This window comes from Sipha flava, unplaced genomic scaffold (genome assembly GCF_003268045.1).
Source record: "Sipha flava isolate LNK unplaced genomic scaffold, YSA_version1 211_pilon_pilon, whole genome shotgun sequence".
Taxonomy (NCBI): domain Eukaryota; kingdom Metazoa; phylum Arthropoda; class Insecta; order Hemiptera; family Aphididae; genus Sipha; species Sipha flava.
In genome coordinates, this window is record NW_020272824.1 from 625,903 (window position 1) to 685,290 (window position 59,388).

The following is a 59,388-nucleotide window of genomic DNA, read 5'->3' on the forward strand; positions in this document are numbered from 1 at the left end:
ACACTTGAGTAATTCATCGGTAATTTTTTTTGTTTCGTTCTTTTCATTAGTTATATATGTCTCCATATTTTGCTGAAATAAAATATAAGCACATAGTGAGGTACAGTGATGATTAACCATTATGGTCAATAGACTCTGCGTCCAAACTAGGTGACCACTGACCATGGTGCACCCGGGATTTTAGCAAGAATGATATGTACGATGTCACACATGATGTGCCCTCGAATAACTAATAAACCACAGATGCCTATACGCCTAAAAATACAATCCTAAATGTTTGCTTACTAAAACCAAAGGATATGATGGCTGAAGTTAATGAAAAGTGAGTAAAAAATAAAATAATTTTACTGTAATAATTAATAATTGTGTGTTAATACAATACAAAGTGTATACAATACTTTTTCCGTTATTAATGCTTCCATTTCTGTTTTGAAATGTTCAATTGAATGACGACATTTTTGTCGTTCATCACGTAATTCTAGTCTTTTCATTCTTAAAGTACTTTTGAGTTTGTCAATTTTTATTTTATATTTAACTTGTTTTTCCTAAAAAATCAAATTTCTCTATAAGTTATGATCAATATTTAATTTTGATACAATTATTATTAATTATTATTAATTATAATTCATTTAATGTTTAATTCGTGGAATATTATTACCTTTATGTTATTATTATAACTTATTAACTCTGTTATTTGTTTATATTCTTTATTATACTTTTTCTTTAAATAATTCAACTCAACTTTTAAATATTTAATTAACAAACTCAAATCTTCGGCTGAACTTTTAAAGTTAACTTCGTTTTTACGAAGTTCCAAAATCTCTTTATTTTTTGCCTAAAAAGTTCAAAACATTATAAACGTATGATAACTATAAATGTATTCTGATAAGTTACATAAAAATAAAAGTATATATCGATCAAATGTCTTAAAATTGTATTGTAGTTTAGTTTTGGTTCGGAAGCTTTACTACTGTTATACTTATCTCAAATTAAATAAGTCATGAGTAACTTAACTATAGTTAAACACTAGTCTTATAACTCAAGTTATTACTAGAACATATACACGAGTGAATACCAATTTCAGATTAGTTTTTCTATTGCACCTAATCAGCTACTTTAGTTTTTAAAAAACTTTAAAAAATATTGTTAGTTTGTATAGAACTAAAAAACCTCCAAAAATAGAATCCGAAGTTGTTCTACTATATGTTCAATACTAGCAGTTTCTTTCAAAACCCTGGGATTTTATTTTTATTTATTGTTCGATTATAATAATATTAATACCACAAAATAATAATTCACAACTATTGAACAACACAGAAATAAGGATGTAGACAATGGATTATAACTAATATTTTCTGCTTCTATGAATGCTAAGGACAACTTTAATGGAATGTAGCAAATACTTACAGGCTACAATGAATAATTATGACAGTCAAGCTGCTTTCAACAGGTATTTTAAACTATTATTTAACATACTAGTACTTGATTATATTTGTTTTTAAAATAAATATTTTTTGAAAATTATTAATAGAATAAAATCATAACTTATTCATAATAAATACAAAATACATCATTTTTAAATCAATATTTAGGAATTTGGTAATGTAGTATTAAGTGAGTAGGTACTTTTAATTCATTCATAATTTTCTTATTTTTATAATCAGCAAATTCTAATTCTTTTTTCATTGCTGAATTGTCATTCTTCAAATCATCTAGATCATCTCTTGCAGCATAAAGACCTGAAAGCTCGTCGTTTCTGTAAATCATTCGAAATAATTAGCAGTCATTATACCAGAAGTTCCCAATATATGGTCCACGGACTACTAGTCATCATTGACGAATGATCCGTAAGTCATACTTACAAAATTTAAAAATATTTAATTTTTCCTTTGGTGCGTTATAAAAATACCGACAACAGTGTATATTGCATGTTTATTTATATTTTAGACATTTAAATTACATATTGCTATTTAAATTATTATTTCAATCTATTATCTAATCTTTTTTTATATAGCAAGATTAGACTACAGATCAAATACAACAGCCATGTTCGAAGTTTGATATTGTACAAATTTAAAGATCAATGTATTTTTATTATTAATTGCTCCATACTTTGTAGTCGACATAATATTCTTTTTGATTTTTCGTGTTAAAATTTAACAGTTAAATGAATTGGCTCCAAAACGAAAATACGACAAAGCATATATACAATTTTCCAGACTTATTTACATTAAATATAATGAAATCAGTTAGACTCTACTAATGACATGCATATAGCTTTGAATAATATTTCAACAGAAATATCTCTGTTAGTTAAGAAAATGCAAGCCCATATTAAATTGTTTTTATAATTATAATTTACTTATTAATTGTTATGATTATATGGTGTATATTTTTTTTATTGTAGTAATTTTCGTTAAATTGTTATTAATTTTAAACTTTTGCTTAAAATTCAACAATTATAAATATTATTTTAAGCCTACTATAAGGAATTTCATTAATATTTACTTATTTATAATCTATATTCTAAAATATGCAAAAACATCAATTCTTGTGTATAAGAAAAATATGGTCTACAAAATTGAAGTAGGCCATGACGTATATACAGTTTTTTAATTGTTTCGGTAGTGTCAAAAAGGTTGGGAACTACTGCATTATACCATATACGCACATAGATTTTAGTTAAAATATATATAAAAATACCTTTGTATTGTATAGGAGTAGCTAATAATTTGGTATATTTACTCGTTTCCTTCCAATGAAAATCTGAAATTAACATTTGGCCGTGTATTCATTTTGATATCCGACTTAATTTTGCTGTTCCAATTATAATAAATTAATCAGTACCTATTAATTATATAGCATTCATTATTCAGTCATAATGTATAGGTATCAGAAATTATTAAATATATTTACTTGCGTTATTTAAAACCCAAAGCTTTCTTGCTATGGATTTTTTATAATAATTTATGTTTGGCTCCACCACGAAATGTGATTACAATTAAGTATACTGTTAATGAATTAAAGATGTTAATTATTTGAAATGTTTATGTATTTGAAATATTCAGCATTACGTACTTTACAAAAAATGAAAATATATATTCTTTGTTTTGAAAAATGTAAGGTAACTTTCCAGTTGTTTTACGTCTACACCACAAATGTAGCTTTATTTAATCTAAATTTTCGAGAATATATCCACTGATACGACAAAATTAATGTACTATTAAATATCTATAAAATACGTTTTCATCTTATATGAGGATCAAACACATTCAATAAGTCAATAACACATTCTTATGGTAACATAATGTGCATAAATATTGAAATTAGAATAATGATTGGCTCAAAACAATAAATCTATTATAGACGATACTAATGTTATAAAACCTAACAATATGTACCTACAAAGAATTAAAAATTAGATCTACCTATTTAAGTAATTACATTGAAAATAAGTTTAAAACCTACCAGTGCATCGTTAATAATTTCATAGAATAAAAAAAATAATTCTATAAGTTAATTTTTTATTAAATATTAGGTATAAATTTAAAATAAAATTAAGATAAGAAATAGGTAAATGGATTAAAAGCGTTTTTATTTAAATGTAAGTGGATTTTTTTTTATTTTCCTGTGTTATGCTTTCTATGCATACTTAGTAATCGATTAATGAGATTAAACGTGATGGTAAATCATTTCAATAATCGGTCTTTGCAGTGTGTTTGGTATTCACTTTTCTATTTTCCAATATTTTTTCAGTAATTTTTAATATATTTTTTTTTAATCGTTACATTATCAGTTATTAATAATAATATGCTGGAAGTTGGTCAAACCTTCACTTGATGAGAGCCGAGAATCGTGAATCGTCGGTGGCCGTGGCAGTGTTATGGAGGTCGTCGGATACGCGTGGAAGGAGATACGAATTAAAATAAGTGGGGCCGGAATCCATACACAAAACGGTTTATGGTATCTAATACCGTGGTATACTGGTATGTGCTCGTTATCAACTTGGTGAAACAATATCACGTGCGCAAATTATCGTATTCGTGTTGCATCATGCAACTTGCATGTTAGAGATACTTAAAGTAAAATCTATAGCATCACTTTTTTAGAGTTTGAATTTCCTTTATGAGATAGGCAGTGTTTTATTACACAGAGCCTGGCCATGAGTTCGTTGAAGTATAGAAATGTTTTGAACGATTTTTCAGAACTTGATAACCAACTAAAAATCAACAAGTCAGAATTGATTGTCCAATTAAATAAAATTTTGAAAACTACTGGTGAATAAAGAATCAATGTAAAATATTTCTTAATGATATCAATTTAATCACGTAGCATTCCTTTTTTTTCAGGACTCAAAGAAAAATATGCTGCAGATCTAGGAATTGTAAATCCTCCTAGACTCATTGCCATCCTTAAAAATGTAATATTCTTGGCATTAACTCAATTGATTCTGAAATAATATGTATAAACGTTTTTTGGTCTTATTAGGTTTGCGAAGTATGTTATTCAGATAAATGTCAAAATGAAGTGGCTATTGGCATTATTCCGTTTCTTGTCTCAATGTTTACTGATCATTGTTTTGATGATCATGTTAAAAACACTCTTATAAAGTAAAATATTATATTTAATTAAGCACATAGTTTAAAATATTTCATGTATTATTTTTTCTTAGATGCATAAAGTCTTGTCCTGTAAAATTGCAACCACAGTTATTTACTGTGTTTTCACACAAGTTTATAACTATGATGATGTTTAACAGCCATGATCTACGTAAAACAGAACACCTATTTAAAATAGTAAATGAATATAGTGAACTATTTCCAAATTGTATTTCTACTTTCATTTTGAAAATCATGATGCATCTTGAAATTCAATTTAGAGTATCACTTAAGATATTGATGTAAGTTAAATAAGAAATTAAGTTTCATTATGAAAATTTTATATGCCTATATATGTATATATATATATATATATATACACTAAAATAATGTTCTACATATTTTAAATATGTTGTACTCTACTACTTTAAAACAATACATCTATTTTATTATTTAGCTCTTTTACAAAATTTATAATTTAATAACTAAGGTTTTAATTTTGTTATATTACAATATCTTAAAATACTATTATAAAATTAATTAAATTTAAAAATTAATAACATGGATAAGGTTAATAATCTTAAAAATACTTAGTTGTAAAAAGTTAAAAATTTGGAGAAAAGAATAGCTAATTTTAGTGAGTGTAGAATAACATAATATGATTTAAATCATAGTGGTTATAAGTGAAAGAGTTGTAAGATAATTATTTAACTACATGTACTAAAAAAATATTATAGGAATTAAAAAATTAAGGATTAGGATAAATTTTTAATATGAAGGTAATACTGGATGAAGAATTTTTTTATTATTTTAACATATTAAATACTATATTTTATACTGTGATATACCATTTTATTTATTTTTTCTTTATTGTAATTCTCTGTAAATTTAAAATATATTTTAGGCTTATTAAATTTTAAAAATAACAAAATTAATTTTATGCTCTATGTATTGATCTTATAATTATATATATATTTTTTTTTTTTTGGTTAAAAGCCTTTCAAGACCATCCCATCTCACACACATTCCTCCATTTTTGTCTAACCATTGCTCTTTCGTTCCAATTCGTTCCTCCTTCTAGTGATTGCACATCCTTTTTAACTATATCTTCCCATCTTGTTTTAGGTCTTCCCAGCAGTCTTTTTCCTCGCGGGTTTTGTTCTAACACTGCTCTAATTTAATTTTGGCTCCTCCAAGCGTGGTCTGCCCATTGGAGTCTTCGCCTTTTAATCACTTCTGTTATGGTTGTGTTTTGGAATAATATTTCTAGTTCTGTATTCTTTCTCCTTCTCCATTTACCACTGATGCTATCCTTAACTGGTCCATAGATTTTCCTCAATATCTTTCTTTCCATTACTAAAAATTTATTTTCGTCAGATTTTCTTAACGGCTACATTTCCGCTCCATATAGGATTACTAGACAGATCAGTGTAATGTATAATTGCTTTTTTAGTTCTATAGATAATGCTCGGGATCCTAATGTCTTTGCTAGCTCATAAGCCCATAGTAGCATTTGTTGCCTGTCTATATTCTAGTTGCTACTTCCTTTGCTATATCATTATTTTCTGTTACTATAGTTCCAAGATATTTAAATTGTTGCACTTTGTTGAACCTAACCTTCCAATGTTTAATGTATTAGTAAGTGGGTGCAGTTGCTTTCTGCCAATACACATATAATTATATATATTTTTTTTATTTATTTACATTTTTTAATAATACTTATAATACTATTATGTTTATTTTAGTAACGAAAGCTCTCCTACACATAAGGCAATAGCTATCAGATGTATTCATCAAGGTTTTCGTTTATTTCTGACAACTTATAATGAACATTTATTTTATGAAAATGTGAATATTTTGACTGCGCTGCTTGATTGTTTTTTTGATTTATTAAATAGTGATAAACTACCTATGGAAGTACTTTTTAATTGTTGTCTTTCTATAGTGTACATAAATAAATTACCTGCTCTTGAATATTTGAAGGTAAAATTACTAATTTAGTATTTATAAAAATAGTTTATTAATCCATTTTGATTTTTAGTTTATATTGAGGGATTTTGAAACTCGTTCGTGTTTGGGTAAATTAGCATTTATTGCAGCAATGTTAAATTCATTTTCTAGTGAAGAGTTAAGATCCATCGAACCTAATAGTGGAGAATCTATTTGTGGAATTTTATTTAATGCTACAATTGACTCTTGTGCCGGGTATTACATTATTTTTTTAATCTTTTTATTTTTATATATTATTTTTTTATGTTAATTTTATCTTATTATATTTTCAGGGATTTAAATGATTGTAGTAAAATATTATCCTCAAGCCGAGTTCTACTAGTACTATCTAAACGTTTATGCGCTAATAATGAAATTTATTTGAAAAAACATCAACTTCAATGTTTGATTTCCACTGTATGGATATACCTGGATTATTTTATGGATACTGTAAGACATATGGCTAAAGACACAATGATGAATATAATTAAAATAAAAGGTATTGTACTAAATATGTTCAATAAAATTGTCATAATCTTAATGATTAGGGTAATATATGTGCACTAAAAATTTCAAATAGTGTAATACTAAAACTTAAATTTGACCATAAGATTATTTTTGGTCACTTTTACATTTTTTTTTATTATTTTATACAAAGTAAGAATACTGAAAAGAATGTGGTTATTTCGTTAATATATTGTAATCAGTGGCATATCCAGAATTTTTTTTTTTTTTTTTTGGGGGGGGGTAATAAAAAATGTAACATTAAATTTTTTTTTGAGTTTTGTGTGTTTTTATTATAATCAATAGACAATATACATACAGTTAACATTTTCGGGTAGGTTATAACTCCTTAACCCACCTCTCTAGATACACCATTGATTGCAATATGTTAATATTGTCCCATTAACATAAAATTAACTATTTGGATTAATTAGATCTGTATTCTGTGGTTAGTAAACAAGTTTAAAATATGATAAATCTGATTATTTTAAAGAAAATTACAATTCATTAATTTATTTTTATTTTTAATACCGATGCAGAAGGAAAATATTTATTAATGATTGCCATTTTACACTATTATTTTTATTTATAATCAAATGTCAATCATATTCAAATACAAATGCTACAAATGCATTTAATCATAATATTTGTACAATTTATTAGACCCATTTTGCTAATGTTGATAATATATATAAATATTTCAAATGTACATGAATACTACAACAAAGGATAGCCTTAGAATATGCAACTTATGGTTATTTTAACTTAACTATTTTATATAAAATTATTTTTAGATGAAAATGTATTACTCGAGATATTTGACCGTCTGTCTACTTCTAATATACATTCTAGAGCTTTTATAAATGTTTTAATTATATTATCGAACAAAGTTGATGTTAAAACGGTAATGAAATGTTTGCCAAATGGTTCTGAAGATATTTTAGATTTAATGAGTTCCAACAGTTCTGTAAGTAATTAAATCTGAAATTAAAATTTATATTCAAGTCTAATATAGTTGTTTCTCCATATGTTTTAAAATATAACATTATTTCTTCTTCTTCTTCTTCAGCCTGCATTTATTACTATTGAAGAGTTTTCGCCGCCATCACGATCCACTTCCATTCTTCCCTGTTATGAATTATTGTTCTTCACTCTCGTTTTTTATTTTCTTGAGATTCTTTTCCACTGTATCCAACCATCTCTTTCTGGGACGTTAGCGAGGCCTCTTCCCTGTAGGCCTCCATTCCAGCACAGATGTTTTTTAAATAACATTTGAGAGAGTGCATCTTCCTGTTTTTGATCAGTCTTTACTTCAAACGCTTACGACAATGTATTATCTACTCTTGATATTGTGTATTATCCATACACATTTTTGTGAAACCATTATCTTAACATTATTTAATTTTTAAACATTATTTATTTTTTTTTTTTTTAACATTATTAAGGTATTAAAAATATTTGTTGACTATATTATGTTTATAGGCTTTGACTGTTTTTATTAATTTAATGGTAAACCATTTTAAAATTACTGATTTTAAAATATGGTTTGATTATTGGTTGCTTCCATTATTTAAAAATACTGATAAAGTAAATACAAAACATTTTGAAAAAATTATTACCCAAGCTGTCTCATTAACTCCAACTGTTTCAAACCATATTAATGAGTAAGTTCATATTTTTAATTTTTGTTTTCTATTTTTTAAGTTATATTTTCCCATAATAATTGATTTAAAAATAATCAACGTGTAATAATTTTGTTATTTAATTTTATTCCAGCTTAAATAATCAAATAGAATTATCATTGAAAATATATTTAATTTATATTAAGACTGAAAAATATGTTTATTTGACTAAAAATGATAATGGAGATTGGATGAATGAAACTTATTACGAAACATTAAAAAAAGCTCTTCATCATAAAGATGAAAATGTATATCTTAAATTTAATTATTGTTTTAAGAGTAACATATATAGAATTATTAAATGTTAATTTTTCATAGATTCAATTTATGGCTGTAAATCTAATTTTGGACTGTCAAAAAAAAACTCAACCTTTTATTAAAATGGAATTAGAACTAATGAAATATTTTATTACTTATAATATGAAAAATGAAAAGCCATCAATCAAAGAAACAAACTTGAGCTTGGTTAAAAAAGTTTGTATTATAAATATAATAATAATTATTATTTAAATTAAACCTGATTTATTTAAAATGTTCACAATTAAAATTTGTTTAATTGTATTTTAAATGATCTAAAATTTGTTTTTATTTCAGATACTTATAAGAATGAACGATAGTCAATTTTCTGTTGCAGTTAAAAATAAAAAATCTTTAAATGCATCAGTAACAAAATGCTATACTAGATTTCAGCATTGGTTCTCTAATTTTTGTTTTCAGAACCTTTTTTCTGATGCTAATTTTTCTAGGCGTAATTTTTCTCTTAGATCATTACGTCTTATTCAAACATGTCTATTACCAAAAGGTATTATAGGTTTAAATAAAAAGGAAAATATTTCTTTAATTTTTAATTGTTTATGGGACACATACGAAAAAAATAAAATATTGGCTAAGGATATATTAACCCACAAATGTCAAGATTCAATGAAATTGGTAATTTTTTTTAAATAATACTTATAGTTCTTATAATGATAAATTTAAAATGTTGTTTATTTATTAAGGATGTCATAGTGATTGAAGATATTTTGAACAAATCTATGTTATTAACACTTAGTAATAGCCCATCTGATTGTATAACAGCCGGATATTTATTGGAAACATTGATTATTTTAAATACAAGAATGCCGTAAGTATTTATTTTTTTTTTTTTAACTAAGGTAACTGTGTAATTACTATAATTATATATTTTATTATACTCATCTTTTACCTACATTTAAGTTTATCATTTGGGCCTCTATGGACAATGTTATTCAAGATTTTTATTGATACTTTTTATTTTTTATTTTTAAATTCTATCTAATTATAAAGTACTGACTTTCCACCGGTTTTACTTTTTTTTTATTTTCTCAAAAATATTATTTTATTAATCAAAAAAATGACCACATTATAAAAACCATTAAGTGGGGAACATATCATCATTATTCGATTAAATCCTGTGGAGCCTAAATAGGCACTAAGTATTCTAATTAGCTACTCTTTAGTATAACTGTGGAACGTTTGGGAGTACTTAGCAGCCCTACTCCGTCAACATTTTCTAAAAACACCCTACAATTCTGTAACATCATTAAATAATTATATCATTATATATTTTATTTCTATTTATTTGTTTTAGATATGAAGATTTTACATTTAATATTTTATTAGATTTGAATGAAAGTGTTCTGCAACAACTTAAAATAGGTAAAGAAAACCTTTCATTGGCATCAGCTACAGCACCAATGTATGGATCACTTCATACTATACGACACATATTGAACACTCTTGATTGGGAGTAAGTTATTCACTTAATTATAAAACAATAAATTTATTTCAAATATTTTATTGTTATTATTGCTTAAAATGTATACTTATATTGCTTAAGTTGTATAAATTATGAAATTCATTGAACAGTTTTCCAGAATATTATAGTGTGTAAATATTAATTATTATCTATTTTAATCAAACATAGTTCATCTATATACAAGTTTTTGCTTATAGTATGAGTCTGGAACGTTAATTTAAATGCTTAAATACTAATTAGAATATTGCAGAAACTAGTTATTTAAATTGTTAGATGAACAATTTTGTATTTAAAACTCAAGAATTATTTTATTAATATTTTTTCATTTGTAAAATTGTTTTAGTAATCTCTTAAATTAAATATTTATGATTGATAATTTAATTAATTTTCTTTTCTACAGGACTGTTAGTGAAAAGAAAGATTGGATGAGTTTTATGGGTTTTGTATCCAAGTTTTGTTTAGAGAGTATCAAACTTGTAACCGAAATTATTATTGATTCGTCTCCTGAAGGTCGTATTCTAAATAATGGTAATTTTGTCTTAAATTATTATGTTTATTATAAATGTATAATTATAACAATTATTGAAATTTTAGATAGTGCTATAAGTGATTATGAAGTAACTTCACAAATGATACTTGTTTGTGGTTGGCGTACAGCAAAGGAAGCGTCACTACTTTTGAGTGATATTGTGCGTATTTCTGAAACACGAGATACCCTAAAAAATCCCGAATTGATTATGCACATTTGTCAGTGCTTGACACTACTACTTTCTGAAACAAAACACAGGGGTGCATTTGAACAAATATTTGCCGCATACTCAACTGTATGCTCTGTAATGTGGAAGTATGTATAATTAGATTAACTGTATTCAATATTTAAAAATATGAAATAATGTCCATTTTATTACAAATTATCATAACTGGGACTTCAGTTTATTTTTAGCTTATTCATGTAAAGAAAGTTATATTATCCTGAATAAAAATATATTTCATCAAAACATTTTTAATTGAAATTGCCTAAAACGCTATAATTTTAAATTTTAGGTCATCAAAACATAAAATTCCTCAAAAATTACTTGAAGATATAATAACAGGCATTGAAACTGGATCTAAAAATTTATTTTGTTCCACAAGAAGAAGTGCTGGAATGCCATTTATGGTACAAGTAAGTATTCTTATGTAATAATTAGTTTTAATACATTAAAATGTAAATTATTTTGAAGGCTTTGATCTGTACAAATCCTGATAAATGGAAAGTTATAAACTTTACTATGGAAAAATTATTGGTTATTTGTGAAAACAAAAGTACAATAAACAACTCAGAAAATGTTGTTCAAGTGGTTCATGCTTTAAATGTTTTACGAGTATTATTTCGATGTTCTGAATTGGGAGATCTGGTGGGTCCTTTTATTTCTAGAGCAATTCATATTTCTATTGTATTATTTAACTCATCATCTTGGCCAGTAAGTATTATTTATTAAATTGCACTAAAATTATTATATATATTTTGTTTTGTATAAATATATATAACAAAGATACCATGCAAATGTATTTGTTCATTTATTTATATTTAATTTAGGTTCGTAATTCTTCTACATTATTACTGAGTGCATTAATAAATCGTGTATTCGGTGTTCCCCGATCTTCAACAGAATTATCTTGGAAAAATCGTATGACTGGTCAAGTATTTTTTAAAAGTTATCCAGAGCTATATGATACATTTTTAAATGAATTCAAAAAGTTTTCGCCAACAGACATGAGGCCTTCATTGTATCCAACATTATTAATACTTTCTAGGTTATATCAGACACAGAATAAACCCAGTGATAGCATTTCTCAGGTTAGTTTAACTGTACATATTAAAATTTGTGTTATTTGTAATATTTAAAATTTGAATTATTGAAACTATATTTAATATGAAATTTGTTAATATTCCATTTAACTTATATTGTTATTAGTTAGAATCCTACATTCCGTATATATTTAAATGTGCTCAAAGTCCAGTAATGAAAACTAGAATGTTGGCTGCAACTTCAATTGCACCTCAAGTTACACAATTTAAATTAGTTGAGCATCTCAATATAACATTCAATGAGTTAACTAACAAACATTTAGAAGAAAATACAATACATGGACTTTTATTACAAGTAAGCTAATATAGTTATATATTTTCTATAAATTATTTAATTAAAATAAAATGTTTTTTAAATAATATAAATATTATTTAGATTTTTAGTTTGGTTGAAAATATTCCCCAACCTATATTTAAGCAGAAAGAATTAGAAAAATTTACGATGGATCTTATAATGAAACATAATGAATTTGTAAAACGTTCTTATGTGACTCAAGAAATTTTCTTAAGATGTATTACACGTCTATGGACTCAGCTTAATCCCTTGATGAATGATTCTATTGAACATCTTTATACATCAACATTGGAGTCGATTACAAAGTCAGTTCAATTCAATGTCATTGGTCGATCAAAATATTTGGAAAGTGCTGTATTATTTTTATTTTCTGTCAGTTTAAAGACTCGTACTGATTTTTCAGTAGTTTCATATAATGTTATTAAGAATAACATGTACTGTGAAACAATATTTGAAATTTTAAGTACTATTTTATCCAAAAATCCTTTTGAATTAAGTGATAAATTAGAACAGTTTAAAAATGTTAATTGGGATCGTAATATTTTAATGAAACAATTTATGGCTAACCAAAGTCTTATTGAATTAATTTGCCAACAATGTACTATAATTGACTCATTCATTTATATGAAATATTTGGTCCTATCAAACTTTACGCCAGCATTGAATCTGTATTTTAAAATGTATGAATCAATTGATTCCTTTCTTTTAAAAGTTTTCAACCTTAAAAAGGATACTGAAATTGCCCAAGCTCTATTATGTGTAAATAGATATTTACGTCATCAAGTAAGAAAAAAATGCTTACTACTTTTTCAGTTTTTAATAATGGCGATCATCATTTTAGGAATCTTTGAAACAGTCTTTAATAATGAATTTGACATTGGTACTTGAAAACATATATTATGCCAAAAGATCTGATGAATGCAAGATTGTTAGTGTAAACATAATTGTCGATAATTATTATTTAATTATTAAAGGTCTCTCATTAGACCCTGAAATTTGTAAGTATTTTATTTTTAGATATTAATGTAGTTGACACACATTTAGTTGTGCACTTTCAGAATAATCAAAGTTTTATTTGCTTATGTTTTTGCCTTTTTATACCTCTAAAAAGTAATAACTGTATCTTGTTTTTCTTACAGTTCTCAGAATGTGGACTGTAATATTAAACTATTCTGAAGATAATAGTGAAGAAGTAAGAACTCATGTATGGTGTTTGGTGAATAAAGATACAAACTGTGCAAAATCATATGAATTATTATTTGACAAATTTGCCGAACACTTTGATCAATTTCCGTCAGCTGTTCTTGTAGCTTTAATATGTTGGTCTTATTTAGACTTACAGGTGCCTCAAATTCGTCCAAAAGTATGTATTTTATTGTTTATAAAAAATAAGTTTTTAATAAATTACTTACTTTAATTTTTTTCAGTATCAAATATTTGAAGCTGGGGATACTTGTGAATTCAAAGAACACACAATCCGATATAATCTTATACTTGACACAATTAAGCGTCTAACTAATAATCACCCTAAATCAATTAATTTGGTGATAAACAAATGTTTACAAGATTGGATAACTGAAAAATGGACGTCTAACTTTGATGTTAAACCTAAAGCTGAAAATTTAATGAATATTGGAGAGTTTATGACCTTTGCTAAGAATTATTACTCAAAGACTAGTAAACTCATCCAAGATAATGCTTCTTCTAAAACAATTGGTTTTTTTCAAAAGAAAACCACCCAGAAATGTTAAGATTTAATTTTAAAATAATGTAGTTGGTTACAATAATTTTTGAATCAAAAAAAAATGTGATATTATATTGCATTATAAATGTAAATGTCTAGTTGGTAGGAAATATTTATTGAATTTAATATTTTTGAATATTTTATTATTTTTTATATGTGCCATATAGACCAATGAATTATATTGATCTTAAAAATATGATATCATATCTGATGAATACTCTTATTGTGCGGATTTAGCATGATATAATAATACTTAAGAATAAGAAATTTGTACTATAGGTCTAATATTTTTTTTTTTTATGTTTTAAGTCTGTATAAACTACTTTTATAAATAAAACTTATAATACCAAACGAATCATAGTTTCTTTTTTGAACTAAAATTGAATTGTTATCTAATACATCATAATATTATAAATTTAATATAAATGTATATGTATAATCTATTTAATTAATTTGTTACAATTACATATGTACTAACTTATTAATTGTAATTCTGTAATAATTGTGATGATAATTTAGGTATAGGATGTACAAGTTTTTTTGAGTTTAATGCAATCGCAATGCACCAAATGAAATTAATATCCCAGTTCTGTAAAAGATAAGTAGGTGGGTACTGGACGGATTAAACATAATTAAAATTTAAAACCGTTAAATTTAAAATATTTAAGGTGGAGAGATACCTACCTAATTTTAACCTTATAATATAAAAATATAAATTCCACTGGTATAATACATTAAATAGTAGCTACTTTTGTCATTTAAACATCCAAATTATTGTCTTATTAGTGAACTAAGTTAATCCTGCTGATATAATTTGCTATGTAAAACACCATAACAAATAAATTATTTATTAATTTAGATAGTACATAAGTTAAATTCTTTTTTTTTTTCAAAACATAAAACTCTAGAACTCTGATTAAATTATGTCTTATAGATTATAGCCTAACACTACTATAGTACACTATTGGATACTGACTAAAAATATTTAATTCCTTTACACATTTTTATGCTTTACTCAGAAAACTCAAAAGGCACTTTTTTTTGCATATATGACAGTTAGTAATATGTCATGTGCTTGACATCACATATTAGTATTTATTCTATTACTTTTTTTCAAACTCTTTTTAATTCAAAAATCTGTGGAATATAATTGTTGTTGAAGTTTGTCATTCAAGATGTCATATTATTAAGGTAATTTTCAGTACCTATTTAATAGTTTTATTTTTAATCTATACTCGTGGATTTAATATTAATATTTCTTTAAACATTTATTAGAATATAATACTAATAAGAATAGTAATAAATATACGCAATCGAAAAAATGTTTATCACCTATAACAAACATAAACGATAATGATTAATTTTATTTTGACTTGAACAATTAATTGAATGCAGTTACAAAGTAGTAACACTTTATCAATATTAATGTAAAAGTTTATTGCTCTCACATTGTTTTTGGGATAAGTAAATGTTTTATAGAAGTTATCTACAGTCCTGTGAATACCTATAGTAATAAATATAGACCAAGTAGGTTTATACATACATCGATTAATAGTCTAAATTGTAATAATGTTTATCAATATAAAAAAAAAAAAAAAAAAAAATGAATAAAAAATACTCGCAATAACATTACCAAATGCGGTATGCATATGGAGAATCGAGAAGAAAATGGATAATGCACATTTATCGAAAAGTAATGAAAATTTTAAAAAAACCTAAAAGAAATTCTAAGGTACGCAATTGTTGTAATATACTATACATAAATCTAATCGTGGGCAGGGAGTGGCATTGTCTAAATAGGTATGATTATGCGGGACTGCGATGACCTACTTTTATATGCAGAAAATATTAAATTTTAAATTTCACAAGAAAAAACGCTTGGTTAAGTATATTCTAAGTTTAATATTATACGAGCTTAGTTGTTTAGACCCTCGTAATAGTATTTTTTAAAGCCTCAAGAAAAATAGAACGGCGCTAAGAAGCTTATAAAAGCGTTATTACTTATTAGTGATATTATTACTATTTCAAAGTTAAATCTCTTTATTAAATTTTATGGAACGCCCTGGGTTTGTTATTTAAAGGTAGACGGGTAATTATTTTATTCATTATTTTAATAATGGCGAGTAATCATAAGAAGTTGTTATTATTATTTTATGTGTTTGTACCTTGTACTTAAGCGAACACTTTTTAAACGTATATTGTCTAGTAAGTAGATACATAACTATGTACTATTTGTACGCTGCATGTATAACGACATCGATTTTTTATTCTGTTTTCATAATTGTATAACAATCTTAAATAGCTACATCATTAAAAACATTTACAAATACTAAAATAATAGTGTAGATATTAAAGTATTAACAAAATAAATAATTTGTTAAACAATGAGTTTTTCGTGCCCGACGATGATTTTTTAAATCGAAAACGTTCGTATATATTTACTATATATTTACACACCAATAATACTCCACACAAGAGCTTTTATTCTTATTAATATTTAGGTAATAATTTTTAATGAATAATTTATTTATATTTAATAATCTACTTAATGATTTATAATATTTCATTAGTTTAAGACTATTTACTACAAAAAAATTTGATTATTTTGTTTTTTAAATAATTGTTTGAATTTATACATAAATTATATCAGTTCAGGAAAGATTTATGTTGTACACCAACTCATTAGCGCAACTAGAGAGGGGCTTACCCCCCCCAAAGTTTTTTGATTATTTAAAATTTAATGATAATTTAAGTATGTTATAGTGAGATACATACTAAATAATATGAGTAAATGACGCAGAGAATTATTCAAAAGTAAATTGTATAAATATAAAATATTATTATTTATAATATTATTATTAGGTATAGTTTATTTTGTAATTCCTACAATCCTACATAATTAATAATAATATTGTTATCTAATAAATGTGACGGACGACGGTGGAATATTGTGGTGGTGTTATGTCATATTTTATGTAAAACATACTACATAGAAGTAGGTATATGATTTTTAATAATATGGTATAGTAATAATATTTTATGATTGTTTTTATTTCAATTAATAATTATTGTTCTGTGGCTTCAGCAATGGAGTGCATGGGGGGCAAAGCCCCCCATGGCTCACATTGACTAAATTTATTTGTAGGGCTTCAGCCCCCCAATATTTTAGATTTGGTTGCGCCAATGCACCAACTCATAGTTACAATAATAATTGTACATTTGAACACTTATGTATAATATACATGTGTTTATTATATGCTCTCAAGATAATACCCAATAGCTAATAATATTATTTAGAATTTATAGGTAAATAGTAAATTCAAAACGTATCATAAAATCTAAATAGTACTTTTTACGCATATTCCATTAACTTCTATTGCGATAATATATTATTATTACTATTACTATTATTATTATTACTATTATTATTATCACTATTATTATGATTACTATTATTATTATTATTTTGTATTAGTATGTTTTTTGGAGGTTATGTATCTTTTTTTTGTTTGTTTTGTTGTTGCGCATCGTGCGAGCTAGTGATGTTAAGCAGGCTACACACGTGCGGTTGAAACTGTGCGATTCGACTGTACAGTTATAACTGTACATATAAATCGTTTTACACTTCAGCATACACACCTTCAGTTAAAACTGAGTGATTTTACTGTACAATTAGAATAAATCGTGGCGTCATAGTCGATTAACATGACGAAAACAGATGACGCTTCTCAGATTAATGTGTTTTAAAAATAAAAGACGTAAAAAACGTAACTTATGGTGTAAATAATGGTTGTTAAAAAAAAGTGAAAATTCACATACAAATTTGATTAAAGAATTGAGAATTACTAAAAAAGATTTTATTAATTACTTGAGGATGAATGAAGATACTTATTTACACCTTTCTTTAGTTAGGTTAATTTTGCATAAGCACCATATTTTTTGCTTCGATTATGATAATCTTTTTGCTTGACTTTCCATAGACACGGTTCGGAACGATACATTTCGATAAATTCTTCCGTCCACCCACGTATTTTTGTTGCTATAATTTAAATGGCGAGGATAATAAATAATAGTATAAAATACGTTGTAATTCAGTTTTTAAAATTACGAATTGACTGACGTGGACTGTAATGAAATTAAAACTGTACAGTGTACAGTTTACCTACACACGGATCGTCTTATCTGTGCAGTTTTATCAATTGGTACTTTCAATTCATTTCCGATCAACTGCACAGTTCTAAAAATTATGTCGTATTATCCTACACACGTAAGACTTATCTGTACAGATAAAAATGTACAGTCGAATCGTACAGTTTTAACCGCACGTGTGTAGTCCACTTTAAACTGTGAAAAATATCACACTGTGATATTGCTGCTGTGATAAAAAAAATCACTATGAAAATAACAGTCATTGCTACTGTAACTGCTACTTTCTATTTTTCACGTACCTATGGCGAATCACATGTTTGCTTTACACTATCAGAATATCACAGTAATCCATAGTTAGAATCACGGTCTTATAAGACCGTGGTTAGAATACTACTCTATTTACTATTTAGTCGTGATATCAGATAATATTTACCTAATGTAAATGTAACATAATATTAATCATTATTCATTACCTATGAATAATAACCAGGCTTAGGGACTTAAAGCTCTAAAAAATACACAAATATGCTTCTAAAATCATTAAAATATGCATTATAATATGTATTTATATGCATTAAAAAAAAAAAAAAAATGACCACATAGTACACAAAATAAAACGTGTTCATCGAATATAAATGTATCTTTAAACTCCGTAACAAAACTTTGTAGTCGGCTACTCGTAGACTGTTGTACTCTCGACATTACACATTGTTATACATTGTTATAATACCAATTGTTGTACATGCTAGAAGTTTTTAAGCCTAATAATGACTAATATAATAAATTAACAAATACTATAATATCAATAAATATCTATCTAAAATAACGAACTTGTATGTTTTAATATGTGTTATTTTTATAAATGGTATTTTATCTAAAATATATTATCTATTAATAAAAAAAAATATATTATATTTCAATCCATGTTATATTTATTTATTATTAGTAAACCATGTTCCATGTAGTAAACTATTTCCATCTTCCACTATTTTTAGTATCTACAGTCTTAATCAATTACATCAATTTATCTACACTGTGAATATATAATAGACACAAGTTTATAGTACTATTGTAGCAAGTAGCAACTAGCAATAGTCGCATATCACTATTTCATAAATCACAGTGTTAAATATTTTTCACAGTTAGACAACTTAACAGATTTGTGATATCATCACAGTGTGATAAAATCACTGTTATATCACAGAATAAATGAAAAATTTCATTTATTCTGTCGTTATATTATGTATGAGTAGCAGTCATTGCTACTGCTTCTCATTGAATCACTGTGAAAAGTAGCAGTGACTACTACTTTTTAGCATCACTAGTGCGAGAAGTATGCACAAGTATCTTGTTCTTTTTGTAGTCATGTGAAACTATAATTCAAATAAATGAAAGTTTAATTTAATTTGTTATAATTCTTACATCAGAAGTGGGATTTGAGTGGATATTCATTGCGATGCATTCGATGAATGCGGATGAAAATTGCGGCAGCGAAACGCAGTACACCGCGGAAGATATGAATCTTGTTATATTTGACCAGAAAATAAGTAAGGAAGACTCGAATGCGCTTTTAGTGCAAACATTACTTAAGCAGAACGAGTTGCTTATAGGTATGTTAAGAGGTGTACATCCCACCTTACTTGAATAAGACATTACCAACATTCAATGTAAAGTGTAAGCCACTCGAAGCTGCTGATTGGTTGAGCACACTATGTGGAGTAGCGAAGTTACATGGCTGGTCAGAAGCACTCATGTTTGAAGTGGTCAGAGTGAATGTGAACGGTCCGGCCCACCAGTGGGTATGTTGGTTGCAAATTTGGGTCATGGACAACATTTGAACAACAATTTAAGTCGACGTTCGTTAGAAACATCAATATCGGCAGTTGATGGAAAGTGTTGACAGCTCGTGTACAAAGAAAAACCAAAAGTATTTTAGATTATTACTATGAGAAAATTCGACTTTGTTGATATCTGGAGTTGTATCTATTTAATACAAAAAACAACTGTTTGATGGCATACAGTCAAATTAATTGTTTCAACATTTGCTTAGTCGTAAGTCATAACTGCCAAGATGAATTGTTATTTAATATCATGGACTACATGTGGATAGTAGAACATAGAAATAGGAAGGTTTTAGAATAGGACATTTTTGTCTGGGTCAAATGAAAAAACGATACTTAATGCAGAAAGTCTCAAGCACAAAGCGAAAGTATAAAGGTAGTGAGCCAAAAGGGTGTGGGTGCATTAACTAGCCGCATATGTTTCAACTGAGGGTCCAGAATGCACATCTCACCAAGTTATCCCAATCCAGCGAGACCAAGAGGAGCATGTTATGGTTGCGGTTTGACTACGCATCAGCGGTCAGCCTGTCCAGAACAAGACCATAAAAACAAGGATGGAAAAAATGAAGAATCTCAAAGACAGAACAAACAGAAGTTTACTGGATCATCGGGAGAAATTAGATTGTTGGAGCCAGTCTATTACATAAGAGTAAGTATATAATTGTGCAAAGAAAATGTTATTGTGAGTGCACTAGTAGATAGCGGTAGTCCTATTTCTTTGATTAAGTCTCATATTGTTAAAACAAGTGACAGAAAATCTTTTAGGAATTATATTTTTATTTCAGGTATTAATAAATCTCAATTGAATATTGAAGCGGTTTCTAGGTACTATGTTATGTTATCATTGGTTGATTAAAACTTGGATAAGAAATAAGTATTTTATGTTGTGGATGATCAGACTATATTATCTGAATGTTTGTTGGGTAGGGATTTTATGAAGGGGATGGACATTTGGTTTGGTAAAAATGATATTATGATGAATTCAAAACATGAAACGGGTATTATTGATAACTTTATGACTGACTTAGGGTTAATTGAGTATGAATTTAGAAATTATGTTGAATTGAATGTAGGGGAGGAGGTATCATTTGTTGATAAATGTAAACTGAAAGAGATGTATGATAAATATTACACTAAAGCTTTGAAGCCAAAAGTCTCTGAAATAGATTATGAAGCTTCCATAACCTTGAAAGACAATATGCCTTTTAATTACTTACCTTAAAGATTGTCGTATGTAGAAAGGAATGCTGTAAAGGATATAATTTGCAGTTAATTTGATCAAGGTATTATAAAAGAAAGCAAATCCAAATTTTGTTCTATAGTATTAGTTAAAAAGAAAGATAAAATATATCGTATGTGTGTTGATTTGTGAGAGTTGAATAAACGCGTAGTGAAGGAGCATTATCCGATTTCTCATATTGATGATCTATTGGATAAGTTAACTCTTTGAGGGGCAGGCACTACCTATGAAATAAAACCCTTCAGAGGCAGTAAATGATACAATAACATTTTTAAGTTTTTTTTTTTTTTTGTAAAAACTGTTTCTTATTAACTACCTAAAGTCAAAACTACTAAAATAATTATTTTAAAATTATGAATTTTCTAGGAAAAGTCTGGGAAAAGGTTACCTATAAGTAACCACCGCCAAAAATGTTCAATGAATTTATATAACATACATCATAATATTATACTCTAAAAACTAATAAATTCTTTCATATTAGGTAATTTTAAGTATTATTAATAACACATATTTTATATCACAGATTTATATATCATAATATTAATCAAGTATAACAAAGTATTTCTTTTATCTTAACTAGTTATAAAAATTTTACCTACATTTGCTTACTTGATAATACAATATGTTTTAAACTTTCTGATTTACATAACAATTTTTAATACAAACATCATATTATATTTTAAAACTACCATAATATAGGGTTACTTCGCACTAAATTTCTTGGTTTTTTCATCTAAGATACACACTGTTATTTTAATAATAATAATAGAAATGTACAAATTGCAGTCTTTTAGATATAAACATAAAGAAAGATTCTGTATAACAAAAATTTGACCAACTTTAAAATTAATTTAAAATTTTTTTTTAAAAAAAATGGTGCAAAGTAAACTTTGCTATTGGATGACATTGCACCCAAATTAAAAATGTTTTTCATTTTCATGATTATAAAATGTTTGTGCAAAGTATCCTTATTGAATTTGACTATAGGTATACCTAAAGGCAGCAGTTCCCAAACTGTGCTCCGCTGAGCCCTTAGGGCTCCACATTTGTTCCTCAAGGGCTCCATTCGTTTTACCATAGAAAATTTAATAATGTAACAATTATTGATCGTTATATAAAATAAAAACTTATTGATGTGTTTGAAAAAATTAAAATAAATGTACTTATATTTGTTCAATCAAAATGTTATACCTATGCACTATGCAGTTTTATGCTAAATTGTAATATAAAAATAAAAACAAACTTAATGTATTAAGTGCAGTATTTTGCAATATTATAACAAATTATAAAATTAAAAAACGTAAACAATCAAAATATTTTAATTGCAGCTTTATACAAAATTATAATATTAAAATAAAAACAATCTTAATATATTAAAAGCAGTATTTTGCAATATTATAACAAATTAAAAAATGTAACCAATCAAAACAATTGCAGCTTTATGTAATATAATAATGTAAAAATAAAAACAAACTTAATATATTAAGTAAATGCAGTCTTTTGCAAAATTATTATAAATTAAAAAATAAAAAATTGTAAACAAACTAAATGTAGGAATTGCAGTCGTGATATACACAAAGGTACATAATATCTGGTAACTTCTTAGTATACATATCAATAATACCTATTTCAAATTAAATAAAAAACAATATTATCAACAACAAATCAATAAAAACTAAATTAACTTATACCTAGCAGTCTTATGCCTTTTATTCTGTATAAATATCTGATTCTTCAACTTTAAATAAACCTCTTCTGACTAGCTGTGGGGGTTTTCTCTTCATCATAATGTCTTTCCATAGGTTAAATATTTCATCAACTTTTTCTGACCATCTATAAATTTTTTTTTTTATATAGATAGTATATGAGCTCTATCAAGTTCAATACTTGATACACGACCCGAATACAATGTTTCCATGTACTTGAATATAACAAAATCATTTACTGAGTATTTTCCGTTCTTACTAATTGGACAGTCATCTCTGTCACCTGTAAACTAACTAACATCACTCCATCTGATTGTTCTGAACAAGAATTATCACCATCACGATGAGCATAACTTTTGCCTGGTGCTACATGTAGTTTTTTTCTTTTATTTCTCAAAGGTTGTAAAGTTTCTGATCTTTTGGCACTCATATGCTGAATGAAGGTTTCTTCAATTGAAGAATAATTATCTTCAGAATTTGGAAGTCTTGTTAATAATTCATTTACATCACATGGATATATTCCGCATTTTCTAAAACCATTTTGTAATGTTGCTGTAATTTTAGGCTGTAAAACATTTAATAACTGGTTTAAAAGTGCAAGGAATGATTGTTTTTGCAAGACAGTATTTTTTAAACTTTCAGTATTACTTTTCCAGTCAGATTACATTTTAGACCAAGCCACTTTCATAGGAGGGAAAAATGCAACATCCAATGGTTGTGTCAGATGAGTACTGTTTGGAGGGAGGCACACAAAATATATATTTTCTTTTATACAAGTTTCAATATGTAATAACTCAAAAATACAAAGAAAATAAAGGGGGTTAATTAATTAAGTGGGTCTTTGCTGATTTAACTGCTGCCTCTCAGATGCCGCCAAAATTTAGTGCAGTTGGCGGGTTGAAATGCCAAGTCACTCCCTGTTATGTCATATTTTCGATTACGGTTTGCTTTCCAGATTCTGCTTTGAAGTATAAAGATAACTCCCGATTGGCGCCAACGAAATTGGTTCCGTTGTCACTGTATAAATGAAGACATGGACCTCGTCGCGTAATGAACCGAGTTAGGGCTGCTATAAAGTCATCTGATGATAATCCGGAGACTTGTTCTAAATGTACTACACGAGTGCTGAAACATACAAACACGGCAATGTAACTTTTGATGGACTTGACTCGCCTTATTCCACTTTTTATTAATATTGGCCCGCAGAAGTCAACACCTGTACGGGAAAATGTTTTTTGAGCAGATATTCTGCTTCGCGGAACAGGTGCCATCTGAGGGTGTAACATGCTAGGTTTCGCACGGAAACAAATATTGCAATTGTGGTATGTGGATCGCGACAAGTTGCGTCCACAAAGAGGCCAGTATAACAGTTGGATGTTTTCGAGTAGACCCTGAGGTCCAATATGTAGAAGTTCCAAGTGCGTTTGTTCAAATATAATTTTTACAATTTTGTCCGTTGACGGAAGTACAACAGGGTGCTTTTTTTCTTCTGACGCTACAAGGTAATTCAATTTTCCACCAACACGTATGAGTCCAACAGTATCAATGAATGGATTAAGCCTCTTTAGTCGACTATTGGAGTTTACCGATTTGGACTTTGTCAAGGATTTTAGTTCAGACCTGAATGCATTGTGCTGGGCGTAACAAAGCCACACATTCCTGGCATTTTGCAATTCATTGACAGTGAGTATACCTGTTTGACAGTTAGGTGTTTGGGTTTCTCTTTCCTTTATGTTGGATATGAAACATAACATGTACGCAGTGACGCGTACTATATGGTTCCATTTAGAAAATTTGTTGAGTGGATAATCATCTACCGGCTGAGCAGATGCCTGAAGCACCAATTTAACAGGTCGTACTTAAGATACCTCGTGTAGAATTGGGTGTGTACGTATTGGCCATGAAGTGTGGTGCTCAGAAAGCCAGTGTGAACCATTCCATCACATTGAACACTGTTGTTAATCAACAACTGTTTGTCCACGTGTTATAATATCAGCTGGATTACAATCTGTGGGCACATGATTCCATTGTGTTTTATCAGTGTTGTCTAAAATTTGAGCAATTCTATTTGATACATAAGACTTGATTGGCTGTGTGCTGTTTATTCAAGTGATGACGATAGTTGAATCAGACCATAGCACAACATCACGTTGATGTTGGCTTATATTCAATTTTTTGAATTCAGATATGACTTCTGTAGTTAACTCACTGAGTAATACAGCACCACAGAGTTCTAACCGGGGTATAGTGGTCGCATGAAGTGGCGCTACTCTTGAATTTGAAACATATAGTGATGTTTCGAACCTTTCATTTGAATTCTGTGTTCGTGCGTAAACACATGCTCCGTATGCCTCTTGTGAGGCGTTACAAAATTCATGAAGTTGGATTTTGGACCAACTACTTGACAATGGCTGACGTGGAATGGCCAATTTATCCAAAGCATATAAAGATAAATAAAATTTTTTCCACCGTTGCTGCATGTTGTCGGGTAACGTAGTGTCCCAATCAATCTTCAACACCCATAACTATTAAACAAAGATTTTTATAGTTATTAGAATGGGAGTTAGGAAACCAAGTGGATCCTAAATCCTATTAATGTGCGCTTAGTCATTTTTTTGGGTGGATTCTATGGCTTTAATGTAAAGCGAAAACAATCTGTCATGGGTTGCCACATTATACCTAACGTACTGACAGCATCCTGTTCACTAATGGTAGAACATGATTAGGATGCCAGAATTTGGTAATTTACTAAAGACTTCGGATGAGCTTGTACACCATTTTCTTAATGGTAGACAACTAGAAGCTAATGTGTCTGAAATATCTTTGTATAGCTGGAAGCATTCGTCTGAATTTTTGCACCAGTAAGTAAATCGTCTACATAGAAATCATCTTAAATAGCTCTATGAGCAGTTTCACTTGGAGCTGACAAAGCGACCTCCATTAGGCAACGGGTCGCTAAATAAGGAGCTGATTTTGTACCGTACGTGATTGTGCGAAGGTTATATTCCCTTAACAGTTCAGAGGGACTTGGACGATACCAAATTCGTTGTAATTGACAGTCCTTTGGAGTTGCCAGTATTTGCCTATACATTTCCTCAATGTCTGCGGTTAATGCTATTTTATGTACTCTAAATCGTAATAGTATTGAAAACAAGGAAGATTGCACTATTGATCCTCTATACATGACATCGTTAAGGGATAGCCCAGAACTTGTTGGAGCTAAACCATCGAATACAACTCTTAATTTTGTAGTGATGCTGTCTTCCTTGGTGACAGCATGGTGAAGCAAATAATATGTTTGACTATTCGAGTCGACATTAATTATCAGTTCCATGTGGTTCATGTCTAAGTACTCTGACATAAATTTGTGGTAGGCTATGCATAGTTCCTTGTCTTTACATAACCGTTTTTCCAAGTTGAAGAATCGTTGTTGCGCCATGTGTTTAGATTCACCGAGTGAACTGAGCTTTGTATTTAACGGAAGACTAACTAATCGCCCTGAATCATCTCTGAAATGTGTCTTCTTAAAATGCTGTTCAGCATCATCTTTTTCATCTTTACGAACACTTGATTTACTGATAAATAGTGAAAGCGCTGAATTTATGGTTGAGTCATTAGCACAAACACAAGCAAAAGGCCTAGACTGTATAACGTCTCTATTCAATACCCTTCCAATAAGAACCCGTCCAAGTGTGGTTTTGTGAAACACCACGCTTTTTGTAATGGCAACCCTTTCTCCACTGAAAAGTGTATAAAACATTTCTGCACCAAGAAATATATATATCTTGTCTGGTGTATCATAGCTTGGATCTACCAATTGTTCATTAACAGTATCTGGAATCTTAGACTGATCTAACCGTATTAATCGAGATGGCATATCATTGGCGATTGAAGGAAGTACATGAAGATCTAGTGAAACGTTGACATTTTTAAAACGAGAGTACATAATAACTGGTTGCAATCTCTGTGCATCTGACCTCATTGAGTTGATACCAACTATTGGTAGGAAACATTTTGTTTTAGACAATCCAAGAAATTGGGCACAGGCATCAGTTACAAAATTAACTTGTGATCCTGAATCCAATAGTGCTCTGCAGCGCTGAGGATATCCAGCTGCATCATTAATGTACACAACGGCTGTAGCCAACATGTACCTAACAACCTGAGAATCTGCAATCTTATGCTTGATGATTAGAGTAAAGACAGTTGAAACATAATCGTTTCTTTGAGACAAATTATCGGCGATCTAGTGCTTTCAAAACATTAAAACCCTTGCATTGATATAATTTATGAGCTTCATTACAAAAAAGACATTTGTGTGATGTAGTTAACTTGTCTGCAGATTTAGCAAAAAAAACTTTTTTTTCTTGAAGTTTAGAACTGGACTTGACCACATTTTGTTTAATATATGTTGTACTAATGTTAACTTCACCCACTTCATAGGTAGCAATACAGTTAATTACAAAAATTCCTTTATTTCTTTGAACTCAGGTAGGTCTTTCTTGTTGTATTGAACGTTCTCCAACGATTACTCTATCCATTCTGTTGCATATTAACGTTACCAACCAAGCGTCCCAGCTCTCAACCGGTTGACCTTATGCCTGTAATGCATTTATGTTTGAAGTAATGTGATGATAAAGTTTTTGCAACTCTATTGCTGAAGCTATTGAAATTTTAGGAGTGTCAAATAATGCTCTAATATGTGATTGAATAATTGCTCCTTTGTTTTCAAATAACCTTCCTAAGGTTCCTTTGTTCATCAAACCATTTTTTCCCTGATTTTCTTTCTTCAAATCCCAGGACTTCTGCGGCCGCCGTTTTAACAGAGTTTTCGATCTCGTTCCAAAGATTATCTACATTATTTGAACTCTTCGTCAGACGCAAGGTCTCTTTTAGTTTGTTCTTGTACTGTCTATTGATTTCTTGGTATTTTAGATCTTCTATATTAAACCTTTTGATAGAGATGGTCTTTTTCCTCCATTCCACTGATAAACGTAGCTTGATTTTTGCTCTTACTATAAAATGATCAGACATTGCGCTGCTACCTCTCATGCTCCGGACATCCATGACGCATCTCTTAAAACGCCTGTCAACTATAACATGATCTATTTGGTAATTTATTTGTTCTGATGGTGATATTCAGGTTACCTTATGTATATCCTTATGTGGGAATGTGGTGCTACTTACTATCATACTTCTAGTTATAGCAAAATTAACTAATCTTGTACCATTATCATTTGATATTCTATGTAGGCTCTCCTTCCCAATTGTTGGTCTATATACTACTTTCTGTCCTATTTTTGCATTAAAATCTCCCAGTAAGATGTTCACCTTGTTAGTTTGTATCCGGTGGCACACATTATCCAAATTTTCGTAAAAATATCTTTGACTTCATCTTCTTTGTCTTCAGTTGGGGCATACCCATTAATTAGTATCACATTAATCCATCGGGCACTCCAGCTCTATATAACAAATTCTATCATTCACTGCCTTGAACTTCTTTACTCTATGTAATATTTTATCATTCACAATGAAACCAACACCAAATTGTTGTTCAGCGCCACCACTATAGAACACCGTCCAATTTCCAGTTTTTAAGCTTCCTTTTCCCGGCTAACCTCACTTCTTGAATCGCGATAATGTCCAGTCGATATCGTTCAAGTTCCAATATCGCTGTCGTCAAATGTCCAGGCCTATATAATGTTCATACATTCCAAGTTCTAGCCGTAAAATCCTTAAGCTCCATATTTTTCATTCGAGGCGTATTATGTAGTTGTTTCGTAACCAGGTTTTTTGAATTTTTGTAGGTTTTGTAAAAAAGAACTCTGGTTTTAATTGAAATTGAGCTTTTGTTGTTTAGTAGTGGATAGAGTTTGAAGTTAACGGATTTTGCTTGAATTTAGTTGTGTGAGTGTTTTTATAGAAGTTTAATTTGTTGTCTATTTATACTCTGTTAGCGTTTATCTTACTAATTATAAAAATAACATAATATAATAATTAATGTTTATTGAAGATAATAATAAAATAAATAATTGAACAACAAGACACGTCGGTTGCTGTGATCACGGTCGCGAATCACGTCTGATTGCTCGACCGAATCGGGAAATACTGAAAATGCCGACCCGCTCGCCGTTCTTGGCGTGCCGGAGCAAAGGGAGGGAGGGAAGGGCTATGGTACAGTGTAACCAATCTGGGCCACACAGTGCCACGGCCTTTACTGTAATTAAATATACTAACAACTCCAGGCAATTAATTGAATTTGACCATTTAATTTTTGTTTTTTATTTTAATTTGATTTGTGTTTTCTAAAGATTTTTTCAAGAATATTATTGCTGAAGTTTTTATGGGGTTAATTAAAATTTTCCATTCTTGGAACTAGGGTTCGGCAAGATCAATTTTTTTTTGGAGTTTCTTGGCTGCTGCGTTGTTGCTGTTACCTGAGGCGTAGGAAAGTATGTCGTCTCCAATATATTAACACACAATACAAAAGCATATAAAATATGTTACCACACGGGTGGCTTAACAACGACTACTGATACAACAACCCAGATAAATATATTGTTACGGACACACTCGTGTGTCCAGTCACAAATAAACTACACGTCGATTCACTAATTAATTCACTATAATTTAGTATTAAGACTTTTAAAAATAAGTTTAACAAAGGTTCTGTAATGCTCTGTGTTAAGGCTCTGTACAATACAATAAGACTCTGAATGCTCTGTGTTATGGACACTTACTGACTGTGTGTTCGTCTACATGTACTCGGCACCTCGTCTAAAGGGTTTATTCAGCATAAACCTTGGGCCAGTCGAATAAGAAGGGAGTCTCATTCGCCTTTAGACGCTCACACAGCAGTTTACACTATGTCTTGCATATTTGTAATAATATATACATGAACATATTTTACTGATGACGACTTACAGTATAACATGACAATTACATTGTAGTATGATATAACATTATAATATACATAATAATGTGCTATTCATAACAATATATAAATATAATTACAAAACAACATTATTTAACAGTGTGACCTTACACTCGCCCCAAAGAAAATACTAATAAATTTTATAAAAATAATAAAAAATAAACTGAAAAGAGCTACATTGCATTGCAAGTTCAACAAATTAATACATTAATTAGTACATAAACAACTTTTACATTTAGTTACACAATTTCTTATATATATTTTTTTTAAATAATAAAATCCTTTTGTACTCATCGACCCAAAAAAAAATTATACATAAAAATTGTGTAGTATTCCTACAATAACAATACAATAAAAATAAAACTTACATAAAAAATAAAGAGCATAATATACAAATTAGGAACCTTGTTAGGAACATATTTACTGTATCACAAATTCATTAAGCCAACTAGGTTTTTTGATGGTGCGACCACGACTAGAAGTATTCGGGAGATTGTCACTGTGTTGTATGCCAGATCGGGTAAACTCGGTAGAGTCCGTTGGCACTACAGTAAAGTTTTTTAAGTTCGCACTTTAGAAAAATAACACCACGAGGAAGTTCTCAATTCAACAATTTTTAATAAAAGTATTTATTTTATTGAGTCGCTGAAAATTATAATATAGAAAGAACGATTTTACAATTGCTTGGTTGTTACACGACTGACTGCTCGATAACGGGTGGTCAGGCGTGTATGTATAAAATGGACAAACGCATAGTCAGCATTTGTCCCCACATATTAACATATACATACTTAACAATAATAATAATAAGTATAATAATTGTATACTATAATATGCTGTGGTGCACATAACTGGTTGCTTCCTCAGTCACAGGATTGGAATTTCTTTCAACAACTGTACCTTCTTCTGGTTCTGCATTTGTAGAGTCCTCGAATTCTATACTGCCAGGATCATCAAGATTTGGTCTGTCGAAAAATGGTTTTAGTGATTGAATATGCGCTATTCTTGTGTCCTTTTTTTTTATCTGATTGATCTGCTTTTTTTATTTTATAACATACTTTACCAACTGAATTTTCGATCACTAATGGACCTTTATACTTTGGTGATAGTTTTGAATCTGAAGTTAAGGGCCATTCATACCAAACTAAGTCTCCTTTTTTAAATGTTTGGTTTAATCTGTGTTTATCAAAACGTTTTTTATTTTTGTCATGTTTTTTCTTTATGTTCTCAGCAGCTTTAATTCTTGTTTCTATAATTTCCTCTATTTGAAGTTCTCTTGAGATACTTGTTATTGTAGTTCCTATGTTTAATTTCAAAGAATTAATTCTAGTGTTGTGCACGTACTTGAGTTTTCCACAACTTATTATATTTAAAATATAATAAAAGAAAAATATCTTTTTGTTAAACGAAAATAAAGTTTATTAAATTTAAGACGAGGTTCTGCTCACGGACATTCACACTTAACGACTGTTCGCCAGTCGGGACCCGGGTACCGTGTGTGTGATCCAAAAGGGTTGTCTCAGCACATTCCTTACAGTCCGGTCTCGACTGCGATGCTAATACGCAGAATAGTGGTGACACAAACAATCACGTATAGTTATACTCGTAATATAATATACATAATACTATGCTGCTTACCAACTAATATATAAGGGGTTCTTAACACCCCCACCCTTAAATGAAACATGGGGGCCTAATGGTCCCCAGGTTTTCACAAAATAAAACCCAAAATAATATACATAAAAAAATACTAAAATAATGATAAATACAAAATTAAACATTTGTTTCCTCATGTACATTCTTATCAATATTATCTTTAGTGCTATTAATTGCTAATTCTGGTTCGTAAACTCTAATTGTTTTGTTTTTTGTTTTTATAATTAAAATACAAACCACGATTATTATACATATAAGAGTATATAACATAATAATATTAAATTCTACTTTTAAGATTAACGGAGTGTTTGTATCTTTATGTGCTAATTCGTTTACATTTAATGCTTTGCGTGCTAATTCGACAAAATCATTTATTACCTTAACATTAGTAAGATTCTGCGGTACTATATATTTTAAAGTTTCTGCTAAAAGATGTAAAGAATTTGTGTTTAGATTTTCTGGTATTAAATCTAGATCCACATCAATATTACCTTTACGCGGTAACATAATAGAATTTGTGGTATGGATTTCACAATTTGGTGAGGTACTCAACGTTCCTCCAGAGATTTTTATCTTTACAGGTTGTATTGAGCTAATACACGTCATTATGCTAGATTCAAATTTAGTATAAAACAACCATGAATTTGTATGTTTTAGACTATGCCAAATTGAGTTTTCTAATGACAAAAACTTAATTTTGCATGTCTCTGGAATTTTCTGCTGGTTTGATAAAAGTTGTATTTCACATAGTTCAGAACTTGCTCTGTGGTGGATCGGTTGATTACCCTTACATAGTTTATTATGTTTTAACTGTTTACATGCTTCCCATTGATTTTTAGGTAGTATAAAAATTGTTTCATTATTAAGTTGGACAGGTAAAGGAATTGGTCTATAAACATTAAATTCTTCGTTTACAATTAAAGGGATTTTCGTTACGAAAATTAAGAAATGGTTTTTGTGTATGACTGAAATGTCGGTAATTCGAAAGAGTTGTGGGAGAGATTCTGCGGATAATTCTACAGGTAAATAAGTTCCTGCGGGTAGATTTATTTTAATTTTCTTTAGTTCCGTTAGAAGTTTATTAGAAGTAAATACATTCGCATAGATATTACCACTAATTGCTGACGTGACTAACCCTATTAAATTTTGTGTCTCATATGCATACTGATTTAACATTATCTCGAGTAATATTGCTTGTTCTAGCAATTTAGTTTTAACTAATGTTGATTTGTATCGAGTTTTCATGAATTTGGGCATATAGAAACAAATTATTCTGTTGTAATTTCTCTTGATTTTCTGCTAGCTGATATAATGTATCATTAACGTCGTTTACTGATGTTTGTATTATTCTAATCTTATCCTCTACGGAATTGATGGTTTTTTGTTTATTTTGTTTTAATTCTATGATTTTCTTGATAATGAGGTCAAAATCTAGATTCGACAAAGAACTATATAATACGTTGGCCAGACGACTAACGGCTTTCCCGATTTCATGACGGTATCTCTCATTTGTTGCTTCCCCTATCGAAGCTAAAATATTCTTATGATTATTTTCTATCTCATATAGATACGGAAGAGTTGCCTGTGAAATTTGTTGACCACCCATGTGGGATGCTACTGTTACCATGATTCATGATTAGTTGTGAGCAAATATTTGTTGTAGAGTCATACAATTCCTTTAAATTTTCGTATCTACAATTATAAGTTATTAAATCTGTATACGCTATCAAATCCCATTCGGTATGTGAGATTTTTGCTTTGCTCTGAAACTCGTAGTAGATTCCGTTGTGTAGATTGAATTTCGTGACATTAAATGTTGCAACTTGAGGTTCTGCTGCTTTTATGATAACTGATGCTCTGTAAGTTATAAATGATGAAATTTTAATAAATTTCTATGTACTGTCTTTTTTTTCCTTTGTACTTAATTACTATGTTTACATTATTAGGAGAAATTTCCAAGATTTCGAAAGGACCTGTCCATTTTGGAGTTAATTTATTCCGATGGATTTTTGTTTCTAGATATACTTTATTTCCTACTTCTTAAGGGACAGAATAAGATTTTTCATCGTACTGTTCTTTAGACTTTTCTTTATTATCAATGAGTCGATTCTTAGGTATCTCCTAAGTTTCTTGTATTTTCCTTTTTAATTCAAATTGATAATCTTCATAATTATATTGAGGTTCTGTAGGTTTCGATAGTGTTGATGGAATGCTAATTTGTCTCCCAAAGACAAGTTAGAATGGTTGATATCCTGTTGATGTGTGTTTACTAGAGTTATATGCAAATATTGCAAAAGGAATATAATCATCTCAATTGAGTTGATCCTTAGCTGCGAAGCTGCGTAAGTATTCCCCAAGAGTGCGATGAGATCTTTCCAGACCTCCATTACTCTGTGGATGATAAAGTGATGTTGAAGACTTTTTATTTTCAACAGACGGCATACTTCATTAAATACGTTACTTAAAAACTCGGTGCCACAATCGGTAACGATTTTATTTGGCATTCCGTATAAACACACGAATTTTGTGACAAAAATATGAGCTACTGTATTAGTTTCATGATTTTCTGCTGGTGTAGCACATGAACATTTTGTTAAATCATCTTGTAAGGTGATGATGTAATAATTATTCGGCCGAGAACGAGGCAAAGGACCTACAATGTCCATAAAAACTTTCTCAAATGCGTATGATGATGTGGTTGTTACCACCATAGGTACTTTAACATTGCGATTTGACGTCTTACTTATTTGGCTTCGCCGAAACCGTCTGGCATGACGTTGCGCATATCGTGGAGCAGCTGCGAGGGTCTACGGTCTCCCATGCCTCCGGGTCTGACCAACTCGCGAAAACGAACGGACTTAGGTTGTCCGTACGCACTGATTAGTCGGGTGCGTAAAGAATCGTACGATGCGTTCGGGCCGACGAAGTCGCCGACGGTCCGGACACCGTCCGGTATTCAGTACTCAGGCGACTGCTTCCAGACCGCTGGAAGACGTACGCCGGCTAGCGCTTCGACGGAAACGTCGACCTTTTTTTCAGCTATGCTGGTACCCGGAACGAACGCGAGACGAACGAAAACGATTAGCGGCGGACGAAGCGTTGAGAACAGCCGGCGATGCGCGAACGAGTCGTGCGTACTCTAACTACGAGGTCACCAATATGGCGGGTCGTCGTATTATTCGTTATCACTGCTTCACGAATGACCACGTGCGACGACACGATCAAGGAATTTGGGTTACCTTTAATGACGACACGTCAGACGAATGTTTAAAGGTAACAACTGGTTTATTAACATACGAATAAAACAAATATCAATGTCGGAAATGACAATAAGTCCGAAACGAGAAACAATGTATAAACGCGTGCGTTGTCGATGAGATTGCTCGCGAGAGAGCGAAGGACGGTCGTCGGAGTTCGTCCGGCACGGTGGCCGATCGGCGTCGCTTACGAAGGTGTTACCAACCGTCTCTGCTGCGCCTATCGTACCTGGCGAAAGATATGTGGTGTTGAACCACCACAATAATAATGATAATCCTTGATAACAATACCGAGAATCCGAATGTCACCTAACCGCGTTAGTGGTTGATGACGACCGCGACCGGATGGTAATATAAAATGATATCGATGGTAGCACTAAACAGGACCGTTTCCTCGTGGTACTATGTGAACACGAGCAACAACGACCGCGGAGTTCGACGCGGCAACATTTAATTCGGTCGTGGGGTCTTTCTCTCTTGAGACGGCGAATTTTGGTTGACTTTCGGTTAAGTTGTAGTTTACGGCGCCATTCGAGTTCTTAAGAGAGTGAAAGAATCTGTTTGCTATATGATTTATGTACTCGTTAATAGTAGGAATTCTCAGGTCATTATGCAGGGCTTTGTTGCGAACGAACCAGGGAGCATCAGTTATTATGCGGAGTATTTATTATATATATACGGTATCAAGTGTATGTCCAATAAAAGTATTGGTCGACAAAGCTACTCCATGACATGAATGTACGGCCAATGTACCAGTTGCGAGACGGGCCAACTAGCTTAGTCCGAACAATTTCCATCTTGAAGCTTTCTGGCCATCCATGGATCCTGGCGACACTTTCGACCGAATCGATCCATAATTGGGCTTCTTGGCTTGCTTCTCGTCCCGAGAATTCGGTTAGCGAGTTATTGAAATCTGGCATAACAAAATATCCATTGCGAGCGTTAACAGTCGTAGGCGAGTCAATACTCTTATTCAATGGTGGCCACTTTTTTTTCCTCGGGCCATAAAAAACAACTTTTTTTTATCGCGGGCCATAAAAAAATGCATTCTAAATTTTTTTTACGTAAATGCAAAATATTACAGTTATACAAATAAGTGCTGTAATATAGAAGACTTTCGCGGGCCAGATATTAAATGTGGTGGGCCGTAGTTTGGCCACCACTGCTCTTATTAGTTGATACCGGATTACTATTGTTTAGTTATTGTGATAAACGCTCCAACAGCATTCTGTTCTGTATCATCAGTTCCGATAAGGCGGTTCGTAAATCATCGTTACTATTACCAACCGTTGGATCATTACTTGAACTGTGCGACTGTTGGTCCTCACCGCTAGACGTTTGTACTGTTTGTAGGTTAGGTGTACTATCCCCATCGTTTACTTTGTTTGGCGGAAGGGCCTTACCATTATGTAACAACCACATGGAAACCACGTTAGAATCTGTATTCGCACAACTCATCTTGTTGTACCAATTGTTATATACTCTTTCGGTTAAGTCCAAAAGGTATATATATATATATATGTTGTAAAAGAGTTCGTTCACTTACGGGTTGTATTCAAAACACTACACAAAATCTGTTTAACTTTAAGAAAATATTTTATTAATTATTTTATTATAAGAATATTTTAACGACACAGTATTATACGAATCGGTTACTTGTTCACGACTGACTCTTGCTTATTCTACGTTCTTGTCTTGGCGACGCAGTCGCTTACAAAAAAAATATACATATTGCTGACATTACTATATTATTGTATAATATGCTTATTAATCTAAAGTGTGTGTGCAAGGGTTCCTAACACAATTCACACATATGTATGTCGTCGAACACGCGTAATTTATAGTAACAAATCCACTTCTGAATCTGTAGGGCGTCTCGGTCAGGATTAATGATAAATTAATTAATATCGCATATAATTATTGCACAGCGACACAAAAAATCTTTATTTAAATCAAAATTAACGCATGACAAAATATAAAAAATATATCAAAGAAAACATGTAATGAAAGAACTCGACATTGGGCTACTCCGCACACGATTGGTCGTCGAGACGAACTAACTACTGTCTACTAACACAAACAATATAATAATTACATAGTATCATATTATCACATGTGGTGACGTAAACAACGCACCGCGAATCGTCTAAGTTGTTTACAATATTATCAGTGGATAAGGGGAAATCCCATGTTCTAGAATATGCGATGATTATCTCGTTAAGGTAATTTCGAGAATGTTATAGACAATCGACGCCGATATATATATACCGGATGGTCAGACGCTCATTCAGTCAGTCTGTGAGTACAATCCGCGACACACCGTGAATTACACTCCGTGATATATTCGGCAATTCCTCCGCAATTGTAACGCGTATCGATATTTGTACATACATATTTATATAATATAGTGTCTATTTTAATTAAATTAAATTGTGAGTGATTTTTATTACTTAAATCCCACACACATATATCTTATCATCAAACTATCATTACATTATTATTTATTACTACAATATATATATATATATATGATAAAATGTGTGGCCCACACGGCACACACTTATAAATAATTAATAAATAAATAAATGATGTGCCTATGGCGGCAATACAATAACCCATATATGTATGTATATAAATAAATAATATGTCATCGACGTCAAGGCCCGTCGGCCTTTAAAACATAAATTAAATAAATATGGTCGACCAATACTCACATTAGATGATTGTAATTGATGGTGGATTTTATCCCGACGCGACCGCACAAAAACTGGGACAATTGCCTATGACGGCACAACGCAGTGTTTAAAAAGTTATCGCTAGCTTCTATTTCCAGGTCTTTTCCTAATTGACAGGATTGTTCAATCTGTTGTACGATCTCGTGGATTTGAAGGTATTTCTCATTATAGTTAGAGATATTCACGTAAGTTAATAGTCGCCAATTTGAATTTGTCAAGTACATCTGTCCAATAGATTGGAAGTAGATATCGGAAGGTTGTTGAATAACGTTATTTGTGAACTGCGTTAATCCTTTCTGAATTAAGCTGCTGATTCTGGAACATTATGTTAAGCTTTATTTAATTATTTCAAACTACTATTGTTTTTTTTTTTTTTTTTTTGATTAACTTATTTTGTTTATCAGGATTGAAATAATTTTAGTTCATTTTTGTGAAGTCTAATTTCTCTACGCCCACGTTTAATTAAAACGTTTTCGTTTTCTTCTAGGCTTAATATTTCGTAAGGTCCTAACCATTTAGGGCTCAGCTTACCCTTGCGTAGTACATGATTTTTAATGAGGACTTTATCTCCTACGTCGATTTTTATTTCGTTTCGGTTTTTGTCATATTCAATTTTGGCCTTTTCTTTATTGTTTAATAGGTTTTCCCTCGCTATCAAAGAGGTTTCTTGCATTTTTCTACGGAGTTCGAATGTAATTATAGTATTGTTGAGGGTTACGAGATAGTGTATGAGGAACCTCTAGCGGATATCCGTAAACGAGTTCATGAGGTTGAAACTTTGTGGATGAATGTACGGTACTGTTATACGTGAACATCGCGTATGGAATAAAATCGTCCCAATTCTGTTTATTTTCATCTACATAGTGACGTAAATATTCCGCTAACGTGCGATGTGATCATTCCAGTGCACCGTTTGACTGTGGATGGTATGCTGTTGTATTGATTTTATTGATTTTCAGTAGTTTACAACACTCTTTAAAGATTTTACTCATGAAGTCCGGTCCTTGATCAGTCAATACTGATTTAGGTAGACCATGATGACAGATAAAATTTTCGACAAAAGCTCTTGCTATTGTATTTGCTGTATGTTTCGGCAATGGTATAGCTAAAGAGAATTTTGATAGGCCGTCTTGAATCGTTAATAGATACGAATTCCCTTTCTGCGTAGTTTCCAATAATCCTACTATATCCAGGCAAACTTTTTCAAATGTTTTGTTCGCTATCGACGTTATTATCATGGGTTGTTTTATTGTGCGATTATCGCTTTTATTTATTTTACATGATTCATATGCTTTTATATATTCTATCACGTCTTCCTTCAGATTTTTTCAGTTATGATGTTGCTTAATTCTTTTAATAGTACGAGATACACCTTGGTGATCTTCTAACGGTGATAGATGAAACTCCTCGATAATATTGTTTTTTTCTCCCTTTGAGTAAGTGTCAATACTATAGATGAGTATTTTGATATCAGAGTTCTTAAAAACATATCGTATAATCGCACGCACTTGTTCCCAATCTAGTAGATCACAACCGTTACCGATTTTGGGAAGAGCTACTTTTTTTATGTTATGAGATTCACAAAATCTTCGTAAATTCTTCATGGCGGAAAACATTGTTTCATATGTCGGTTTCTGAGTATGCCACTCCTTGGTGATTATATATAAAATATAACGTTGATTTTCCTGGAGGAAAACGATTTCAATCACTTGCTTATTTTGTTGTATTATTAATTGATCAATCTTTCCAAATTTCCGCCTAAATTCTAGGCTAATGCCTTCTGACATTATAAAATTCTTTGATACACAGTGTCCAATGGCATAATCCGATGGTGATTCAAATAAATTCCCTTCTACTTCTGTAACGTTTGAATTTGTTATTAATGTTGATTGTACGTCTTCTAGATATTTCTGATATTCATTTAGTGTTTCAGACTTCTGTGGTACGCTTCTTTGTGACTGTTATTCTACTCAAAGCGTCTGAATTAGTGTTTTGTACGTCTGGTTTATATATAATGTCATAGTCGAAATCTTCTAGTTGGAGCCTCCACCTTGTCAGTCGCGCTCCTGGGTCTTTTACTCCAAAAAGCCAAGATAACGGCTTATGATCCGTTATAATATTGAATTTACGTCCATAAATATACTGTCGAAATTGTTTTGTAGCCCATGTTATTGCTAATAACTCCTTTTCGGTTGTGTTATAGTTAGTTTCAGCCTTGTTTAATGTACGTGATGCATAAGCTTTTGGTAAGCCTGACCCGATTTTTCCTTGTGAAAGGATGGCACCGATCGCAACATTACTTGCATCCGTTGTGATATTGAATGGCTGGTTAAAATCTGGGTATTGAAGCAATGGTTCGTTTATTAGAATGTTCATAATTACATTACATTATACTGGTTACCACGGTCCACGACGTCAATAGCTGATCTTTTTATCGTGGTTTTTAAACTTACTTTATCGTTGAGATAACGAATATAGTTCCATAGAATAGAATAATAAATAATAATAATAATAATAACGTATTAATTAATATATTATTATGATATACCACAAATTTCTATTTTTATATTATGTAGTATATTCTAGAATAGTCAGTAGATTTAAGATTATATTGATTATTATAGAAAACCCGGCCCACTTAGACCCGGCCACCGGCCCATTTGGCTACTTTAAAATCTAGGGTCGGGCAAATGCATACTCCTCCCCCCCCCCAAATGACGCCCCTGGATGAGTCTTGTAAAATAAATAAATCTCATATATTTTCTCGACATGGTTCTTTATATCAATCAGAATTTCATCAATTTTTTCATTTACCAATCGAATCACAAAGATTTCTCCAAACTTGTTATCCTCCGAGTCATGGACATATAAAGTCGAAAATACGTTGTGCTGAAGTACTGACATCTCAAAAATTCTCTTTAAAAATAAATGTTGGCATTATATTCTCCGTCAGCTGAAACTGAAGTGCATTGTTGCTAGTGCGTTGGGTTATGGAGTAATTCTATTGCAAAAACAGACTGTTTAATGCGTTCTGTATTTTATTATAACAAGAGAACCACGAAAACTGAAATTAAATATCATAGTTATGAATTGGAGTGTTTGTTATTAGTTAGTGCAGTGAAGCGTTTTCATGTTTATCTCAATGGGATTAGGTTTAAAGTGTTCACTGATTGTGAGAGTTTCAAGTTGACCATTAATAACAATATAAATTATGGGTGGCAAAACAATCAAACCAAGTAACTATTAAAAACGTTTATTGATGTAAAAAAAAGCCATACCGCGATGGTATGATTATATCGTCTAGGTACGTGTTGACAATACCTGCTAGCTTCAGATCTTTGAAAATCATCGACATCAATTTCTGGAAAGTTCCTGGAGCGCCTTTCAGCCCGAAGGGCATACGCTCAAACTTGGCTATTGTATCTTCCGTTATAAAAGCGGTTTTGTCTTTCGATTCGGGTGTTAACGGTATCTGCAGAAAACCATGAGACAAATCGAGCGTAGTGAACATGTTCGCAGCCGCCAAACTTGACAATTGAGAGTCAATGTCCGGCATCGGGTATGGTGGCGTGTCAGTTTGGTCGTTCAGGCGGCGATAATCCACACATAGTCGTTTCTCGTTATTGGACTTGTTAACTAAGAGGACCGGACTCGCATACGGCGAGGTGGAATCGGTGACCAGACCAGCTTTAGTCCACTTACGAATTATATCCGTAATAATCAGACGGTCCGACGGCGAGGTTCGATAAGGCTTCGCGGAGACAGGCGTACTGCCAGATTTTCCGATGATATCCATTTGCACGACATTGGTACAACCTAGCTCAAATATGTTTTTGGCAAACGCCGCCCGGTAGTCGTTGAGCAATTTCAGCAGGTCATTTCGTTGACCTTCCGTGGCATCTTTTGCTACTGTAATGTCACCCAACTCGATGGGTTCCTTGATCAGAACGTTTGCGTCATCCTCAGACAAGCACACCGTATACGGTTTATTAGTTGGTTCGCTGAGAACGTCAACATCTATCACACTGTTGGATTCGATTACCAACTCGTCGCCACGTTTATAATAACCAATATGAGGTAGCTCAAGTCACGTACGCCCAATTAGAACGTCGACCGGAATCTCGCAATCTGCGACCACCAAGATAAAATGGTCAGATGCGACAACACCGTCAACTGTAACGTCAGCCGAAGCCTCGCCTACTGTATTCACACGCGGCAGTTGTACATCGCCTACCGTGTACAGCGGAGTTGAACGCGACTGTATTACAAGACCACCCGTGCGCGCGGCTGACTCGCGGACCAATACCGACGAACAACCGGTGTCAATTAACCCAGTAAACTGACGGTCATTGATCAATACGGGTTTTGAAAACGGATTTCTACTGGTTGTAAAAGCTAACTCGTCCACGCGCATAGCTAGATTGACCCGAGAAGATGGGAGCGGGCAATGAGCACGACGATGTTCACTGGAGGCACAATTGGTACACTTCTTCGGCCGTTGCGGCTTGGGACAATCGCGGGATATGTGGCCTTGTCCGCGACAATTATAACATTGAATAACAGTACCCGGTGGTCTCGATAGCTTCGGATTTGTGACCGGTGCCGGTGATTCGATCGTAGACGCCTTAGAATCACTCACCTTCGTCGTGGTAGCAGGTGCATGTGGAACGGCTGGACGTACGTTCGTACGCGCACTCGCCTGCTGCGGGACGCTTGGGAAATGTAGACGACGTCGATCCCTTCGTCTCTCCCAATCACGGAAATCGGCCAACAATTCTGACACATTAGAATGTGTTCTCGACGCCACCCAATCCGATTGTTCTTGCGATCGCAACCCTTCTAGCAAGTGGTCACGCACTTCTGAAAACGGTAAGGACAGCGCTTTGCATAGAGCGAGTTTTGAATAAAAATAATCTACGGTTGGTTCATCCTTATTCTGTATGCGGTTATCCAAATCATGCCATTTATCAGTCAGGCGCGACTCGGTGACGAATGTAGACCTGAACCTTTGTAACGCTATATTCCAGTCATTGAACTGTTCGCTAATGAACCAGTTCCGGGCGGCTCCGGTCATTTTTGAACGCATATACTGCAGACAATAACGTTCAGGCCAGGCGTTGACGCTCACCATCCCTTCAACAGAAGTGACCCAATCGTCTGCAACTGTACTCGTCTCATGTCCGGTGAACTCACTGACACTGTCACTCACATCGGGCAGTAAGCGATAATCGATCGAAGCGGCGGGTTTATCAGTGTTCGTGACCGAAGTATTGGAAACCGAACTATTAGGAGCGGCCGATGATTGACGAAGCGTAACGATCTCATCGCGTAACGAATTGACTAAATTATACAGTTCGATGTATGTTGGGGCTCGAGGTTCTTTATTATCTTTGTCCGACATGTTATTATGTATCAGATAGATAATAGGAAAATCGGTATCAGCTACACTAACAAGGATACTAGTAAACACTGATAATAAACGGCGCGAGACTAACCACGGTCACCACAGGCTCCACATCATGGTATACAGGTTGGAGCTAACCTCAAATTCACTGGCTACCGAACTACGCGCGAAACGGACGAACACGTTTTTTTTAAATACAGAATACGAACTGTAGACGTGCTCACAAAAACTACACGACTACGCACGTGTTCTCGGCGTGTAACGATTAACAAGACGATTAACAAGAACATACGATTAACCGAAGCGGCGAAAATAACGGTGACAACGGTTAACGACACAACGATTAACAGTAGGCGATTTGGACTTAACGATTTCTAAACGAAAGAAACCGCATCCCACTTCTGAATTAATAACAATATAAATTATGGGTGGCAAAACAATCAAACCAAGTAACTATTAAAAACGTTTATTGATGTAAAAAAAAGAATACGGCGGGTCATTATTCAACGTCTCAACAACACAAAACGTCGGTTGTAACGGCGGTAACTAGACTGACTGCAGAGGGAGGGTAGGTCTTTGGGCAGCCCTTACCAGAACGGCAAAGTCAGTGTAGCCAATAGCTAACACCATGAACAAAAAAGATAAAGATAAGTCTCAGGATTACAAGATGTGCGTTATTATTTAAAAATTATGATTTCAGTATTGAACATCGTGCAGGTACTAAGATGAAGCATGTTGATACCTTAAGCCGAAATACCAATGTACTAGTGTTGTCTGAAAATACTTTTGAACAAGTTTTATCGATCAAACAAATTGAAGATAAAGATATAAATAAATTAAAAGAACGGTTTACTAAGTCAGAAGATAAATATTTTGAAACAAGGAATTATTTAGAATATAGAAAATACAAAAACGGTCTATTATTTTACATTCCAAGCAGTATGGAAGTTAATGTGATAAGATCTGTGCATGAGGAATATGGTAATTTAAGAGTGGAAAGACAAGTAAAATGATTTTGAGGACATTCTGGTTTCCTAATTTGAGATAAAAAGTAAAAAGTTTTATTTCAAACCGTTTAAAATGTATTACATATTCTCCAGTTTATGGAAAAAAAGAAGGTGAGCTACATTCTACGTATATTCCTAAGACTCAAATACCGTTTGATACAATTAATATTTACCATCCTTGAAAATACTGGTAAAAAAAAATAAATATTTGTTGGTTATCATTGATGCATTTACAAAATTTGTTAGACTATACCAATGTAAAACGACAAACACAGTAGAGGTAATTTACCGTATGAGTGACTATTTTAGATGCTATAGCAAACCGAGACGGATAGTTTCAGATAGAGAGTCAGCTTTTACGTCCAAGCATTTAAAGAGTTTCTAATCCAGGCGAAATTAGATTTGATATTGGTTGCAACATCAACGCCTAGGGTAAATGGAAAAATTGAAAGAGTTAACCGGTGTATAACTGCAATGTTATCAATAATTGCTATGGCATTAAATAAACGGAAAAAAGTGCTGGATGGGGTTGAGTATGCATTAAATAATATCGTACATGTATCTACTGGTGAAGCCCTTTCTAAATTATTGTTTGGAGTACATCACGGTGGTACAATTAAAAATGAATTTAAAAACTTATTATTAGAAATGGATGAAGATAAAAATTTGGAGGAAATAAGGAAAGGGGCTGAAGATAATATATTAAAAAATCAATCCTATAATAAAAAATACTTTGATTTGAAAGGAGATTTTGTTATGATTAAAAACATTTATGTAAGTGTGGGAGTAAATAAAAAATTAATACCGAAGTTTAGGGGTCCATATGTAATATATAAAGTCTACCAAATGACGATTTATAGCCAAAGACATTGAGGGATTTCAACACACTCAAGTGCCGTATGAAGGGATTATGAGTTCTGATAATATGAGACATTGGGTTAGGAGTGTAGAGGAATGATTTGCTATGCACTGCCTGATAATATGATTTACTGTATTTTTATTTTGTATGTTATTAATATTTATAATATTATGTATTTAATGGTAACTTATGTATTAGTCCCAGTGGCTGGGATAAGTCAAGACGGTCGAGCTGTGATAGTATATTATTATTATTATTATTACTATTATTATTATCACTATTATTGTTATTATTATTATTATTATTATTATTATAATTTTTATTTGTATTAGTATATTTTTTGGAAGATATGTATTTTTTTTTTTTTTGTTTTGTTGTTGCATATCGTGAGAGCAGTATGCACAAGCCTCTTGTTCTTTTGCATATTGTCATATGAAAGTATATTTCAAATAAATGAAAGTTTAATGTAATTTGGTTATAATTCTTACACTATATTATTCATTACTGTTATTAGTTATTACTAGAGTCCAGATTTATATGCTCTTAAAAATATTTAATCTTAATATACATTTATAAATTAAAATAATCTTTAAATATGCACTTAATATGATTTTATTTTTTTTTAATAATTTTTTTTAATAAAATATGCACTTATCCAAAATAAATGCATTTGAATATATTTTATTTTGATTTCCTATAAACATTAATGTTACTCAATGAGATGAACTTAGTGTATCCGATACAGATATCAGCTTATAACATTAATTAAAGCAAATATTTACACATATTTTCAACAAATAGAAAAAATACTTTAGTTGGGAATAATAATAAAACAATAAAAATGTATTAAATCCTTTATATAATTTCTTTGTTAAATATTTACAAAACATAAAATCTATTGAAATTTAATAAAAAAACTATTTAATAAATAAAAATAATTCATAATAATCTTTAGATATGGAGTCATCCCAAAAACGTGCATTTATATGCAAAATAAACTTTTTCTATTCTCTGTTATACAAATCGTCCACATTTCTTACTTCCATCAAACTGCACACACTCATTACAAATTTCTAAATGCATACAAATACGAACTCTAGTTTTTACATTTCACTATAATATAGGTGTGTAGTAGCTACAACTATGTGTAAACAAAATTATTACGGTTTTCATTGCACAACACTTAAGGCAATGACAGTTAATAATTGGTGTAAGCAGTAATCACCGATGTATATTAATATGTGTATTATTGTTAACTCTCCATCTCTCTCTTTAGTATTCAATCCTGAGATTGGTTTGTAGCAATTCCCCACTCTTCCCTGTTACTTGCCTTCCTCTTTGTCTCTTTATAAGAAGTACACCCTTGGTCCTCTATTATTTGTTGCATATATTCCATTCGCGTGGTCTTCCCTAGCATTTTTTCCTTCCACGCAGCCTTCTATGATTAATCCTAGCAATCAACCATGTCTCAATACATGTCCTATCCATTCATTTCTCCTTTTCTTGATACTACTCCATAAAGTTCTTCTCACGGACATTCTTTCTAATACTTCCTCGTTTGATACCATGTCCGTCCAACTTATTTTAAGCATTCTTCTAAAACACCACATCTCGAAAGCTTCTATCCTTCTCCGCTCTGCTTTGGCAATCGTCCACGTTTCGTTGCCATACAGCATTATACTCCATACGTATGTCATCAGAAGATTTATTTTGGTGTGTACGCTAGTACTTTTTGAAGTAAATAGTCCTCTTTTTTTGTTAAATGCTAACTTAGCTTGGCATATTCGTTTAACTATTTCTTTTTTACTTCTACCATCTTTACTTATTATGCTTCCCAAATATGTGAACTCTTCTACTTGCTTAATTTCTTGGTTATTTTGCATGTGTATTCTTGTCGTAATATTATTGTTCCTGCTGCATACGAGAACTTTGGTCTTTTGCGCATTTATTTTCATGCTCAGTTCATTGAGCAGAGTTTCTTCCATACATCTCAGCATCCTTTGTAATTCTTCTTCATTTTCTGCTATGACTGCTATATCATCTGCAAACTGTAGCATATCAATTTTTCTGCCATTTATCTTTATACCCAATTGTATTTTCTCTCTTATTATGTTAATTGCCTCTTGGATGTATGCATTGAATATGCTAGGTGAGAGATTACAACCCTGCCTTACTCCTTTTCTTATACTTGCTTCTTCCTCAGTTTCACCTAATCGTATAACAGCTGTTTCCTTCTGGTATAGTTTAAAGAGTAGTCTCCTTTCAGTGTATTCTATACCCGCTCTTTTGAGTATCTTGAACATAATTCTACAGTTGACATTGTCGAACGCTTTTTCTATATCAACAAAAGCTATGTATGTAGGCTTATCTTTTCTAATTCTTATCTCGATAATTATTCTTAAAGCCAATATTGCTTCCCTTGTACCCATGTTTTTTCTGAACCCAAACTGATCTTCTGATAATATGGCTTCAATCTTATACTCCATTCTTCTTGACATGATTATTGTCAGTATTTTTGAAACGTGTGTCAGCAGGCTAATTGTACGGTACTGATCACATTTGTTTGCGGTTGCTTTTTTCGGAATATCGGAATCTTACACTTGGTAAAGTCTAGAGGAAGTTCTCCTGAGTTAAATATCTCCTTTATGAGTTTAAAAAGCTCACTACGCATGTTTTCGCCAGATTCTTTCCAAAGCTCTGCTTGGATTTCGTCAATTCCTGCTGCCTTCTTCCTTTTTAGATCTCTAAGTGCTTTATCAAATTCTTCTTTCAATACACTATAATTTGAGCTATTGTCCATTACTTCTTCATGCTCTATTTCTTGTTCTGTGAGTTCTGGCCCCTCATATAGCTGTTCAAGATACTTCTTCCATACTTCCCCTTTCTGTATGTCTTCGTAAATAATTACTCCATTATTATCCTATATTTCCCCCCTATTTGGTTTATAATCGTTAAAGAAATTTTTAACTGATTTATACGCTGCATCTCTGTTACCGTTCTTCATTTGTACCTCTATTTCTTTGCATTTTTCTTCTAAAAATGTTTCCTTTGCTTCTTTTGATCTTCGTATTATAAGATTTCTCAGTTCTCTATATTCGCGCTGATTTTCAGAAGTTGTTCCATTCTTAAGCTTTCTTCTTTCTTCTATCATACTTGCTATCTCTGTTGTTATCCATTCTTTCCTAGGTATTGTCGTTTTATTTTCTTTCAGAGTCTGATGCTGCTTTTATCACTATGCTCTTTATAATACCCCACCTATTGTTTATATTGGTTCTCTCATTTATACTTATGTCATTTGTAAGTTCTTTAAACTTATCATTTATCTTTTCTTCTTTTAATTTATTAATATGCCATCGATCATTGATTTTCCTTGATACTATTTTCTTGAACTTTAGGTTACTTTTCATCATTAACAAGTTATGGTCACTATCTATGTCTGATTCTGGGTAGCTTCTGCAGTCTTTTACTTGGTTTCTAAATCTCTTCTTGACCATAATATAATCTATTTGATATCTATTTATGTCTCCCGGCATTTTCCATGTATACCTTCTTCTTTGATGGTGTTTGAAGTAGGTATTCTTTATTAATAACTCGTGTTTTGAACAGAAATCTATTAATCTGTCTCCTCTTTCATTTCGGTTTCCTAGGCCATAATTACCTATTATGTTCTCTAGGCTTTCTTCTCCTACAACAGCGTTCCAGCCACCCATAATGATAAGATTTTCATCTCCTTTAACTTTTTCAATAACTTTTTCTATTCCTTCATAGACTTCTTCCAATTCCCTCTCGCTGCTATTAGAAGTAGGCATGTAGACTTGGATTATAATTGTATGTATCCTTAGATTTCGTTTCGATTTTGACTAATATTATTCTTTCGTTGTATTGTACAAATCCTTTAACTTTTTTCCCAATAGCCTTACTCATTATTATGCCTACCCCTCCAATTCCTGGGTTATTCTCCGCTATTCCTGTATGTATCAACATATATTCCCCACTCCATAGATCTCCAGCTCTTGGCCATCTCATTTCTGACAGGCCAAGGATATCCATCTTCATTCTTGCCATTTCTATGGAATTTCTATCTTATATTGTTAACACCAGTATTTAAATTGAAACACCCATACGTTTGGTTAAGTACTTGTAATTATCAGGGCATGGATTCTATAAAATTTGTTTATAATTATGGAATACTGATAAAAATAGCAGAATGGACTATACATTTGTCTTATGAACAAGGATTTCAAATCTAAAATTGTATACTGCATATTTTTGCACCTTATTAAAATTTTATTTTAATATACTATTTTTCCTTTATATTCATAACATTTGAATATTTGATTTTTTTTTTTGTGTGTCAATTAATTTAAATTTAAATTATAAAGAAAAATATTTATTATAAAAGAAAAATCCTCATATTCCCGTTTCATTTTTTTAACGTACTATAATTCTTAAACAATTATTTAACTGAAATTTTAAATTGCCTATAGAAAAAATATTTTTTAAGTCAATTGTTTTTTTTTTTTTTATTATTTTTCATGTTATTAGAACAGTGGTCGGCAACTTTTTCTTAGGAAAAACCCATTTTTCTAGAATATTACAAAATAATTATGTCTATTATAAACACATTATTAAATTATTTTAATATTATTGAACAAAAACTATATATAATAACTAGTGCCCGAGAGTTCATGCACTAAAAACTATCAACATATGCGCTTAAAATCACTAAAATATTCGCTAAATATGCATTTTTTTTGGTCAAAATAATAGTTAAAAAATTGAGAAAAACATGTACAATTTAATTATTAATTAATATGATATATTATGTTATATTTATTATTTTGTAAACGACCGAAAATCGGTGTTTCTTAATTTTTCTATCGGAATGTTTGATTTTAACAATTCTTTGGATAAATTATTGTTAAAATCAGATTTTCGTGATGATAAAGTTGTAATAAGCAGTTGCGTTCAGGGCCGTCCTGAAGGGGTGTCTCACCCCCCAATAAAAACACCAGTCGGCAGTCAGACATGTTTCATTATAGCCTAGAAGGACCTAATTTTACTTACGGAAAACAAATCTTACATATTTCGTAATACAATGTATACACGAATAAAATTTATGTTACTACTTTTATTATACAATATAAAATATTATTCAGTTTGGGCTCGACCTTCTACCAGTGCTGACGCATATCGCTTGCTAGCTATCTTATCAGTGGTGCAATTACATAGCTTATATATTTATTTTAATCTAATACACGACAATGTCGTTTTCTTCGGGAGGCGGCAATAACGAACCTCCAGATCACAAAACCACCAACCTCAAGGTAACCACAACCTGTTCTACATAAATTCTCTATTCGAAAAATGATAAGAACAATAAGTCAAATAAGAACAATTCAAATCCGGTTTCTCCTAATTTCAAGTCCATAAGTGATAATCCACCTATATTCGATATAACTTACGTTAGACACATTAATAGTAATGACTCTATAGAGTTTAATTTCGATACGAACGTCAGTCCAATGTCCACGGATAACGCGGTGACAGATAACAACTCAATCGCCGATACACAATTAAATTCTATTGACAATAATCATACTACCTCGTACGGTCATGGCAATGATAGTTCAGGTATATCAATTGTAAATAAAATGATCACTGATGCCAATTTACTCTCGTTCTAGGATTCCTATCAGGGCCCGCTGTACGTAATAATTGACGCTATTGACAAAAACTTGCAGCCGGGCAAATTGCACCCTATGAAGATAGGAAAACTTATATACACGGAAAGGTTACTGGTGTTACGGAAATCAAAGCTTTAGGCGCTAGAGTTAGACTGACATTTGACAGCGTCACTAACGCCAACACTTGTCTCCCAGAAAACCCACTTAAAAGTAATGGCTTTATTGCTTATATTCCTTCAACACTGGTATACAGTCTATGTGTTATTCGGCTAGACCAGCTAATATCAGAATCGGACTTCTTTGATGGTCTAGATCCTGACCACTGCGTTATATCCTTTCGTCGCATTATTCGACGTCAAGCTAATAATAGCATGCGTACCTTCAACTTAGTAGGATTAAAATTCTTATCACCTTTTATACCTGATTTTATTTCAATTTACAAAGTACGCATCAAGGTTTCCCCCAGTATAAGATCACCGGTTCAATGCTCCAATTATTTAAGATTTGACCACACAGGACGATACTGCCGTAGTAAACATAGTCAGTAGTCAGTTTATTATTTTTTAAACAATTATTTTCCAATTTTTACTGCATATTATACCGCATATTTTGATGTTTTTTAACGCATAAAGTTTCGAGCCTTACTAATAACTAATTAGGTATAATATCTTATAAAAAAACGATGAGACTATGAGAATATCGTCAACACTCAGAAAGTTGGACAAGCAATGATGGGAGCGGGGTCCAGCTCGCTACATACCTATATAAATTAGCGACGAACGGCAATTACAATAATTATTTCGGGAATTCCAATGGTATATATAAAAATAACTCATTGCATAACACTATAATATGTTATTTATAATATTATAGCTTGTAGCAGGGATCCTCAAACTTTTATAAAATATGTACCCCTTTTTATCAATAAATATTTTAGGGTACCCCTTCTTAGTCAGAAAAACTAAAATAAATATAAAAAAAATTAAAAACTTATAAAATTACAATTTTATTTCATTAAAACCTAATACACAAAAAAATGTTAAAAACAAAAATAGTGAGAAGGGTTAGCTTGTTTTTGTTGGCACAATTGATCAATATTAGGTTGTAATTTAGTTTAGTACAATCTTAAATCATCTTCAACATTTAACTTGTTTCTATATTTACTTTTAAACTTGAATAACCTTTTCCACTTAAATAATTTAAATTTAAAGGTTTGTTGGCCAGGCTCGTACCACTTAAAAAATCTCGAGGACCCTCAAAGGGTACGCGTACCACAGTTTGAGAACCACTGGCTTGTAGTATATCAAGTTCTGATAAAATTATAATTAATAAAAATATACAATCGTATAATTATAAGAATAAATGCATCAAATAATTCTTATGTAATTTATCATAATGAAATTATTTGGAGGGTGGTGGGGCCCCGAAACCAACCACAAGAGGTTCCTTTACAGAGGTATTACCCCTGCGGTTTTTGCGGCACTGACTACAGCTGGCAATCTATAAAATTGTTAATATTATCTAAGTATTATATGAAATGCAAAACAATTTATAGGTCATGTATTAAATCCATGGTATCAGTATTAATATTTGACAATGTACCTTCAGCTAATATAAATTCATTAGTAATCTGTAATATCAATAAGTATAATGAAGTATAGTTTCAATTGCCGATAGATAACGCGATAATTATTTCATCACCATAGTGATTATTTTAAGTATTTTCACATTTCAGTCGTTGACAAAATGTCGTTCGCAGACAGTCGAGTGCGTGAAATTAATGATCATTTTAACATCGAGTTATTGAAGCGTCAATGGGACTTAAAAAATTGTGTGTTTTTAACTGATGAGCGATATTATCAATTAGTTAAAGATATTGCTAATACTAAATCAAAAACCAAAAAAAAAAGAGAACCGCGTATCTATTGGTTACTTAAAAAATATGATATTTTGATCGTTAATAATAATAGTAAACTAATTTATCCTGCTAAAAATAATGATAACAATATGTTATATTATATAAAAGAAAGTGACGTTTTTGATGTGTTACATAATGCTCACCAATCGTTGGACAAGGAGGACGAGTAGAATGAGCTTAATAGTAAGTTTAAAAATAACACGCGCTTCGAAGTAGATCTTTATTTGTAATTATGTGTGATATGTGTCAAGTAAAACACATAAAAATTAGAAAAAGATTAGTAGTGAAACCCATTATTTCTTGTGAATTAAATAGTCGCTGTCAAGTTGATTTGATTGATTTTCAATCAAATGCTGATCAACTTTTTAAATTTATAATGGTCCATCAGGACCATTTAACTAAATTTGTCGTCATAAGACCATTAAAGACAAAAACTGCAGAAGAAGTGGCTTATAATTTAATTGATATTTTCACTTTCTTGGAGCACCTTCAATATTACAATCCGACAACGGTCGTAAATTTTCTTATTAAATTGTTTCTAACTTGAAAAATTATTGGCCCAATTTAAAAATCGTTCATGGAAATCCTCGACATTCCCACAATCAGGGAAGTGTCGAATATGCAAACATGTACATTCAAAATATGTTGATGACGTGGATGAGGAGCAATAACATTTCAAAATGGAATGAAGGTCTAAGATTTATTCAACTGTTGAAAAATCGCGTTTATCATAAAAGTATAAAGAGATCGTCTGACGAAGCACTTTTTGGTTGTAAAATAAAAGTTCTACAGATTACCAATTTGTTGTTTGTCATTTTATGAAATGCCTAATTATTACATAAAATATTTAGGAAATGTATGTAAAAAAGATTATATTATACACTCCTTTAATAAGCACCAGGTATTGTATAGAATTCCTAGACATTTTATATATTTAATATATTATACCTACACATTGCCGTTAGCATAAATACCTAATTAAATTGTTAATTTTAAGAACGTGCGACACACACACACACACACACACACACATATATATATATATATATATATATATATGTAAAAAAGTAAAAATACGACTTCATATAGTTAACCCTTTATTAGTCACCACGGGGTATTCTAATACCCCAGACATGTTAACCCTTCGTTAGTCACCTTGTTGACCTGAAAAATTTTAGTCACCCGGGGTAATATTATACCCCATTTATTAAACTTTTTTCTGTAATTAATAAATTCATAGATTTTATTATTTTTTATTAAATATATGTCTTACATATATGTATTATTAATATTTAAATAATTAAATGCGAATTTTTTAAGTATTTCAAAGGTAATATGGACATTTATTCTATATAATTATAATATTAAATATTGCTTATTACTTTTCTAGTTTTTATTTTATTTTTTATGTGACATTAATATAGTGATCTAGTATTTAAATTATTATTTTAGATAACATATACAACATATTATTATTATTATTTATTAATTAATTTTAAATAGGAACCCTAATATCATGATAGAAAATAGGTCTAATATAATGTAATTATCTTTTCAGTATATTCGTACAATAAAATTAAAAGAAATATATTTTTTCTCAAAAGAAACTCTTTTTGAAAAACATAACAATTTTTAAAAATACAAAACTTGTAATGAAAATAATAAAAAACTTTTTTTAAAAAATTTAATTAGTTCTGTAAAAATCGGAATTTTTTTATCAATTAATGTTTAAATAATCTAAATAGTCACCTAAGGTAAAATATTTCCAGACTCTACTTTGAATTACTGTTTATCATTTGATACTGCAATGATAATGATAAAAATCATGCTATTATATGAATACACTAATCAAAAATTAAATCACGGCGGTGGAGGTGCATATGTTCTTACCTCCATAAGAATCAACGTTTTCAATTATACTACATACATTGAGTAAAAAAATTCTGGTCAGCATTTTTCATATTATTCCCCCCTCCCCTTGATTTTCATTTTCGGGACGGCCCTGGTTGCGTTGAACTATTTTTTTTAGCTTGACGATTAACAGCTCGTGTATGTTCTCAGTTTTTAAATGCCGAGTTACGCAAAAACCTTTGTCACTGTTCACCTTTATTTCCCACATTTTACAAAATAAACTAACTCCATCGGATGCAAATATGTGTTCACCAAATTCGGCGGCGTTAAATAATAAATTCGATTCGTCCCGACTTTTGGCATTTTAAAATTAATGAAAATCAATATAAAAAAACCACACTACTGATCGCACATGATAAAACCTGGTGTTCGAACTCTTGAATACTTGCCTTAAATTACCTACTAAATGCTTCCCCAAATAATAGTTTTTCGGATCTGTTATCAGAGTATTCGAGAATATAACAATTGTCGATTACCTAAGGTTTTAATTAAATTTAGCTTGAAGTTGAAAAAGGATATAAAGTAGTAATTGCACAGTATTAAATTATAATATTGATAATATTTTCAAACAGGTTTTTATTTTTTATTGGCGACGTTTTTATTAACAAATACATTTTAAAATATACTCAGTCCGATATTTTCATGAAACATTAATAAAAAAAAAGTACCTATATTGCAAGTAAAATGCAGTAAAATGCAATTTATTTTAAAATATGCACATTTATGTAAAAAACTTCGAAATATGCGAAAATATGCAAACCAAAATTTCATTTTTGAATTCGTCAGGTGGTACTTAAAATGTATAGCTCATCCAGCAACTTTCTGATGCACTCGTTAAAAACATGCAAGTGCATGAACTTCCGTGCCCTAATAATAACTATATATAAAACTATATAAACATGTAATATGTCTAAATAGTTTTCGTTCACCTTTCTAAAGTTTTGAAAAAGAAAATCGGCTATCGAACGATTGAGAACGTTTTACCTTTTTGGCCGAGCGATTGAGAAAACTTAAAATTAACAAAGAACTTACCGCTGACTCCAAAAAAACCACAAAAATGATACGATTGAGAACGAATTTATGTGCAATGTTGTCATAGTTTACCATATCATTTATTTGGCTTTTGAAAAATTCAGTAAACATACAATAAATATTCTTGAAAAAAGTCATAAATTAATAATTATAATCGTATAGAAATAAGCGCCTAATAATGTGTAATATATAATATGACTAAAAAATTAAAATATGTAGAACTTATAAAATTATGAAATATAAATGTATAAAAATGAAATAGTTATAAAAATACTCGTAAATTTAAAAATTGTAAAATATGTAGAACTTATAAGAATATCAAATACAAATAGGTGAATAGTTAGTGCGACGACTACAAAGCCTAACCGTCATTTTCTCTTATCTGGTATCTAAGTTACTATTAACATTCAGCTAATCCGATAAATATCAACAGATTATTGTGCTCATATTATCGATCGATTATATTTGGCAAGGTTGAAAAAAAAAACTCGTGCATTCTCAATCGTGTTACCAAAAATAACGTTTTCAATCGTATTTTACCGAAAAAACAAGCAATTCGGTTAGGATTTCGTTATTCATGTACTATAAATACCATATTTCGAAGAAAAATGTTAATTTATGTATCAATAGTATTGTAATTGTGCGTGCAAAAAAAAAATGTATATCCGTATCCCAACAGTAATTATTAGTATCATAGTAAATTATTAATAGCAGATCGTGTGCTAAAGATTTTGGCTTCGGAGATTCTGTCTCCTGCTTTCGGGCGCACATCACTTGTTTAAGATTTTTTCGATTTCACGAATAATGCGTATTTCATCGCTATCGCACTCTAAAATCTGATCCCTAACAATTATTATTGTATTGTACGGTACACGCCTTTTATAGACCCGTTGGTTTTATTAAAATTCGCGATGCGGGTTTCCGGTCGGCGCGCAGAAGGTTACATAACCATGAGCTATTCGGTATGTACAGGTAAACGCACGTCACTACGTAGCGAGATCGCTACGCAACACACACACATAATATTTATTCATAATATATACCCGTTCGCTTGTCGTCTGCGGTTGTTAAAATATTAACAAACAATTACTACACATTTTGTTCCCAGCACCCGCGTGGTTGAATGTACAATATACACTATATACGAGAAACTGCGAACATGTGTACGCCGTGCGCGGAATACCTTTATTTCGTACACGAATGTATTCCTGCAATACGTTACGATGTTACATTAAATACTAACCGAATGACTAATCGACTGTAGAGCCCACCATCACTGCACAATAACACAATGTGTTATAATTATATTATAATATCTTTATTATTGCTATATATATTTATCGGTATCAATTCTATTGAAATCGACTGTGCCAAGTCTGCACAAAACGTTAAAGGTAAAATTATACTACTGGTGCACCTTTTACATCGAATATTAAACTTTGTTTTGATTTTCTCGTCCAGGCGATGTGTAGAAAGACCTATTTTGTGTATTAAATATTATAATTTGCAATCAGTTTATAGCCTACATGGCTGAGACGTATAAATATAACCGTCCTTACATTTTTAGTGGTTTTAGTAAGCACATCGTACATAGATTATGTATACTGCACATGTATAATAATAAAATAAAATACATTCTGCTATAGTCGAAAACTTACAGTGAGGTATATACAGACTCAACGATGGTGTACGGCCAAAAATATACTACGTGCAAGCGTTCGTAGCCAGAATTTATCTAAGGGATACGGGGGGCATGACTCAAGTGCACATAAAATATAGGTATAGCCAAAATGCGAGTGCCGAGTAGCTAAAATCTGGATAGTGGTATAAAAGTCGACAGTTACATCTTACATGTTATATGAACGCGCACCGCATATTACCATCTCTAACATTAGATTTCGTGTCGGTGTGTTAGGTGAGGTGAGGTAAGGGTCATTCAGAATTGTAAAAAATGCGTTTGAAAAACGATAGAGGTGATATTATATCTACTTACATAAAGAATATGTCTGTAGATTATAGTATGTATATTCCAGCATAATTCTGGAACTCCTGGAGACTGGAGCAATTATTTTAACCATACTACGCGTTATAAGTAACATGTGTGGTATGGAAACAAATGGAATTAGTATCCAAAGGTCATAATGGAAATAGTAGGTGACATGTAAAAATAATCGGAAAAGATCGATATTATATTATATGATGTCTATATATTTTCAATGTCGCTCAGTTAAATGGCGACTCCCCTGAAAGCGTACACTCGTCGTTCTTTTTTTAAATGTTTGATGAGAGAATGCCACATGCATTTTCGACGCTTCTCTTTTACGGTAAGTACAACTATATTTTTCTGTTAACAATAGTTTTCCTGTTGTAGAATTTAATTTTCATTGCATATTAATTTATCATTATAATTAATATTATTCTATATCAGAATCCTGATAACTTAGTATTATATAATTTATATTATATTATTATATAATATATATTATATACACTTGCACAATGGTTTAAAATTTATCATTGAAAAATTAATCCATTTGAATGATATGTATTTTGTTGACACGGAAAATATTAAAACTTATTATAAAATTCTTCTTAGAAATATCTCGAATTCTTGCAGAACACCTTAACCAACCAATCTAAGTTCACTAATTTGGTAATAATTACAATTATATATTTATAAAAATAAATGATTGAATATTGGTCGAAGAATAACAATTTAACTAATATTATTTTAGTTATATGGTATATAATTGAATAATAACAAAATTATACAAACTAATACGTTTTAAATTTATATTTAAAATAATACCCATCATTTTTTCGTAAAATGATTGTCTTTTAATTTATAATATATAATTAAATATTTATCACATTTAAATCATAAGTGGTATATTAAACTTGCATTTTCTATTTGTTCTACTGCTACAATCCATTATTTATGTTCTTTCAATTATAAAGATACTATTTATACAAATATATAAATATACTATATTTTAATATTTTTATTCTTATAGTTTTTATTTTTAGTAGACATATAGAAACCGTAAAAAAATGATTAAACAAAGTATAAATGAATCACGATATCATACATTTTTTTATATTATTTTTCATTAATAATCCTGTTATTGTTGATGATTTGAATGTTAAATGTTAATTGTTATTGTAATTATTATTAAACAATTGTTAACTAATAATAGAAAATATTTAGATATAATTTGATGATGATTTTGAGTTCTGTAATCTGTGGTATAAATAATAAACATGCATTTGTGACGTAATTTCTCTTCGTTTAAAATATTCATGAATCATTTAATCGTGTATAAGTATATTGTATTATTATATTCACCATCAATTAATATATATTAATTTTACAAGTGCAGTATAATAATACATTATTTAGAGTGTATTGAACATTGATAAAGTATTTCCCTTTCATCTTTGATAAGCTATAATTGCACTTTATTCGGGAAACATATTTTAATTAGGTACGTAATTACTTATAGTTACCAGATATGTTGGTTAAATTAATTAAAACAGGATCAAGACTCAATATAGATATTCGTTTAAAATTCGGCTGTTAAGATTTAATTGTATTAGTTATATTATTATTA

General features: G+C 30.7%; 1 protein-coding gene across 1 annotated transcript; it reads left to right on the forward strand.

Annotated features, from left to right (window-relative positions):
- The first annotated feature begins 4,011 nt into the window (after positions 1-4,011).
- Positions 4,012-14,481, forward strand: LOC112682800 (thyroid adenoma-associated protein homolog). Its single transcript, XM_025553539.1, has 24 exons — positions 4,012-4,277; positions 4,350-4,420; positions 4,489-4,610; positions 4,673-4,900; positions 6,344-6,581; positions 6,640-6,803; positions 6,881-7,086; positions 7,886-8,058; positions 8,574-8,755; positions 8,868-9,021; positions 9,092-9,247; positions 9,368-9,703; positions 9,772-9,896; positions 10,383-10,541; positions 10,951-11,078; positions 11,145-11,394; positions 11,595-11,715; positions 11,774-12,013; positions 12,130-12,390; positions 12,509-12,697; positions 12,779-13,480; positions 13,539-13,695; positions 13,837-14,060; positions 14,125-14,481. The coding sequence occupies exons 1-24, from the start codon at positions 4,163-4,165 to the stop codon at positions 14,446-14,448; spliced, it is 5,025 nt and encodes a 1,674-aa protein (XP_025409324.1). The 5' UTR covers positions 4,012-4,162; the 3' UTR covers positions 14,449-14,481.
- Positions 14,482-59,388: the final 44,907 nt, after the last annotated feature.

Bases quoted from the DNA above. Each gene is read 5' to 3' on its own strand.
- LOC112682800 (XM_025553539.1), top strand. From the start codon at position 4,163: ATGAGTTCGTTGAAGTATAGAAATGTTTTGAACGATTTTTCAGAACTT. The intron at 9,704-9,771 runs GTAATTTTTTTT...TTATTTATTAAG, and splicing joins GTCAAGATTCAATGAAATTG to GATGTCATAGTGATTGAAGA. The intron at 14,061-14,124 runs GTATGTATTTTA...AATTTTTTTCAG, and splicing joins TGCCTCAAATTCGTCCAAAA to TATCAAATATTTGAAGCTGG.